This window comes from Castanea sativa, chromosome 1, assembly GCF_040712315.1.
Source record: "Castanea sativa cultivar Marrone di Chiusa Pesio chromosome 1, ASM4071231v1".
NCBI lineage: Eukaryota > Viridiplantae > Streptophyta > Magnoliopsida > Fagales > Fagaceae > Castanea > Castanea sativa.
This window is the reverse complement of record NC_134013.1, coordinates 60,018,691-60,089,388: the sequence shown is the minus strand read 5'-3', so window position 1 is coordinate 60,089,388 and position 70,698 is coordinate 60,018,691. Positions and strand designations below refer to the sequence as shown.

Here is a 70,698-nt window from a genome sequence, read left to right as displayed (position 1 = left end):
ACAGGGATGTTTTCAAGTGATAAGTTATGTTAATTCAGTGGCACTCCCGTAATTTTGAACAAGAGTTGGGTCCCACAGCAGTGTAGTGTTACATCACTGCAGACCCGAAACATCAATGCACAGCAACTAGAAGCTCCCAACAGCACTTTTCCTCTACTTTCCCAACTACCAGCTTCACTCCTTCCATGATCACTTTCCCTTTTCCTTCTCCCAAACCCACAGCACGCCAACAACTGAAGCAAAGCTCCGTTCTCTCCGTCGATCAACACCTTCAGCTCGAGATTTACACAGCTCCGTTCACCGATTGTGACCTTTTCGATGAGACCAAAATGCAACCCCACCATCTGTTGGATTCCTCCATTTTTTTTTCGTCTTTTTCTTTCTTTCTTTCTTCACTTCTCACAATCTTTTCTCTAACACACAAACACAAACCCACAAACATGTTTATATCCACACAAACCCACAAAATAAAAACAAACAAAACCCACTAAAATTAAACTTAGAAATCTAAACATATGAAGTTCAAGATCAACTCAAAATTTAACATTAAAATCCATAATCAATATAAAAACATGATTTTTATTGGGTTTAGGGATACATATATGGAAAAAAGAAGAAGAAGAAGAAGAAGAAGAAGAAGAAGAAGAAGAAGAACCCAAAAACCCACACTTCTCGTCTTTTCCCCACCGTGCCGACGGCTTCGAGCTCACCATCGGAGCAAACGGAGACCAAGCTGAAGAAGAAGCAGCCATAGAAGATGAAGATAAAGAAGAAGCAGCAGCTGAGCTAGACGATGATGATTGTGCCGGCAACTTCACTGGGTTTGTTGAGGGTTATGGGAGAATAAGTGGGCTAAAGGGGTGGGTTTGTTAAGGGTTCTAGGAGAATAGGTGGGCTGAAGAGGAAAAATAAAGTAAAATGCCCCTAAAGTCCTAATATGTAATGCAGGTAGGCTAATCGTGGCCTGACATTGTGCTCAGGCATGGGTCCTACAAAAATGTAGAAAAATTGAGTGATGAGAAGTTGAGTAAAGTTTGCCAAACGGTGGGGCTGGAAAAATTGAGGTATTTTGAGTGATGAGTGATGAGAGATAAGTAATGAAAATTGAGTGAAGAAAAAAAAAACCAAACAAGGCCTAAGGCACTTGTAGGAGAAAGTTCAATCCATCGCTTGTCCTCCTTTCCTATAAAAATAAAATAAATAAATAATCAAAATTTGGTCCAAAATTTTGATTCAAATAATTTGCACACCTAATGGGGTACAGCTGTCAAGCATAGACAGCAATTGTCAGTTTCCTTTACCTCACCCAATGTGTTCCTATCGTTTTTTTTTTTTCCTCTATTTACCTTCTATAAATACCACCTTCTTCCCCCTTTCTCACTCCTTCATACTCATCGATCTCTCTCTCTCTTGATCTGTGCCCATTTCCCTTTCGATACAGAGAGGGTTTTACTGGGGTTTTAACTTCCAACCCTAGAAGATTCTTCGCACAAAAACACCAAACCCTAGATTTTAGATTCAAACCCCTAAAATCTTGCTCTTTCTCTTTCCATTATTCAATTCGAAGCTCCTTGTATTTTTTTTTTCAATTTCCAAGCTTCGTGTTCTGAGCTCAAAACACTTCTTACTTTGGTTGACTTGCTCACTGTACTGTAGATCCAAAACCCTAGAAAATGACTGGTAAGCCCTTTGGAGCTCAATTTTCTATTATTTATGTTAATAATTCTGCTCCTCTATTTTCAAATTGCCAATCTCTAGGGTTTTCTCGCTATGCTCTTTTTTCATTCCAGTAGAAATTAAGCTTGACTTTGCGTTTGTTTTTCGTTAGAGAAAAGGTTTTCAGAGTAAAATTGTAAATTCATGTTTGTGGAGTAATGGATGATTTGGGAAAAGGTCGTACCAGTGTACAAAGTTTGTATATATGTGTGTTTGTGTGTGTGTACACAGCCAAATTTGTGGAGCAATTTGGAAAACCTAAAAAATAACACTAAATTAGACTCACTTCTGAATGATTTTCTTTCTTTTTTTGGAGAAAAATTTATGATTCAGAATTTTGATTTCTGGTGTTTTCCAGCATTTTTCCAGCTGCAGTATTAAGAAAAGAGTGATGGATGAAACTATGATTTGTGGGTGAATGTTGGTAATCCAAGTTTTGGGGAATTTTTTTTTTGAGGAATGGTGCATTTGGTTATGTGTATGTGACATCGAATGAAGTGATATGAGGTATTGAATATGAGCGATGGAGGTCGGGAGAGTGAAAGAGGGCCTGAAAAACCAGCTCCCCAGAGGAAACCTGGTGGCGAAGAATTTGCCCGAGCATTCGTGAAGGTTGCGGTGGCACAAATATGTGAGAGTGAAGGGTTTCAGAGTTTTCAGCAGTCTGCTCTTGAAACATTATCTGACGTTACAGTTCGGTATATTCGTGACATTGGGAAGACTGCGCATGTATATGCTAATCAAGCGGGTAGAACAGAGTCCAATGTTTTTGATATTATTCAAGGGTTGGAAGATTTGGGTTTGGCACAGGGGTTTTTGGGTGCTTCGGATATTGAGCATTGCCTTGCAAGTTCAGGCACAGTTAGGGAACTTGCCCAGTATGTTGGCGAAGCTGAGCAGATCCCATTTGCCTATTCTCTTCCACAGTTTCCAGTTGTTAAAGATCGGAAGCTGACTCCAAGTTTTTTGCAAATTGGGGAAGAGCCACCCGGTGAGCATATACCTGCTTGGTTGCCTGCATTTCCTGATCCTGGTACTTATGCTCAGTCGTCTACTCCGAATGACAAAACAACAGAACTTAAAATGGCTAAAATTGAACAGGAAAACCAGCGCAGAAAGCCAGAAAGGTCTTTGTTGAACTTAAATCAATGGTTGGCCAGTAATGAGTTGGAGGGACCCTCCTCTGTTGATGCTGGAGATGCTGCTAAAGCAAAACAAGCAGCTGAAAGTAACCCATTTCTTGCTGCTCCTCTACAATATGGAGAGAAGGAGGTTTCTCCTGTTGTTCTTCCAGTGAAGACTAAGCTTTCAAATGATACGACTACAGGAAATCCTATTGTGAAATACCATGGCATGGACAACCATGTCTCAGTGTTAGAGGCATTTACTCCAAATATTGAAGCAATGAAGAGCGGATTACATGATTCTGAGGAGGGACACAAAAAGGTTCTTTTGAAAACCAGGCCAACTGTGCAATTTAAGCTTGGTTCTGGAAAGAAATACTTAGGTTCAATGCTAGATTCGAGCCCACAGAACAAGAGTTTTCAGGTAACTGAATCCTGGTTTGGGAGGTTAAATGAAAAGGATGACAAGAAGAGGAGGGCCGAGCAAATTCTGAAAGAATCTGTGGGAAATTTACAGGAACTGGATCATTTGTAAATTAAGTTTGATTAGTATTTGTACACTTGTTTAGGAGACTGGCAGCAGAGGATGGTTCCAGGGTAGTCATAGTCAAGGCCATAATGTTTTCTGCATAGGGCATTGTAGATTGGATATTACAAACTGCCTGAGGAAAATGTTTCCACTTTAACAAGTTTTTGAGGTATGTGTATGTCAATTGAGATGGTAGACCCAGTGAATGATTCTTTCTAATTGAAATTCTTTTTCTTCTCTTATTATGACCTTATACTGAATGGCACATGGTTTTCTCCAGTGCTGACCTTGGTTGAACGTTGCTATGAATATTTATATTGTTCCTGATAAAATCAACTGCATACAATATGTTAATGGTAGTTGTTATTAAGAAATATCGGAATAATTGAATGACTGATATGCTTCCATTCTTTTAAATGAGATTGGTGTTGGAGAATGGATATCTTCATTTGCTCAGTTTGTATTGAATTCCGTTTCTTGATTAGCAAGAAAATATTATATGTGCTTGACATGACATCTTATGTCAGAATAAATTCAGTTCTGTTGAGGTTTATGAATTAGAGATCTTGTTGCTTGGACAATGTGCGTGAGTTATTTGTTCTCAAAACTAACAAATTTGTCCTGCTGAGAAATATTCTACAAACCTTGTACAGTACAGTAAAGCTGCATCAATTATTGGAAACTTTTTCATTTACTGCCTAGCCTTCTGATTAGTATTACATTGGTATTCTGAAAGCCTGAAATCCATAGCCTCCCTGACTTGTCACAATGCAGCATTTTAACCTTGTATATGTATGTAAGACCTGTTAGCTGTATATACAAGATTGGAAAATTTTACTCTTTCAGCAGCTCCATTAACATTCCTTGTTACCCAGATAGGGAGGCATTACATGCCTGGGGATATGTAAGAGAGAAATTATCAGTACACAATAGGTGTAAAGAGTTGTTCTCTCTTTGTTTGTTAGGCTATGTTAGCCTTTAAGCAATCTAATTGACTTATGGCTTTAATACAATGGACTAGACTCAGAACACTTTGTGCTCAAAGGCAGTAAATGCTAGAAACAGAACTAATTGTATCAGTCAATATTAGATTTGATGAATTTAGACAAACTAGTTTTGGGTATAGTGCCTGTTTGGCATTGCTATAGGAAGTAGAGCTTTTACTATAGAGCTTTAGTAATATAGAGCTTTAATTGAAAAGAGCTTTGGTTTTTTGAGTTTGTGACAAAAAACAGTGAATATTGCTTTAAACTTTTATATATATAAAGAATGAACAGTGAATTGTAAAGTTTTTTCCAAAAAGCTCCAAATTTCAACTATAGCCTTAAAGGTATTTTCAGCTTCAAGGACCCTATTAAAGTTCTTTAGAAAATTGCAATTTCAGTCTTACACACTGAAGGTCCCCAGTTTGATCCTGGGCAGCAACAACTTATCAATTTTACTACTTATCAAAAAAAAAAAAAATTGCAATTTCTTCTAGAAGAGGCTTAAGTCTCTTAAATGTATGACATGCAAAATTACAATTGCTTTGGAGAATGGACTTGTATGCATTCCACAGATACTAGAATTTATCAATACAAGGAGCCTTCTTGTGGAATTATGCTACGGATTGAGGAAGGCTTTGTATTTAACTTCATCATCTATGTTATTTGACTCAATTTAACTTTTGAGAAAGTAGCAGTACATCTCAACTTGTGTGTTTAGAAATGATTGTATTTTTTCACTATAAGAAATGGAAGAGTTCAGGTTCAGCCACTCCGAATGCAAAGCATATCTTGAAACCCAAACTGGAAAGGAAATATAATTATATATACATTTTCTATAATCTACAAGTAAGTTATAAGCCTCTAATGGAGATTTACATGCTAGCAAATAGCTATTCTTATTCAAGAATTACTGTAGTTTTAAGCAGAGTGAAATACCCACCCAACTGGAAACAAAAATGTGTGTGTGTGTGTGTGTGCGCGTGAGAGAGAGAGAGAGAGAGAGAGAGAGAGAGATAAGACTGAATCCCTTCTAGAACTATGTTATCAAATCCCATACTTGGAAAACAGCTTCCTGCAATGCCCACCAGGCCTGCCCTGCAGACTAGCTATCTCACTGTTTAAAACTTCTGTTATTAAGTCTTTAAAAATCAACCGCTCAACATCTAACACTACCCCAGAAATTTCACAATGGCAATCTATCCAATTAATTGATCGATGCCTTAAATCTTCCAATATGATGCTCCTCAAACTGTCATCCTCCTCATCTAGGCTTCTGTTCAAGTTGTTATTCTTTAGCTGATCTACCTCTGAACACAATTCTTCCAGAAGCTGCTGCCCTCTTGGTTTTCTTCCTGCTAGCTTATTTGGCAAGAACCAATGCTGGTGAGGACCTTCCAATAATAATTTGCGAACTAGAATTTCATTAACTGCATCAAATGTGAGTTTTCTTTGAATTTTCTCAGTAGGTTCTGACTTAACAAGCCTTATATCACTCTGCATATCATTTAAAAGCCCTGCACCTGCCTTTTTTTGCTCTAATGCAAGGAACACTTTATAATCAATGGGGTGGCTAGATGCTTGGAGCTGAATGGTCATCAAACCAAAGTCAAGATCTCTGAGGAGACCTGATGCTAACAATATTTCTGAGATGTACCTGTGGTCTGAATTTGTGCTCTCATGGAGGGGTGCAATGTAATTGGTGATGGGTTCCTCTTCAGCACAGTATATTTGTCGAAGATTCTGAACAAAATGCTGGATGTTTTCCAATTTTTTGTTATCAATGTCTGCACTGAAACTGGGTTTTGTGCACTTTGGTAATTGTGCTAGATCTTCTGGATTCCATTCCCCTTCATCAGGATTTAAAGCCTCGTAATCTGTAACAAAAAAATTTGAGAATTCAATTCCTTAACAAGTCTAGCATTCTGTAATAAAGCTCCCATATTTCATCTTTCATATTATATTTAGGAATGAACTATGTTGAACTCCTAAAATGGTAGTACTTTTGTTTTCTATTTGGGCTAGTAAGTAGATTATGAAAGAGAGACATTGGTACAGAGATAAAGGAACCCATGTCATTTTACCACTAACTTTTAAGTGTTAAATGCACAAGAACTGCACCTTTAAAGGCATTTGATATCTTCTTCACAGGGGATGGCGACTCATCTCTGTAAAATGTAGCATCAAGAACAGAGATAGGACTCGGTTGTTCCATGGTAGCTATTGCAGGTTCTGCCATCGACCTGTCTTCCCTGAGCCCTTCTAGACTCTGGAAAAGATAAAATAGAACATATTAAACCAGATAATTGAAATATTTGCATGGGTAAATATTAGCAAGTACACTTACACTTTGTTTCTGGCCATCCTGCTGGAAGAAGGTAGTGTTGATCTTATCAGATTGGTTGGTGCTCATAACTTCTGTCATTTCTGTGTCCATGTGAGGGTTGAAGTTAATGCTGCTCTCAGATTTCAGAGAAATAGCATCACTTTCGTGACTTAAATCTCTCATGGCACTGCCGATCTCACTCAATTGCTCATTACATTGCTGCAAATTGGGAGACCTTGGTCGGACTTTTCTACCTGGGGAATTTGGTCCTACCGGTTGTTTAGTATGTTGCCTATTGGTCTTGCTTGAATCAGATGATGGGATGGTGGGAGGTGGTGACTGCTTCTGCAATCCAAATTTCCTTTGTTGCAGTCTTGGGCTCACAGTTGCTGAGCATGTGTTGTTTTCTCCAATGATGTGCCTAGGCAGCTTTAAGGCTGATGCTGATTTTGAGGTTCTAACACTGGTAGTCTTATCTGTAGCACAAGTCAGTCGACTGAAAGGGGCTTGTATATGATTGTTTCTTGAAACTAGATCTTTAGCTGATTGCATTAAAAACTTTCTCCCATCTGCACTGCCATGAGGCTTCCGGAGCACTGACATATTTTCAGTTGGAATCATGCTGGACGCAGGATCACTTGTTCTTCTGATAAGGTTTACTGGTTTCATAATGACAGTTGGGGATTTATGACTCTTTGATGAAGGAGACCCCTTGAATGTGGCACAAATTGGGTCCTTATGTTGTAGCTTTCTTGGGCTTGCTAAATTTGAGCTTTGGTAAGAGCTGCTATTTTTGCTTGTTTGAGATGCAAAATTTGCAGCCCTTTCTCTTTTGGTATCTAAAGCTTCTTTAGTCTTCTGCATTCCTTCAAGTATCTGTTTGAGAGCTCTGAGATCCTTACCAGATTTTTTGAACTCAAGTTCAGACAACCTTTTCTCAATTTCACCATAAACGGAGGGGCAGTTTGGGGCTTTTGTGGTAGTTTCTCCATACATGAAAGCTGGAAGTTCAGAACTTTGGCTGCCTTCTGGCTGCCTCCATGGAGCTGGTTCTATTGGAAACCTTGAACCTGAGGTGGGCCTCATAGCTGAATCAGCATTTTTCAACCGGGGTGAGATGTGGTCCTGTGAATTCCTTGGGGACCTGGAAATTCGATTTTGCTTGGTTTCATCAGTTGCTTCTGAGAAGCGGTCACATTTATCAGCTTGGCAGCTACTCATAATATCTAATGAATTCTCACTGGTTGATGTTGACTGTGGGGCAGATTCTAATCCCATCAACTTTGCCACAATGCTGGATGGTCGTTTTGAAATTTCTGGTTCTTGCTGATGGATAAGCATATTGCCGGAGTTTCCATTCCTTCTCTGCAGATCCTTCAAAAGAAAATTTGATTTTGGTTCAGGGGCAGAACCCCTTATGGAGCCTTGTCTGCTGTCCAGTGATAGCCTTGGGAGTTCTTTGAGCTTTATGGTAGACTTGTATGCATCTTGTGATATCCTTCCATCATAAGAGAGCCGAGGTGCATCCTTCAGTGACGAAAGCGTAAAACCATCTCTCTGTTCCTTGTAATTCCTAGGTGCTTCCCGGAGCTTAGCAAGAATGCGAAAGGAATCATTGAGACCAGTAGCTCTGGGCTTGACAGATTTGGGTGCCTGCAAGGGCCTTGGGGAGTCTATGTATATCAAGGTATTACCCATTGCTTCCTCCTTACCACCAGTTTTTACAGACAATGCACGGGCTTCTCTGTATATGGAGTCTTTGACAACGTCTCGGAGATCAAGGGATGGCTGTCTTAACTGCAAAGAAACATTTGGCTGGTTCGGGGGCTGGGTGGGGGTTTCAGGGAAAATTGTTTGTTTCGTGGGCCGAGTGGGGGTTTCAGGGAAAATTTTTTGGTTGAATGAAGGTGTCTCAATCTGAGCTGTTTTGTTATGGTCAAGAGATGAGAAGCTAGATGAACGTGAGGAAGATGAAAATGAGGATTTGGATGATTCTGTCGAGACCCTCTGTTTCTCTTTTACAAGCTTCTTTGGGATTTTTTCCTGCAATTGTAAGTGAAACTTGAATGCTTCTGCTAGAAACAAGCAATTGTTGTAGTGATTAAGTTTTAGATTCTTACTGTAGTTCTTTGTGATGCATTGCTGAGCTCTGATGCCTTCTTGTCATTTTGACCTATAACAAATGAAATGTAAGATGCTGAAGAAATTGATACGATGGTCAATGCTATAACGTGCTGAGGCTTGCAAAACAAAACAAAGGGAAAGAGTGAAACTTACAAGGACCCAATTCATAAATTACGAATCAACCAATAAAAGGCATATTACTGAAAGCTACTAATATGTTATGATGCAGAATGCTTTCAAACAAAAAGGGCTGATCATTTCTTAGCCAACTGAGACTGGACATGGAAATGTGGGTATTGAGGACAAAGCCATGGTGATAAGCGAAATATATATAAAAATAAAAAATAAAAAAGCTATGTTGAACAATAGCCTCTGATGTTTATTTGGAACACAAACAATTTCAAACTGAATTGAAAATGTTTCCAGAGTGCTTTGGTATGTTGAATTGAAAACATTAAACCTATATGTTTACACAAAATTGAATAACTCGTGAATATTTATATGCCCCATCAAAGGGAAAGTGAATGAGAAACATCCCAACAAATAATAATCATAATTCATAAGTAATTGCGACTTCTGAAAAAGGTCTCTCTAAATTTAACACAATATTAAGTCTCTACAGGATCAAATCTTAGGAGTTAACATACTGTACCCCACTTCGCTAATAAATACTATTACTTGGGATCCACGTTAGTGAAATAATTGAGATTGACTGAAATGATAGAAATATACCATACCTGGAGGAAGTCTCTTGTGGCTGTGGCTGTTGATACGTCGGCCTGTGGGGAAATGATGGCGGTCAAAAAGCTGAAAAAATCCATTCATGCAGCCAATCTGCTTCTGCAGATCTTGATTTTCATCTCTTAAGCTATGGAAAACCCTTGCAGACATCTTCACCTCCTCTTTTCTACTCCAAAAGCAAAAAATTTACACTTGATGAGCTTCCCTTATGATTCCATCCCCAAGAATCAATAAGAAAACAACAGGATTCCAGGTGTATTGTGTTTCATAATCTCAGAGCATAGCCTCTGTGACATATAATATTGACAAAAGTTTAGCATAAATCATAATCAGAGAACTTCTAGCTTTGCTAAGGTTAATGTTTTTTGTTTTTGTTTTTTAATTAGAGAAACATAAGGATCAGAAACACAGCACTAACGTGTTCTTTAACTAAAGTTTCAGCACTCTGCAGCAAAAATTCAATGGTTTGTTGTTTTTTTTTTGTTGTTGTTGGAGTAATAGAGAATTTCTCGAACAATGGAAAAAGAAAAATAAATGGAGGAACAGGCTTAAAGAGAAGAAGAAAAACAAAGAAAGTACAGAACCCCAAAATATGTCCCTACACAAGAGCAATAAAATAAAGTAGCATTGGGGTTTTACAGAACAAGGCAGACAAAATCTTCTGCAAAACCAAAAGGAACAAAAGAAAAAAAAGAAATGGGAAGGGGGCCAGGCCCGAGACCCAAAAGCTACAACTAGTCCCCACCTTCTAAGGATTAGAACCAATACAAATCTGCAGTGCAAGCAAGTTTCTGCAAATCCAAGAAGTATTAATGTTCTTTTTGGATAAAATTCCTCACACAGAGCAGAAGAGAATAGTTTCTTGTCTTGTTGGCCTAAACTAGACTATGCATATATGCATGAGTCTCTCTGTAGTGGTGCTGCTGGTATTATATGAAGGGCTTTGGCAATTCTATAAAAAAAAATCATCAAAATTAAACTTGGATCATATTACGTAAGAAAGAGATGCGGGAAATGGAATGTGTGGGTCATGTCTTGGAGGTTGTGTGTAGCACAAGAAGTATTACTAAATTGAAGAGAGAGAGAGAGAGAGAGAGAGGTGTGTGAATTTGTAGGTGAGATCTGGGACTGGTCATTTTCTCCCACTTCCCATGTGGACAAAAATAATGTGGCTGGTCTGGAACTTGGACCTTTCTCTCTATACATTAGCATGTGGAGCCTGTCAGAGAGTTGAAGAAATATGAAAGTGGATATATGTACTGGAAAGCCTGCCCACTCTTAAAACCTCTTTTCCAACTATTCCTACCTCCCTTCATTTTTGTCTAAAGAGTTTTGTTTTGTTTACTCACATTCATAATTTTTCCTCTTTTAACTTTCTTTTTTTTCCCAACTACTTAATTATATAGTGTGTGATTGAAACAATTATCAATTTCATCTTCATTCATCGCTTACACTAATTTTTAAATTAGTACATTAATCATAATAACACATCATAATTTCCAAAATTATTAATAATAATACATCATTAAAAAAAAATTGTGGCTCCAAAATTGTTTTTGAGAACATAAGTCTTACGCACAAAATTTTACAGGTGTCGAGGTGATAAGTTATTGATAAGCTAAAAAATATATAAAAAAATTTACTAACTCAATTGTTGTGAAAATTATTGTACATGTATTATGATCTGACCATTCAAACAAGATCTTTTTTATCGTGCGAGGACTGTCTTCCCGCATATAAAAACGAATTCAAAATAGACTCCACATAGAGAGTCACTATTCATAAAATAGACTCTTGCATGTTGAGTCATTATGCATGGACCTCAATTCAGGAGCATGAATTTCAGTCATTAATGAGATTATCTTCGTATTCTTCTTCATCAACCATTTATATATTTCTGTATTACTTTCTTTCAGCCCCCTCTAGGACATTTTTATTGGTAATATTTTATGTTAAGACATATATGGAACTTGTTATGAACATATGTCATTATAAATTGGGTAATTCATTGACAAAATACACCTTATTTGTAATTGTGTGGATCTAGGATGATTTAAGTCTTCAAGTAACATTGTATTCAAGTCAAAAGTTAAAACCATGCAAGTCTATTCAAGAAACAAGTGAAGAAGTGTTGTATTTTAAAACTCAATAGATAGCTCGACAGATTGTATTTATCGAGATTTAAAAGAAGCTTTTAGCTCGAAGCTCGACAACATCTCGACAGATAGCCTATCTATAGAGAATTACGAAAATCAGATTTCCAAATCTATTTTTCACACATATCCAAGCTATTTGTATAGGGTTTATTTTCTCACAACTCTAGACATATATAAAGATTATTTTAAAGGTCGTCTAGAGCGATGCAATTAAATGCAACTTGATGCAAAGTGATTATTCACTCAAATTGTAACTAGAAACAATTTGTCCTAGTTCATATTTCTCTTGAAGAAATTGCTGCATTTGTTCGCCGTAGGGTTTTGTAACCAAAGAGTTTCTCGATCTTCATCGTGTAGATGAACTAAAGAACTTTGCAGCCAACATCTTTCTAAAGTTGGTGTGTAAGCCGCGTACTGGGATTTGCGTATCAATTGGTTAGTCACATACTAGGAGCCGTGCATTGAAAAAAAGAGATTGTGTATTGGGGTAAGGGTTCAATTGTAGGTTGGTATAAGGTACTGAGATTTCTTTACTTTTAACCATTTATTTTGATAATAATGGATTCTCGAGAATGGTGACCTTAAATTTACCCAGTGGAGTTTTGCCTTAGTGATTTTTTCCATTAGTAACCAAATCAGCCGTGTCAAATTTAATTTCCACAACATTTAGTAATTTGGTAATTTGTTTATGCTACCACGCGTATTGCATGTTAAATTGACTTAATTAATTTACTTGACTAATTAATTGGTTAAGGGGTCAATACATTCTTGGTCTATCATTTTGTTTTAGTATTTTAAATAAATATAATAATTAATTCAACAAATATAATACCACATGTTGTAATTAATGTTTGTTTAGAAACAACTTATTTAACTATTTGTTGAAATGTATTAAAGTATACTTGTACTTTAACTATTAAAGTATACTTGTATTTTAAAAATGTGAAGAAAAAAAATTGCAAGTAAAAAAATAAATTTTTTGTAAATTTGTACATAAAAACTAAAAGCAAACAATGTTTTTTATAATCCAATATCAAAAAATGATTTAGTATACACTAAAATAATGTTAGTAATGAAAACTAAAATAACATTACACTAAGCACAATATGTCATTTCAACGGTAAGAAAAGAATTATTGTTTACTTTTTTTTTCCCCCTTTTCATATAATCCTAGGCAATGATGTCCTTCACAAAAACAAAAAAAAAATTTAAAAATTAAAAAATTAAAAATTAAAAATTAAAAATTAAAAAAAAAAAAAAATTAAAAAAGCATCTTTTACTTGCTATTTGTATTTGGCAAATGTTACTTGCTATTTGAGTATTATGTCCCTAATTCTTTAAATTTATGTCTTTTTCTTGCTGGCAACTGCAGTGTACGTACTTGGTTACGTATGCTTTATGCGTGTGCATTTAAGCAGAATCATGGTCCAATACGTAGTTATTTCCTTACATAAATTAGATTGGTACAGGCACAGCTTGTACAATTTGGATTTTAGAAGCTAGGATTATACATAAAAGTCCCCAAAAAACTCAAGTCTTTGTCTTTTTGCTATTTTCTAAACTAAGTGGAATTAAAATCGGATCTATTAACATGGCACATTCTAATTGTCTAATAAGGGTACGTACACAAGGTACTTAATTAGCTCATTAATTTTATAACATGATTAACATATTTTTTTATATCTCTAAAGAATTGCATATATCATAGTATTCTATCAGATCGAGAGAGAGAGGTACTCGTAATATTTTTGTCATGTTCATTTTCTTTTTGCTTGGCTAAAATTATCTCGATATTCCAAAAAAAAATAAAGATATTCGCCAGTACTGTGCAAATCATCATATGGATCTTTCTGCTTTATATTAGTACATAGTACATTGTAGCATGTGCGGTCCATATAGTACTCTTAGTCTTTAATGTGTAAGGCACTCATGTTGCCTAAACCTAGAAGTTATTGGATCTCTAGGGTTTTCCAAAATTGTCCAGAAGCAAAATATATAATAAGTGCCCTCCATTTTGAGCCTCGCTTTCTTCTTTTTTGTGATGTGATATAGATTATTCTTAGTATTTTCTTGCTTATATCATATAATTAACTTTCATCTTGTATCATCAAGCTTAATTTTGAGGATTTTATTGGATGGAGTCCTACTTAACCCTTATAATACCACCATTAATTTACTAAGCACACAAAAACCCTCCACAGTAGAGCTGAAGATAACAACAGAAATCACATGTACATATATAAAAGTGACAGGGCCATTTAAGAAAGAGACAGGAGATTTCATGGTTTGGACCCCATGAAAGTCAGAGAATTGTAGTCTTTTTCTTGGAAGTTTTTTTTTTCTTTTCTTTTTTTCTTTTTTTTTGGGTCCTATTCGAACTAGTGGCCTTCACTTCATGAGACATGATCGATCATCAACTAATTGTAAATGTGAGTTATTATAAGAGAAACATTCTGGGATTCGAAAAAGAGTACGTTCATTAAATGAAATCCAAAGGCCATTGCAGCTTTTGTGAAATGGGATTTGTAGTACATACATATGATGATGCCTTCTTTACTTCGAATTCATGAGCAGGAATGGGATTAATGGTCATGACTATCATGGGTCATGGCCTCATAACACACCATGAAAAAAGAATCTCCTCAAAACTGTCTCATGCCAAGTACCATGATTGAAGAGTCTGATCGATTAGATGTAGAACTCGAAAATGATGATGTGGTCCTTCATAATCTACATAACCAGGACCGATCGATGTGATTATGTTCACATATATATATATGCATCATTGCATTTTCTTTTATTGTTCTTTGTTTCCATACAACTGTACATGCATGCATGCTTTCATAATAGTTTTTGTTTTGTTTTCGTTTTTGGTTGGAATTGGAATCGACAACCAAGAGTACTTTTTGCCCATATATAATCCATGTTGGAAAACCTTTTTTTTTTTACTATCATTGTTTATGTGAATTATAATTTTTACACTGACTGCTATTATTCTTGTGAATAGTCCATTAGTCTTATTCCTCATGAAAAAAAAGAACGTCTTTCAAAGAAAGACAAAAAGATAAAATTGAGAAAGAGATTGATGCAGTTGGACTTATCAACTTCTTTAAGAACAATCGCCATCCTACCAAATTTGTCGCTGCCTTTGGCTGTGACTGCAGGAAGCTCCTATATCCACGTTCCATCATAGCACAGTTAAACACTAGTTCAGGAAATTAAGGAATAATTGTTTGCATACTATACGGCTTGGCGAGGATAGGTTTGTTTTGAGTGCAGGATTTTGTAGCTTATGGGTCTCCCTGACTGAATTAGAGCCCCTTTGCCTTTTGGATTTGCGTGATGTTCATATGAATCAGTTTATTTTATTTTCCTCTAATTTTGAGAGAGAGAGAGAGAGTGTGTGTGTGTGTTATACACTGTATTTTTTACACATACTTTGTTCTAAAACTGAAACATGACTTACTAAAACAAATGGGTTTTCTCGGGCTAAAAGGCATAGCCAATAGACAACGTGTTAATATTCTTGTTCAATTTTTTTTTTTTTTAATCTATCTTGAGTTAACTTGATCAAATAGATTCATCGTTTCACACTTCTTCAAATGCCCAGGACTTATTAAAAATTTTTAATTAATTTAAAATTTCCTATTTCAATATCATTACAGTGTTTGGTTAAGGTTTTACAATAAAACATACATTTTCATAAAAATATAGAGAAATTCGAATTTGGATTAAATCAACAGTGTAGAGCCTAGTTATCCCTAAATCCAATTATAATTTTTCTATTTTAACTTTCTCTCCGGTCATGATATTCAAATGTGCATAAATAAGAGACTTTAAGGGATTGGCATGAGGGGGTAATGATGGCTATAATTCTGGGAGTGAATTCCAAGCAAATCTGAAGCGCATGGTCATATGTTATGTCATAAAATGAAAACCAATTTGAAATTTGCTTTGTTTACGAACAAGGAAGTTGAAAGGATCTCAGAGACCCACAAAAGCGCAAAAACTAGGATCTTTTAGAAGATGATTCCTATTCGAGGAACAAAATCTATGTATTAAAAATAAATGGAATATGGATGTTTAATTTTAAGCAATGAATAGTTAATAATAAAAAGACACTTTTGAAAGGTCACTTATGTTAGGATAAACATTCTAAAAACAAATTTATCTCACTCGTTTACTACAAAATATGATACATACATACGTACATATGCATATATATATATATATATATATATATATATATATATATAGACAAAATAAACAATTGGTAACTATCTTGCTCAAGCAAACTGCCCTTGCTTGAGCGTACTCTTCAACGAACAACTTTAAAGACCAAAAAAATTCATACCTCTTGCAAGCTTGAGCTATATTCTTAAACTCACTATTGTTTTTCTTTAAAAACATTCTTCATTCTTCTACCTTTGAAATAGTATTCATTAGTCAAGAATTTTGTACCTTAACTAGCACCTCTAAGAATCATTCAATAGCGACAGTTCAACATTCAAATTATCTACCCAATTATCAAATTATTTTATATATATATATATATATATATATATATATATATATATAGACCATTGATGTTGATTAGAATGAAGATAGTGCATGTGAAGCCTATCTATAATTCTATATTACACCTTACCACGTATCTTTTGAATCTAACTTTACTTCTTTTTCTTTTCTTTTTCTTTTTTTGTTTTTTTTTTTTTTTTTTTGTTTTTTTGTTTTCTTTTTTGGTGATAACCAAATCCAACTTTACAGTAAGTTGCCAGGGGGCAATGTCCCCCAACTCGTAAGGTGTGAATGTGACTTCATATGAGCTCATAATCATACTATTATATATGGTAATCTCACAGATATTATATATAACCTTAATAATTGTTGAAAAAGACTTATATTATCACTGTAACTCCTATATCTATCATAATAAAAACTGAAATAATTCCGTATATGTGTGCTTTGATCTTTTCTTCTGATCTATCTTTGCTATTGTTCACATCTCATCAGGTTAGGTTTCAAATTGCCAAACAACTCACTGCCAACCAAGTCAATATTTGCAAAGTTGGCCTCTTTGTCCAATATTTCATATAGTTGGTACATAGCTGTGGAACAACATTACATGTTATATGATTTCTCATATTGGGGATGTATTGATTGCATGAAAAATATACTTCTCTCATCTCATATTCTCTTGCTTGTGGCTGTCCTCGGTTCTGTGTCATGTCCGTATCAGTAGAAGTCATACTCATACAATATTTGCGTGTCTTGGGGAACTTTCGAAGCAAAATAGACATTTTCCTTAAGCAGTACAACAAAGTAAATTCATTAGAAGGATCCTTTATGAACTTTGATACTTTCAAACTAATTGAATGTTAATTATTCATCGATGTACTTTTCCACACCACACGCATTTATTAATTTATCTTAGAGATTGTTTGTTGTAGTTTAGTTAGTTAAATATCCTTGTTTTTTAAAGGGCCAAATACAAAGAACACCTCTTGGGATTTGAGTCAGTTGTAAAAACATCTCTTAAGATTTTAGTTGTTCATTCCTTGTGAATAATTTAATTACGTCTTATGGATTGAAAAATTATGTAAGCAGTGATACAAATTGGTTGGTGGGTCTTTTTAATATGATCATATAATAATCATGTGTTTTTCTATTCATAAAAACTAATAAAAGTTAATTCCAATAATTAATTAGGCAGATAAAAGCTAATAAAAGTTAGTTCTAGTGATTAATTATGCAGATATAGAAACTTCAGAGAATTAAAAAGAGAAATTGAAGGAGGTTTTGTAACTGGCTCAAACTTCAAGAGGATGTTTTTGCATTTTTGAGTTTTTTAAAATAGACTTTTTCCTAAATACAAGTGTACTTTTATATATAATTTTAAAAAAAATAATAATAAGATAAGTTCATATAACACACTCTTGGACATAAAATATGGTTTTAGGACGCGTAAAGAGGGAGAGGAAGAAGGGGGTGACGATGCTGATGGTTGAAATAAATAAGATAGCAAAAAAGGATGCATAAGCACATGGAAAAAGTAAAGATATCACATGAGGGGTTCCCTTAACTTCATCAGACAGGGACCAAACTAAGCCATCTCCATCATCCTAAACTAGGTTCCAAGAAGCATTATACCCCATCACCCCTACCATGATTGGGCACATGATGTCTCCCACTCATCCCTCGCTATAAAAATAAAATCACCATTTCGATATATTATTGACATTAACAATTGTTTTTTTTATTTGTTTTTTTAAGTCAACAAGATGAATGGAATAATTTAAATCAAGTAAACAATTATAGTAAGAGAGAATTCAAAAGCAAGCCAATGTGATTGTGAGGTTCCTATCCACATTCTAAGAGAGTTTCACATAAAGGACCCCATTTGTGTGACCATTAAACAAGGGATAGTCCCACGACGTTAGGGGGTTCATTCAATGTGGGGGTTCGTCAAGATTCCATCTTATCCCTTTTCCACACGAAATTGCTTGGTGTTTTTATTTTATTTTCAAATATATCTAAGCTGCTTGGGGTTAAAGACAACCCCACAATTGAATTTCACAATAATATTCCTTTCCTATTTTTGAATCCTTTCAATTCTATCTAATTTTTAACCCACTTCTAAGATATGTAGCAATTATTTGATTTCGTATACTGTGGTTTACATGAGTTTTTAATATCATTGAGTTTTTTATATGCCATATCTCTTATATTTAAATTATGATTAGAAAATTGCAAGGGGTTGACTTAGCGGTTCTTAAGGCCTCATGATATCTATAAGATCCTAGTTTCAAAACCTCTTTCTAGTATCTTGGGTTTACCCTTATGAGATTTCTGCCTGTAATAATCTAGTACATGTGTGACGAGTAGATTGTATATACTCAAGGAAATGAGATTGTATATATTCGAAGAAATAGTCAAATACTGCAAGAAGTCTGAGATCTAAACACCCTCGTTTGTCAAAAAAAAATTATGATTAGAGAAAATTTAAGGAGTTGTATTTGGAAACCATCTTTCTTGCTAATTTTATATATATATATATATATATATATATATATATATATATATATATATATATATATATATAATTTTCAACAAACACAAAAGTGAACGGAATATACTATATACTATAGCTTCTAGTTGTTTTTACAGACAACTTTATAGCGAAGGAAACCTAAATTATTTAGCATTATTTAAAAAGATATGACCTGGCCTCGACAAATAAGCAAAGCAAAACCTTTTGCTTTTAGTATCTAAACCCACCAAAAGAGAAGAGATTATTGCCATTTTTAAAATTAAAAAAATTTTAATCACCGTCACGTGTACGAAGAAAATGATATTTTTCCACTAAAATCTTGTTATTTTTTATGCAATTAGCGTGGCTATAAATATTCCTGCACTTCCCAAGATTGACAATTGCAAAAAGTCAAGGACAAATCATACAACCAAATTGCCAGGTTAGAGTCTCAACTCTCAAAGTCATCTATGTCACATGCCAGTTTATTTTACTATATATTATAATTACCATATCCTGGATCCTATCTTATTAACTAGTTTATCCAATTCTGCCATGATTGTGAATCTCTATTCTATAAGATTAAAAATAAAATAAAAACAATTAGGAAAGTTTTATTATAAGCTCCTCTTAGTTTAACCACTCTTCACATTTTCTTGATCTAGTTTGTGGTCCAAATATTGTTATACGTCCCTATAGTAATCTGACATATTTGGAAAACAAGCATTATTATTATCATCATACCAGCCCTGTTGAAATTTTGTTAAGATACATGTGATCTTGTCTATAATTTGCTGTAGTGTACGTTCTGGTTTTTATTGCAGAAAGAGTAGTAGTGTGTGTGAAATTTATGTGGAAAAGGTTTGGATGAGAATGGGCAATCAGACGCTAATGGGTTTAGGGTCAACAATCAATATCTGTTTGTTGCAGTAAAGTAGAAAATTTGTGGAGGAAAAGATCATGATTGCATGCCAAAGTCAAGAAGGGTTAGCTAGGCCAAGATGTTAATGTTATAGTCAGCAACTTCGTCATATCCTAGCTAGCTATAGGTGATCGATATGGTGAGAAAATATGCAATGGTCATCATTTATTCATTTATTGGTATCAATTGGAACCCCTTTTCCCTTTTTTTTGTTGTTGCAATTACTCTTGTGTCATATAAGCTTAATGTAATCTAATCTCAACATTTATAATCGTATCTCGTTAGTGTCATATTTGCTCAGTGTAGTCTACTCTCAACACTTACATAGAAAACGCTCTTGTCGTCAAATATGAAATATACTGTTCAAATCTAACCTATATTAAAAATTAATTGGTATCTTAGCTTGATGATAAGGAAGAATCATTATAGAGCAAATATTATAGGTTAAAATTATTATCTCTTCACACACACACACACACACACATATATATATATATATATCAAGGTCATTTATTATTTTGTAATCAACCAATAAAAAACCCACACCCAAAAACGAGGCTAGAATTTCAAATTTTAAGGGTCAAAGCACGATCAATAGAAAAAAAAAATGGAATTTAAAATTAAAAAGAAATAGAATAAAAGTTTTTAAAAAATCATATTCATTTAAAACTAAATTAATACATGAAAATCAAACTAGCATATTTAGTGTTAAGAAAATATAAACTAAAGAAAAGACACAAAAAAATTCTTAATACATTTCCTTTTAATAGCCTACCGAAATGTGTAATAAAAAAAATTAAGTCTTGAATATCGTATAGAATTGATTTTGTACTAATATTATTAACAATTTCTCTTTTAATATACAAAATCAAAGAATCTTTTAAAAAATTATGATCACTTTTGTTGTAAGCCTAATTTTATATTCATGACTGAAAATATTCGTTTCATCTATGAGATAGAAACATTGTAAGAGCAAAAAAAACTATAACCACTCTATTAATAGGCTGATAGACTATTGATCTTCTACTCTTTATTAACCATTTAGTACAATTCAAGTGGAAAAAATGAAGAATAAAAAATATGAGAGGTGCTACGTCCACAACATTTTTACAACAAATCATAGGTGGTTAGTTGTTATTAGTTCAAATTTGAACCTAACACTAAGATTACTTTTTTGCCCCAACAATAACAACCAGTAACATCCTGCCACTTAGGATTTGTTGTAAAAATGTTGTTGACATATTATTTCTCAAAAAATATATATGTTCTTTGTATTTACTACAATCTTTATTAAAATTTTGAAGCTTTTCTTTTATAGGAAAATTTTATGGTTCTGATATGTTAAAGCATATATATTAAAAAGTTTTTTTCTTTCCTTTTTGACTTAGAGAGGAGGACCACATATCATGGACCAAGATACCATTTCATTTTTCTTTTTCTTTCACCTCTTTGTGGCAATCGATTTTTTTTGTCGTGGGGGTGGGGGGGGGGGGGGGGGTGGTGTGTGTGGTTGAGAAAATATTGGGGGGTTTTAAGTATGTTATTTTGACCACATTTTAAATACTTATGTATATTACAATATATATATATATACACGCACACATATTTTGGAGGTGGTAGTCCCCGCTCTCATGATTGGGTTCAACTCCAGTATTTAAAACGTGGTCAGCTCTTTTCTACAACCAGGCTGCAAAATGCATAAGGCCCAAGCCCATTATTTGGGTCCACTATACTTTTTCTTGTACTTCCTTGTACTATTGGACAACAATTTAATATATTATTGTATTTTTAAGACTATTTTGGTTATCCAATCTCTCTCTAATCTCTATATATATATAGGCCCCATCTGTACAAGATTGTATCAAAGTCAAGATTCTGAAAATTATTACCAAACTAGTTGTTTGTGCATTACTCCTCTTAGATCTAAGCATCCATTCGAAACTCTAAGCACATTACTTACATTTAAGGCGGTGTTATTAATGTATCAACCATTCAACTAAGCCCACTCTTTGGCCTACTAATTAGTGTACTTTGTAATTACTTGTTATCTGGTCTCTCTCTATATATATGAACCCTCTGTGCTACAATATACTGAGTATTTTTAATTCCAATTTCTACATTGGCAATGTGCCGTCCACTAATTTCGTTTTCTCATTAGATTTTGTTCTATGAGTTGTATAAGAAGACCAGCCAAGAGTTAACAACATAACTGATAATCAAACTAAGAGTCATGTTGATAACATACTAAGAATAAAAAGAATGATCCACTTGGATGATGACGATCCAAAAAAAAGGTATGCCGCGTTAAAAAAGAAAAGGTCTTTAAAAAAATCCATGCAAACCACACAAAAACAAATAAATACCACACGTCTCACATCTAACTAAAAATCAAATGGAATCGAAAGATTTAAATGAGAAGAAATCTTGTCCCAAGATAGACCAGTTTTTGCCAGTTGGCTGAGTTCAGGGTTTGGCTCTAATTTTTTGCAGCAATTGTTGAGTGACTGAATCCGCCTAAAGCCCCCAAGGATGGTTCCATTCCATGGTCATAACACATAAAATAAAAAATGGTCCCTAGAGGAACTGGGATTGGGAGTAGTAGCAAGTCAAGAAAATGCTTACATCAAACCCTTCATTGCAAATGAATAACAAACAAACTATGTTTCGAAAAGGAACTGTTAAGGACAAATTGGGCTGAAAGAGAAAGCTTTAACTGAAATTATGCCTATGTTCCTTACCGTTGTATTGCTGATTTATATTTTGTGGGCCAAAAGATAAACGAATGCTTTAAAGACTAAAAACAGTGCATGCTCATCAGTCTAATATATATGTTCTTTACACATACTCGGCAAATCGATTACATTCCAATGGGATAGCTAATGCCGACTAAATAGCTTCTTTGGTTCTTAGAAATTTGCTATCATAACCCATAAGCAAAGCCAATGGCAGTTGTAAAAACAACATTAAACTAACCTTCCAGTACAGCTGCTCATAGAATATTAGCCATCTAAATATGAAAAATGAATCTCCCCTTTTATTCTACAAACAAGAGATCAATGATGATTTTAGAGTTCCACAAAGTGGGCGTTACTCCTGATGCCAATCCAATTATGGTGCTACTAACCAGCTTGTCAAAAAGTACATCATTCCATGCAATCAATAAGATGGAATAAAATGGAAAGCATGCTGCCAAAAATAATGAAAGCATGCTTCAAGGGAAGCTAAGGTTAGCAATTAGGGGGGAGAACAATTTATTTTAATATATATAGTTCGATAGTTACAACTTACAAAGACAAAAATGATATTTAAACTCTAACATCTTGATTAAAAACATTAGATGGTGTCAATTGAGCTATAAGACTCTTGACAAAGCCGCAAATAAACACTCATTCTTTCTCTATCTAGTGCATATACTCAAAGCAAAGCAGATAGTCACATTTATCTTGTGGTTAGTTAGCATTTTAATGAATTAATAATCCTCTCGTAAAATTCCCAAGATGCATTTCTTTCAGTGATAGCTCTTTGACCAAAAGGGTTTTCCCTTACATAGTTCTGTACATTTTCGGCTTCAGCCAATCCCTCCAGATAAACCCGAAGCTCGCCACCAGCACCTACCATGAATAGCATTTATGTCATTAATCATTTTACCTGGTATTTACAAAAAATAATTTCACATGCAGTCCAAATATATATATTGATAAGTCACATGCAGTCCATATTTTGAAAATTGCTAGTGGCTCAAATTGATAGTACTGAATTTTCTGTACAAACTACATGTAAGAATGATCAATTATTCAAATAAAGCAGAACATCCAAATAATTTTCAGTTCCCTTTTTCTTTTTCCTTTTCTTTGATTGAAAAAATCCCATCTAATTAATGTGGCATCACTGCCCAATGTGGCTTGCAGCGATATGTTATAGATGAACCAAAACAAATCACAGTAGAATATATAACCCAGGCTCAATCATCCAACCACTTGATCTCACCCATAAGATGTACCTACTAAGCATTAATTAATTTTCCATTATTTGCCACAATTATGCTCCATTTGGATCTTATAAACTAAAAAAAGGGGGAAAGAATCTAGCTTCTTTTATTAAAGATTTCAACAATATTCCTTAACGTTTCCTTGTTTTTCTAAGATCCAAACAAAAGGTAGGGCAATCAGCAGAAAAGGGAACTAGGATAATCCAAGGGTCTTATGCTTACCATGCCTCCAGCATCACCTTTTGCCACTGTTAGGCATGAAGATAGTAGTTACAGGGTAGAGTAACATACAATACATTTGATATTCGAGCTGATAAGGTTAGAAGCCATCTTACCTAATGAATTATCACCCGTATTTTGAAAATTGAATGAATCAGGGAAGATTGCTGTGTGCGGCTATAAGATCAAAGTTATACATAACCAACAATAGAATTAGAGAATAAGTTCAAAAGATCACATAATCAATAAATATTGCCTCCCCCAGGAAAAGGTGAACAACAAAAGCTGATCAACTTACAGGATTAAGCAATGCTTTGTATGGAGAATCATCCAACAACAACGTATTTGATTGATTATAGTCTCCCTTCTTCCATGGAAGACTAGGGTCATGTTTTTCCCAAATCTTCCTCAACTCCTTTAAGACCACAGGCTTATGCTTGTCTTCAAGAGTCTTGAACTTTGTAGGAGTGCAATGAGATCGATCCTGGGAAAACACAATGCCAATGTAGCCAATGAGCTCTAGCTTAAACAGTGGCACCTCCTCCACCATAAGAAAGGGGGGGATATCAATAGAATTATGTAGATGTATTTAAACTGTTACAGTAACACAAACTTATTGGCAGAAAGACGCTTGAAATTGACAAATGAGAAGGCAGAGGTTATAAAAATGTCAAAGAAAACAAATGAAAAGTACATACCCAACAAAGTAGCAGCTTACGCTTGGCGCCTCCCATCAAATAATCAATCACCCTTGTCACATTTTTCCTTCAAAAAATTAATAAATAATTGCAATTAATGCTTGTACACTAAACTGATTGGCAATAGCAGTCACATGCTTTTAAAATAAGGGTCCAGTTAATGCGTGCCCTATAAGCACACATTAAGCCATCCGTTTTTAGAAACATTTTATGGGAAATTGAAAACGTTGTAAAACATTTTCAATTCCCGATAAAACTTTTCTAAAAATAGTATACTATTGTGTGGCCTTAGGGCACACGTTAGTAAAATCCTTAAAAGAAAAACAAAATGAGGGAGAGAGAGGACAGAAGCTGTTTCTTTTAAAACTGAAAATAAAAAGAAACTGATATATAAAGAGATGAAGTGAATGACATCCAATTAGCATTGTCAGAAAAGTACTTGGCTCTTGAGGACCACACGCCCACTTCAAATCTCTCAAAGCAGAACTTCAGGAAATCCTGATAGAATGGCCTCTTGAATACTGAAATAAGAAGACATTAATCAGATTAAACAGATAAAAATTATATAGAATCTAATAAGTGGAAAAATATAAATACAACATCATTTCTCACGTGCCCGTCCTGCAAATTTAAAGTCTGGTTTGCAATTCTTTGGAGCAGGCTGAACTATATCAGCAAGCACCCCATTTATATCAAGAATGAGAAGCTTCTTCCTCAAATGACCAACAGGTGCTCTCAAAAGAGAAATATGAGAAATCTCTGAGTTTTTATCCCCTTCATCAGCAACAGCAACACAAACTTGTTCAATTTTATCACCAGCTGGTGCAAAAAACTTTTCTTCACCATTTTTCTCATCCGATAGACTTAGATTTGACACAATATGCATATCATTGGTGCTAGTTGGGTAACTGTTTTCACCCAGCTTTTGAGCTTGTCCACCATTATGCAATGTATTAGGCTCCTTCTTTTTATTTCTTTTTCTTTTTTTCTTTTTTTTAATCACCATATTCACTTCCACAGGATTTTTGGTTGTTTCCAAACCCACCTGTTCAATTTTAGCCAAGGAAGGGCACATTATTGGCAAAGAATAAGTATTGCTGAAGACCTTAGAATTTTCACGTGATAGACTTGCTGAAGAATTGATCACTGAGAAAGAGTTAGTTTCACCTGTACCCAATGGAATAACTATTTCTTCAGTATTTCTTTCATCTAATGAACTCACAGTTGATATAATATTCTTATGATTGGCAATAGTCAGGCAACCTTCCTCTGGCAGCTTTTGAGTTTGTCCACCATTCTGCAAAGCATCAGGGTGCTTTTTCCGATTTTTCCTTCTTTTTTTCTTTTTACACACTGTATTTACTTCCACGGGATTTTGGGTTGTTTCCCTGCACTGGTCAATCCCATCAAAGGGAGGGCACAGTGTTGAATCTACTCCTGGGGTAGTATCTTGCACTTCACTCTTGGTTGTCAAAAAAGAATAAGCATTGTTGAAGTGCTTAAAATTTTCATGTGACAGACCTTGTGAGGAACTAGTCACTAAAAGAGTATTAGTTTCATCAGTGCCCAGTGAAATAATTTTTTCTTCACTGTTTCTTTTATCTGATAGACCTACTGTTGACATAATATTCATGTGATTCGTGCTTGTCAGACAACGTTCCTCTGGCAGCTGTTGAGGTTGTCCACCATTTTGTAATGCATTACGCTTCTTCTTCCGACTTTTCCTCCTTTTCTTTGGACTCCCCAGATTCACTTCCACAGGATATTGGGTTGCCTCCCTGCCCCTCTCCTCAATCCTGGAAAAGGAAGGGCACAGTGCTGAATATACCCCTGGAACAGTATCTTGTGCTTCACTCCTGCTCATTGAAAAGGAATTAACATTGGTGGAGACCTTATGATTTTCATGTGATAAACTTTGTGAATAATTAGCCACTGGAAAAGTATTAGTTTCTTCTGTTCCCAACAAGCTAATGTTTCCTCCATTGTTTTTTTCAGCTGATAAACTTGATGTTGACATAATATTCATACGATTGGTGCTAGTTAGACAACCTTCCTCAAGCAGCTTTTGACTTTGTCCACTATTTTGCAGTGCCTTAGGAGGCTTCTTCCGATTTTTCTTCTTTTTTCTCTTTTGACTTTCCAGATTCACTTCTACAAGATCTCGAGTTGTTTCCACACCCATTTGTTCAATCCTATCAAAGGGAGAGCACAGTGTAAATTCTACTCCCGAGATAGTACCCTGCTCTTCACTCTTGGCCATTGAAGAAGAACTAGTATTGCTGAAGACCTTATAACTGCCATGTGACAAACTCTGTGAAGAACTGATCACTGAAAGAGGACTATTTTCATCAGTACCTAATGAAACAGCCTTTTCTACACCATTTCTTTCACCTGATAGGCTTCGGGTTGACATATTATTCATGTGATTGGTGCTTGTAAGAAAACCTTGCTCTGGAAGCTTTTGAGCTTGTCCATTGTTTTGCTGTGCATTAGTCTTGGCCATATGACTTCCCATTCTCCTTTTCTTTCTACTCACCAGATTCACTTCCGCAGGATTTTGGGTTGCTTCCATGCTTGTCTGTTCTACTCCTGAGATAGTATCTTCCACTTCACTCCTTGGCATTGAAAAAGAATGTGCGCTGGTTAAGACCTTACATTTGTCATCTGCTAGAATTTGTGAAGGATTAGTCACTGAAAAGGAATTAAATTCATCAGTGCCCAATAAAATAACTTTTTCTTCAGTTTTTTTCACCTGATATACTTAGTTCTGATATACTACTCATATGATTGATGCTAGTAGGGCAACCTTCCTCTGGCAACTTTTGAACTTGTCCACTATTTTGAAGTGCATTTGTCTTCTTTTTCCGATTTTTCCTTCTCCTTTTCTTTCTATCCAACAGATTCACTTCCACAGGATCTAGGGTTGATTCCATGCCCATTTGTTTAATACCAGCAAAGGGAGGGCACATTGTCGGATCTATTTCTAAGATTGTATCTTGCACGTCATTTTTGGCCATAGAGGAAGAACTAGCATTCCTAAAGACCTTATAACTTTCATGTATGGAGCGTTTTCTATTATTTTCCTTAACTGGATCGGGTTCCACATGTTTTATGGGATCCTTTATCATTCCCTTCGCTTAATACGCCCTGCACAATTATTTACAGTGGAAATTGATTCAAATGAGATGACAAAACCTCCATGTGTGTGTGAGAGAGAGAGAGAGAGAGAGAGGAAAGCATAAACAAAAACAACAAAAGATATATGGGTATATTAAGCAACAATTCAGGATCATTAATCATACAAATAATTATACATATAGCTCTGAAAATCATGATAAAAAGCCAGGAACTGTAACCTGCCCATGTAATTTGAAGATAAAGTGATAAACAAGTATTTGAAATCAAAGATTCCAGTTACCAACAAATCTCCTTTATTGGCTCCATAAGGTGCCGTAGGAGGTTGCTAAGACAAGTGCTCACTTACCAAAATTCACTTGCACCATTAAATAAGCAGGTGACAGGTCTCACTATTTAATTTCAATGAACATTTAATTACAAGGGATCAGGTGGATGCTTCAATGAAATAATAAGTTACAAAATCTGAACACGGTCACCATCCAAACAAAATTATCACATCTGATTGTTTATTCAAACTCCAGCCACACTAACCATTTGAATGGAAAACTCTGCAAGAAATTTATGCATATTTTCACCTACAGGATCCAAAAACCAAAGTTAACCCACTGTTTACGACCTTAGGGCGAACGTGAATTAAAGAAAATGTAATAAAAAATTTATGTAATCACAATACTCCTTAAGATAACTAAGCTACAGTCAATTTGATTAATCTAAATATTTTATATATATATATATATATAGTTGAAAATAATTTAATTCAACACAAACAAGAAAACATGCACACCCAAACCTTCCCACAAAGGTGAATCACAAAGTCAAACATCTTAGCAAGGACTGCTTGATTGATAACATGAATTGGGCATTGCGCCCAAAAATTATATTATTACACTCTTGCCAACTTGTCCACAAAATGCATAATGGGACACCATTCCAAGCTTTATAGTTATGATGAGATTGAAACCTCCTTTGTTAACAGACTGATCTAAGTATTGAAAAGGGGAAAAATTTGTATTGATAGCCAAAAATTCTCTTTACCATGTGATTGTAAAGCCACGGGTTCAAGTTCGGAAATCAGCCTTTCCAAAAAAGAAAAAAATATGGGGATAAGGTTACTTAACAATCACCTTTCCCACCCTGCAGAAGTGGGAGTTTTGTGCATTAAGTACTATTAAAAAGTAAATAGCAAGAGCTAAATTATGCAACTAAAAATCAAAATAAAAGCACTTCTAATCATGTTTCTTTGAGAAGCTACTGCTGAGATTGGAAATTCCACTAGGTGAACTCATATTAGCCAATGTGAAAAGAGAAGTAAATGATACATAAGAGTAATTGGACATCATGCTCATAGTCATTGAACCAAACCATTTCAACACCCATTTATAGACAATACCCATAACATATCATATCATATCAAATCATATTAAAGCAAGAATATAGATTACAGACACAAAACTAAGACACCCACAAATCACCAAATGAAGGCAAACAAGTTAACTAACAAAAACTAATACACTCTGGTTGATTGGTTTCTGAGAAAACCAACCAAAAAAACAAAACAAAACACAAGCGCAAATAGCATATCACCATTCATTGTATTCAAATGAGTATAGCTTGTCCAAACCATGAAAAGTCAGAGAGAGAGAGAGAGAGCTGTGACCTTTTTGTTTGGTGGTGGAGGCGCCCGTTTGAGTTTTAGAAAAATAGAGAAGAAGCAGTCTACGAGATGTTTATATATGGGATTTAGATGAAAAGACTAAACTTGGATCCTCAAACATATCCAACGACGTTTACTGTAAACCCAAAGTCGTATGAAAGCCAAGCCCAGCCCAGAAAAGTATGAACTCTCACAGTCAGCCCAGCTTGTTTACAAGCTTCTTAACTCTGGGTGGGTTGGGTCTGCGACTTCACTGGCTCTTTTTCTTTTCTTTTCTTTTTGCTTATTTTTGGTAGGTATAAATGAGCATTGCACGTACAATGAGATTTTTTTATTTATTTAATTTTTATAATTCGATAAGTTCAAAAAAAGAATAAGGTATTTGTCTTGTATTTACAATAATGCTCTCGTATCTCACTTTCCAAATTATAGAAACTCCTAATATTTGTTTTCAATTGTCATCACTCTCACTCATGTTTTTTTGAGTTTTGAGTTATGGAAACTCAACTCAAAAACTAAACCAAACAACATATTTTTAAGTGGGTTTCACAATTTTTGAGCTTTGGATGATAAAAACTAAGTTATATAACTCAAAACTCATCAAACCAAATATCCTCTTAACGTCTCCATTAAAAGTATCACTAGGTATGTAAGTCTATTGACACGTGCAATCTTTTTTTTTTATGGAGACTTAATTTGAGTTAGTACAATAATTGAGAAATGCTCTATCCTCTTATATGATTTATTATACCATAAACTTACCCCAAAAAAAAAATTTAAGTAAAGTCTACCATCAACGCAGCATTGTCATGAACTAATGTTACTCTCATAAATTTGTCAAGAGTCTTGTAACTCAACCAATTAACACTTACTCATGTTTTGAGAACATTCAATGTTAAATCCTCATTTGTCATTATAACTATCATTTAAAAAGCAAAACAAAGCAGAAAAAATAAAAAAAGTTACTCTTGAACATTTTTTTGTATACATGAGCATTTCATAAACTCCATCCTCACACTTATTTTCCAAACAAACAAACAAACAAGAAAAGAGAATATATGTGACTTGTAAAACATATTAAGTGATGTATATGCTAAAGGTATTGGATGATAAGCACAATTGTATTTGTATCAATAAGTCTAATAACATTTTAAAAAAATTCACAATGTTCTTCACTACGAGTCTTATCACATGCATGAGTGCATGTAATGAGGCTCTTTTTCTATTTTGGGTTTAATGTCTTAATTCTTCATTAATGAAAAAATTAATAAACAACAAAATACAATTTATAAACATACCTATTTTTAAAACACTTGTAGGAGAATAGATTAATAGAAAAAGTCAAGAACTGTAAAGTTTTAGACCCCTCCACCAACAGAAAAATGGTGTCACAACCTACAAAAATATCAATATTCTTCCAGTGGAATTTGGGCTTGAAATGATCTTATTTTTTTGGTGCAATGAAGTGGGAAAAGTGAGAAAAAACTAAAATGTGGTAACTAGCAACTGATCATGGATTCATGATTTTTTTTCTAGATGGAATCATTGATTCATGATTAAGTGGGATGGTAGTTTTTTTTTTTTTTTTGAATGTTGGAACAAATGCTACTAATTCGAATAGTCATCTCTTAGAAGTTGTGATTGGGATAATTGGGAATTGACTTGTCCTCCAAAAAAAAAAAAAAAAGATATGTGATACTGCCTAAAAAATGTTATGGACATATCATTTCTTGAATATATATATATATGAGAAGTTATAGTGATGGTTTTATAATAGGGGTGATTTTTTTTTTCTTCAAATTCAAAATAAAGAAAAGGAAATTTGAGAAGGGAAAAAAATTGTGAGAGTAGGGATTAAGGAAATAGAAAATTCAAAAAAAAAATAAACGTGAGATTAGGAATTAAGGAAACTAAAAATTCAAAAAAAATAAAAATAAGAGAGAGAGAAAAGAAACCAATAAGTCCTGTTGATAAAGTAAAAAAAAAGTGTAACGTGGTGACCTTTATCTATTTATCATTTTTTTAAGTAGAGTTGTTTTAAAGATATCGGTTAATGGGAGAGTGATTCTATTTTATAAACAAAATTTTAGGTGAAGTTAGTGGTATATTTTACATGTTGTCCTCAAGTTTTGTCACACTTAAATTAGTGTGTGTATTTTCGAAGCACATAAAAGTCTAGTTCAAGAGAGAGAATTTTATGGGAATTTTTTTGATTTTATTGGCCCTATTCTTAAAACTTTTGTAGGAGAGATCATTGGTTACTAGATTGAGTATTTTTTACCTTCAAAAAAGTCTAGATCAAAGAGAGGAATTTTTTTATAGATATTATAGATTATTTTTATTTTTAAGTAAAGTTCTTTTAAAGCCATGAGTTAATAGGAGAGTGGTCTAATTTTGTAAGCAAAGTTTTAGGTGAAGTTAAAATGTATCTTTATCATGTTGTTCTCAAGTTTTTTCATACCTAAACTTAAGGTATAGGGGTATTTTTGAAACCCATAAAAGTTGAGTTCAAGAAAGAGAATGTCATGGAGTATTTTTTGACATTATTGATTTTATTCCTAAAACATTTGTAAGAGAAGTCATTGGTTAGTAGATGATGTATTTTTTACCTTCAAAAAAGTACAGATTAGAGAGATGAGTCCTATTATAGATAATATAGATCAATATAACAGGCTGTGATTAGTGTACAATAAAATTGGTTTCACGAATAGTCATATGAAAATGATGTCACAATAATCAGAATCTATTACTTTAACAAATTGTAAAAAGAATTGTGAATTTATTGTATTTGCGGTCTTTTTTCTTCTTTTCTTTTTAAGGAAATTGTATCTTTAGTCTTATTAGGATTGTATAGCAAACTTGGACGTCAAAGTCCTGATAGCACTAATATAATTTTTTTAGGTCAAGAGAGCATTAATTTAACTAGGTAGTAGGGCTTTTTTTTTTGTGGATAATTTGCTTGTTTAACATCTTATTATTCTCTTTTGGATATGCACCACTATAAGTTTCTTTAAAACCTTCTCCTCTCTCCCCTCTCCCCTCTCCTCTCTCCCCGTGTGTGTGTTAAAAATATTTAGTATTCTCAAAAGAAAAAATAGTAGATTAATCCCAATTGAAAAATGAGTGTGAGTTAAAAGGGTTTAAAACTTGTGCTATATATTCAAGAGTTAGGCCCTTTTGGATATGCACCACTATAAACTTCTTTAAAACCTTCTCCTCTTTCCCCGTATGTGTGTGTTAAAAATATATAGTATTCTCCAAAAGAAAAAAACATCTTATTATTTAAATAATAGAAAACAAAGAGCACACTCACTTTGAGGGGGAAGGGAGGGTGAATAGAGAGGAGAAAAGTAGAATTAGCTGAAAATTCGCCTAATTTTCTACCAATTCTAACTTCTTACACTCTCTCATTTTCCCCACAATCCAAATAGGCCTCCAAACGTTTTGTTGCTTTGGCGTGTAGGCTGTTAACACTTAATCTAACCAAAAAGAAATATTTATAAACACTCTGTTGGACTTTAAACGAATGATGGTTCCTTGCAAGTCCAATGTCCCCAACGTTTAAAAAGAGAACATCCTATTGCAACCCACTTCTTAAGAACCATGTCAGACTATGATGACCACCGTATGCATCTCAAATGTGTAGTGGTCCTGCTTAATTTTCATTGTACTTACGGATCCATAGAAGAAGAGTTGGACTTGGACCACCAATCAAATACACAACACAAGCAGGCACATGTATTTTTAGGACAATTAAGAATATACAACAAAAAAGACATTGGTATACACAAATCATCTGCTTAAAAATAAGTGATTAGAGATTGTTTAACAGCAATTGACTATAATTCTAGGCTTCTTTGCCTCATTAAAAACAGTAGCATCAACCAGATGATCACATTGTTGTCAGCTTTTCAAGTGCACAAACCCTTTAAAGTCAAGCATGCCAAAGTTCTATGCCACATGTAACTTTGAAAGAGGATCACTGGGATCAAGTGCATATCATGTATCCCATGATTAATCATCCACATGCTTTGTATATATAAATCTTCATCCATAACGCTTTGTTGATGATGGAAGTACAAAACCATATTCTTTGTTATGATGTCTTTGTGGCATTCACTTCGGTTGCAAAGCCTGATGGAATTAGAAGAAGTGGTCCTAAATCCATCTCTGATTTGAACAAAACCTGCCCATTATTAACTCCAATTTTGAGTATTAAAAATTCTCTCAAATTCCTATTTTAATTTTGTCATTTATTTAAATTTTTATTATGGGGAAGAGAGAGTTTCTTTCTTATTAAAAATACAAGAACAAAAAAAGAGTATATGTTATTAGGCGTCAAAATAAATAATTATGTACCCTTTGTCCACCAAAGAGCGTGTAAGGACCCAAATATGTGCTACAGGTGTGTAAGTATAATTTTTGTACTAATATACTAACCCTTGTAATCTAGAAGTTGGTTGCAACTTACAAGTTGTTATTGGGCTTTCTTAGCTAATAAGCTTTGCAAGCAACCTGTATAAATATTTGTAAGCTATAGCATTTTGACAATGAAAAAATAAGATGAAACATTCTCTATTTACTCTTTAGAAATTTTCTTCTAAATTTCTCTTAAATTTTTATCCAAAGGTGATTAAATTCTCTTATGAACCAACAAATTCCTAACAAATGGTATTAGAGCCATTTGATCCAAAAGTGAGATTTTTTCAAGAACTCTTCAATTCCTCCATTGGTCAAAGCCTTTGCAATCACAATATCAACAAGGAATGGAAATTCTAAACATAACACATTCTTGCACACAAACCGTACACATACATGATGAAATTTGTATTGGAATCGTGACTTAGACCAATCGTTGTAAAATACCACCTATGCCAAGTCACGATTTCATTACAAATTTTGCTTGTGTATGGTTACATACCCACCCATGCTTAATGCCACAAGACCCAAAACTTGTTTCTCTTTTTTTTTTTTTTTTTTATTCTCATATTTCCTTTAAAAAGTGTCTTTCCCTCTAAAACAAAAAAATAATATATAATCATATTCTACCGATCTCAATGGATCTTTTTTTTTTTTTAAATCTCAAATTCTCTCACTAAGATCCTAAGTTCCTAACAGATCTTTTCTTATTCAAAGCTTTACCTCAACACGATTTCTCCATTTCTAATCTTATTCGGATCCCAACAAATCACGTCTTTGCTTTTCTCCTTCTCTCTTGCTCTTAATCTACAGTATTTTTTAAAATATTTTATTTATCATAACAGATCCATATTCTGGTTAGAGTAGTCAATGTCAACATGGTTTTTTTTTTTTTTTAAATGTTAAATAATGTCAAACCATAGTTGTTGATGTGCCTTTGAAGCACCCAATTTCCTCCTCTTTGTTCCCTTCACCAAAAAAAAAAAAAAAAAAAAACCCAAACATGTCAAACAGATGTTAAGGTTTATGCAACCAACAAAAATATTTAAAAAAAAGAAAAAACCAACCAACTACAAGTCATCGTGGGATGAATGTTATGGGTTTTAGTTAGCTCATCAAAAACCAACCAACTAGTTGAATAAGAAATTTGGAATTCAATCCCCGCCTACATCAAAAATCAATTGTGTGGCGTTTAGTACGGGGGAATTCACATTACTCTTGGCATCTAAATTCCTAAGAATCACATTCCTAAGAATGTAGCTATTTCTATGTTTGGTTTCATTGGGAATATCTTAAGATTTCTAGGAATGTGAGATGATAATGTTTGGTTTATTCCCAGGAATCATAAATGAATTATTTATTTTTCCTATTCTATCCTTAGATTTGAATGTGAACTTCCAAATCCTTAAAAAAAATCTTCCTCTAAATAAATAATGAAAAACCAAATATAAACTATTAATTATGAAAAACCAAATATAAACTATTTAAAAGAGTTTAATCCATAATAATTTGATTTATATTTTATCTTGATTGCTAAAATGATAATGAAAAATAGTTAAAATTGTCAATTTATAAAAAATACAATTTCTTTTAAGCTTGAAAATCTAGATTCTCATCTGTTTTAAAGGGAATCCACATTCCTACTGAGAGGGGTTTAAGGGGGAATCTAGATTCTCCTGGCATCTAATTCCTTAGCGTGATTTGCAACCAAATATAGGAATCTTTAAATATTCCTAAAAATCTTAAAACATTATCTCGTACCAAACGCCACCTTGGTGTATTAGTCTGATTATAAAAAGCAAGAAATTTGATATGAAAAGTTTCACATAATATGATTTTTTTTCTAAATATGAAATTTGATTTTATATATACTAGTGTGTAGCCTCGTGCATATACATGAGTACTGTGGGGGTGATAGGTCCAGGAGCATATATTGGGACAGAGGCCTAATCCAAGGATATTAAATAGTCCAAAAACGGAAAAATATCTTCTTAAGAATCTGTGTTGGTAAGTAAAGAGGTAAAAGTCTGATAATAATAGTCTAAGAAGGTGGTCCGAGAAGGAATACTTCCTCAGCTGAGCAAAGCCGAGGTCGGAAGGTATGGCCTACCACCTAAAAGCAATGTTCTAGGGATCTTGTAGGTAAGGATATATATCGTAAGAGCACAGAATAGGGAAAGACTATGAAATATCTAGAAGAAAGCTGCTACCACCGCATTGAATGCTTTACAGCTAACTCTCTAACAGCATTAATGAGGAGGTGATGCCTGTGCAGCAATGTGCAACCTTACAGCTACTCCCGAAAGTTTCAGTGAGGTGCTAATGGGACAAGTATCCATACTAACAATCTGATCCATACGTGGAGGGTAGAGAGAAGAGGAAGGATGGTATAAAAGGCAGAGGAAACCCCTAGAAGGAGAGATGAAGGGGAGGAAGTAGAAAAAAAAAATTGTAAACTAAAGAACAATATTTGTTAATTATCATTAAGTATATAGAAGAATTAGCCTCCTTCGAATTGAGTCTGAGGACGATTTTCATTATATAAATCTGCTTCATCTTTGTTCAATAGGGATCTTGACCCATTAAAATTGATATACAAACTCATTAGAACCTAGATTTCAAACCCACTCTCTACAAATTCATTGTCTTGGGCTCGTTGGGCCTATTCCCTCCCTATTTTGGGCTTAGATACAAATTGTGTCCTTACAATTGGCGCCATCTGTGGAAAAAGCCTTGTGTTTTAGTGAGTTTAACGTCTAGTTATGGTAGGTTCAGGTCTACACCTGCAAAGTCTATGGGGTTCCAAAGTCAAGATCACTTTCTCAATTTTAAACAAAGCAGGGATCAGGAGGGAAGTGTGCACACCACCCATACTAGCAAGAGTCAGTCACGAGATGGGAGCAAAGTCTCTCATGAGGAAAATGCTAGAGTCATGCAGTTGGAGATTGATCATTTGATGAGAAAGTTGCGTCACGAACGACGGAAGCGAACTCCTTCCATTTCTGACTCTTCTTCTAATGATGGTAGGGATAGCAGTTACAGGCCCAGGTCGAGGACTCCCCTTAGTGAGTCTTTCTCGTATGAAGCAGAAAATCCTCATGGCCGCAGAAACAAAAATTCATTTGCAAGGGCTTGGGAAATGATGCTATGAGCAGAGTGCTAAACCAGATTTCTAAATCACCCTTCATGCGTAGAATTGAAGGAGAAAAGCTTCCTTGGCATTTCACTCAGCCAACATTCAGCATGTACAATGACCAAACAGACCCTATAGAGCATGTAAGCCACTTCAACCAGAGGATGGTTGTGCACTCCAAGAATGAGGCTTTGATGTGTAAGGTATTCCCATCCAGTTTAAGGCCTATGGCAATGAGATGGTTTAGAGCAGGTTCTATTGATTCCTTTAAGGAACTCACCCAGGCATTTGGATCTCGCTTTATTACGTGTAGTAGGGTTCCTCGGCTCTTAAATTCCCTGTTTTCTATGACCATGCGAGAAGGGAAGACCTTAAAGACATACTTAGACAGGTATTGAGAGATGTTTAATGAAATTGATGGGGACTTTGATGATGTGGCCATAAGAACTTTTAAGGTTGATCTGCCTGCCGAGCACGGTCTGAGGAAATCGTTAACAGGGAAACTAGTTAATAATGTACATCAGCTCATGGACCGCATCAATAAGTATAAGCAGGTCGAGGATGACCAACAATTAGGTAAAGGAAAGGTGAAGGTGGTCTCTCAAGATAGGAGGGACTTCAGGTTGAATAAGTACAACAATAATTATCCTCGGCGGGATTTTACTCCGCAAACTAGGGCTACTGCTGCGCCACAAGCGGTCAACACGGTATTTCTGAGAGCCAGTGCATTAGGTCTTAGAGAAGATCAAGAATGAGTCATACTTCAAATGGCCAAACAAGATGGGTGGAGACCCCATGAAATGCAATCAGAGTCTTCATTGTCAGTATCACCAGGAACGAGGACACACCACCGAGGATTGCAGGACTCTGTGGAATCATTTACAGCAACTGGTCAAAGATGGGAGGTTAAAACAGTTTTTGTATTGGCCCAATAGGCAAGGAGACAGTGCAGGTTCAGGGACTCAGGGGAACGCTTCTTCAAGGCCTCATTTGGATACAATTAATGTGATCTTTGTTGCTCCCAGGAGGACTGGTTCTCGTCCCTCCAAAGTAATGTCTGTAGCTCAGCCACTAGCCAAGGACTCTAATTCTAAGCCGAAAAAGGCTAAAGTTGAGATTTGACCGGCATTGAGTTTTTCGGAAAAGGACAAGGTTGGAACTATACAACCACATGATGATGCTTTGGTGGTCACATTCAACATAGGGGGATATGATGTGAAGCGTGTATTGGTTGATCAAGGTAGTGGGGCGAAGATTATGTACCCTAACTTATATAAAGGGTTGAGACTAAAACCTGGGGATTTGACTAGTTATGATTCACCCCTAGTAGGTTTTGATGGAAATGTAGTTATACCAATGGGGCAGATCAAACTACCAGTGCAAGCGGGGTTTGAGGTGGTGGAGTTTACTTCATTGTGGTGGATGCGTATTCTCCCTACACGGCCATAGTAGCAAGACCCTGGCCTCATACCATGGGGGTTGTTTCCTCCACCTTATACTTAAAGGTGAAATATCCATCTGGTGACCAGGTTGAAGAGCTGATAGGGAGTCAGTCTATAGCTAGGCAGTGCTTGATGGCCGCAATTAGACATTAAGCTGAAGGGGAGTCCTTAGTATCAAATAAACAAAGTTTGTAGCAATCAAAGGATCCGGTGTTATCTGAATATTCAATGGAACTAGTAGAGTGTGAAGGGTTAGAAAAGGTAATTATAAGTAATGATAAGGAGAAATATTTTCAAATTGGAGCTCAACTGCCTCCTCGGGAGAAAGACGAGTTGATGATGTTTCTCAGGGAAAACATTGATGTGTTTGCTTGGAATGCTTATGAGGCCCCCAGGGTGGATCCGAGCTTCATTTGTCATCATTTGAATGTCAGCCCAACCGTCGTACCAAGGAAGCAACCACCTCGGCGATCATCTAAGGAGCATTCCGAGGCTGTCAAGGAGGAGGTGACCAAGCTCAAGCAAACAGGGGCTATCAATGAGGTATTTTACCCTGAGTGGTTGGCTAATACAGTGGTGGTGAAAAAGAAAAACGGGAAATGGCTAGTATGTGTAGATTTCACAAATTTAAACAAAGCTTGTCTCAAGGACCCCTTCCCAATGCCTCGTATAGATCAATTGGTAGATGCCACTGTTGGGTATTTTTGGATGAGTTTTCTGGATGCCTTCCAAGGATATCATCAAATACCTTTAAGGATCATCTAAGGAGCATTCTGAGACTGTCAAGGAGGAGGTGATCAAGCTTAAGCAAGCAGGGGCTATCAATGAGGTATTTTACCCTGAATGGTTGGCTAATACAGTGGTAATAAAAAAGAAGAATAGGAAATGGTGAGTATGTGTAGATTTCATAGATTTGAACAAATCTTGTCCCAAGGAATCCTTCCCAATGCCTCTATAGATCAATTGGTAGATGCCACTGTTGGGAATTCTCGAATGAGTTTCTTAGATGCCTTCCAAGGATATCATCAAATACCTTTAGCCTTGGACGATCAGGAGAAAACAGCCTTTGTCACTCCTTTAGGAAATTGTCACTACAAGGTAATGCCATTTGGTTTAAAGAATGCAGGGGCTACATATTAAAGGATGATGACCAGGATGTTCGAGCCACAGCTAGGTAAAAACATTGAGGTCTATGTAGATAACATGATAGTGAAGAATAAGATGATGTCTGAGCACGTGGGAGACCTAGGAAATATCTTTAAGATACTAAGGAAACACAAGTTGCACCTCAATGCTTCCAAATGTTCCTTTGGCGTGGGATCAAGTAAATTCCTAGGTTATATGGTCACTTATCGCGGAATTGAGGTCAATCCTGATTAGGTTAAGGCAATTAATAATTTACAGCCACCTCGGAATCCTAAAGAAGTTAAAAAATTTATAGGAATGATTGTTGTTTTGAACCGATTCATTTCTCGGTCCGCAGATAAATGCAGGTCTTTCTTGCAATTGCTGAATAAGTGGAAGGGATTTGAATGGGCAAAGGAATGTGCTTTGGCTTTCCAACAGCTTAAGAAATATATTTCTCGGCCACCTATTTTGTCCAGACCCGAGGAGGATGAGGTTTTATGTGCTTATATTGTTGTGGTTTCCCATGCTGTTAGTTTGGTACCGGTACGAGTTGACAATGGTGTGCAGTGGCTGGTTTACTACATGAGAAAGTCATTACACGAGGCAGAGATCCGTTACCTGCCATTGAAAAATGCCATTTTGGCAGTGGTGCACGCTACGCGTAAGTTCCCCCACTACTTTCAATCTTATACAGTTGTTGTTTTGACCCAACTTCTCCTCAAATCAATACTTTGGAGTGCTGATTACACTAGAAGAATTGCTAAATAGGGTACAATCTTAGAGGCCTTTGATATTAAGTACATGCCCCGTACCTCTGTTAAGGGTCAAGTTCTTGCAGACCTAGTGGGCAAGTTTGCTGAACCTTCTGTAGAAGAAGAAGAAGACAAACAGAATATGGATGGAAAATCAGTTAGCATAGTCTCCCTACAAGAGCCTCCACCTTGGAAGGTGTATGTTGATGGTGCGACAAATCAAAGAGGATCAAGAATCGGGCTAGTTATAGGTTCTTCCGAGATAATCGTTATTGAAAAATCCTTAAGATTAAGTTTCTCGGCCACAAATAATGAAGCTGAGTATGAGGCCCTATTGGTGGGGATGACTGTGGTCTAGAAGGTGGGAGGAAAAATAATGCAGATGTTCTCAAACTCAAGATTGGTTATTGGCCAGGTGGAAGGAGAGTTGGAGGCTAAAGATCCGAGAATGCAAGAATACTTGAATCAGGTGAGACATTTACAGTCAAGGTTTGATTCTTTCACCTTAATGCAAGTTCCCAGAATCAGGAATACCCATGTTGATTCCCTGGCCACTCTCACAACATCTTCAATGCAGAGCTTACCTCGAGTTATCCTTGTTGAAGACTTGTGCAAGCCTTCTAAGATGAAAGGTGACATGGTCCAAGTTCATCAGATCAGGGCGGGACCTAGTTGGATGGACTCTATATTGCTATTCCTTAAGGAAGATATCTTGCCTGATGAGAAGTCTGAAGTGGACAAGCTACATAGAAAGGCTCCTTAGTTTTGGCTATCCGAGGACCAAAACTGTACAAACGCTCTTTTTCTAGACTATGCCTGCTATGCATACACCCTAAAGCAACAGAATTACTTCTAGAAGAATTATATGAAGGGATTTGTGGAAGCCACACAGGAGGTAGATCCTTATCCCATAGGGCACTTACCCAATGGTACTAGTGGTCAAATATGCAGAGGGAAGCACAAGAGTATGTGAAGAAATGCGACCAATGTCAGAGGTTTACTCCAAACATTCATCAACTGGGGGGCGTCCTCAATCCTCTATCCAGCCCTTGGCCTTTTGCTCAATGGGGCTTGGATATTGTATGACCCTTCCCTAAGGCAGCAGGGAATAGGAGATGGCTATTGGTCGACACAAATTATTTCACTAAGTGAGTTGAAACTCAACCACTATCAAATATCAGGGACTTGGATACAAAAAGATTTGTTTAGAAAAACATTGTCACCAGGTTTGGAATTCCTCATACCCTCATCTCGGACAATGGTCATCAATTTGATAGTAAGGCCTTCAAAAGATATTGCTGCGATCTGGGGATTATGAATAGATATTCCACCCCGGCTTATCCATAGGGGAATGGACAGGCCAAAGCTGTCAATAAGGTGATAATGAATGGGCTCAAGAAGAGGTTGGATGTTGCGAAGGGAAAATGGGTGGAAGAACTTCCACACGTCCTTTGAACATATCGGACTACCCCTCATAGATTCACAAGGGAGACACCCTTTTCAATGACTTATAGGGTCAAGGCTATAATTCCTCTCGAAACCGGTTTCGCAACACTAAGGACAAGCTCTTTCACTCTGAACAACAATGATGAGCTGTTGGAAAGGGGCTTGGATTTGGTTGAAGAAATGAGAGAAAACGTCATGGTTCAGTTGGAATATTATCAACATAAGCTCAAACAAGGTTATGACTCAAACGTGAAGTTGAGGCCACTGGCGCCAGAGGATTTGGTATTAAGAAAAGTTTTGGGTACTGCAAAGAACACAACATGGGGAAAATTAGGGCCCAACTGGGAAGGGTCATATTGTATCACCTCGGTAGCTGGGATAGGGGCTTATTATCTTGAAAATTTAGATGAAAATGTTGTATCACATCCTTGGAACATAAATAATTTGCGAAGGTATTATTATTAATGAAGGTATTTTCTGTTATATACCGCTCGATACTTCATGTGCTACATTTCTTATTATAGTTGAATATCAAACAGAACATTGGTCATACATGGTTCCTCGGATCACATACCTTGGGTAAATTGATATTTTACAATATTTTTCTAAGTTTTAAACAGAACCTTAGTTATGTCTGGTTCCTCGGACCATCTACTTTAGGTAAATTAACACTTCAAGTTATTTTTCTAAGTATCAAACAGATGCTTGTTTATGCTTGGATCCTTGGATCACATACCTTGGAGATCCCGATAACAGTGACTTAAGCAAATGGAAATTCATGAACATCACTTAAAGCATTTGTAAGTATATCAAACATATCTGTTATCTGGTCAATATTTGACTATTTCCTCCAAGTCAGTAGGTCTATTAGGAATAATGTGAATGAACGTTCTGATATGATGTATGAATTTCGAAGTTAAATGTGTGTTTTAATAATGTTGTGGACTTAGTAGTTTTTAATCTATTTTGCAATTAGTCTGAAAGTGTGGTAATTCTATCACCGCTTGTGCCAATAACCAAATAGGGTCATATCTCATGGTTATGTTAGTTGAACATTAGATAAAATGGAAACTATGCAAGAAAAAATACAGATATCATGATCATGAAACAAGAACTTGTGCTTTTCATTGATCTAAGCCTTAGGAAAATGCAATTTACTTATAAAAGATTAGATTACATTACAGTTAAAAAAAAAAGGAGAAAAGAAGGAAAAAACGCGGATAAATCAAGGCTTCTTTATTACAAGCTTGTCCTTGGAGGTCTTTGGAAGCCGTGGTGGTAGAAGCAGGTCTTTTACCCTTCACTTCCTCCTTAGTGGGAATAGGAAGGGTAGCAAAGACAATATCCATGCCATGGGAAGACTTTTTTCTCCTTAGCAAACTCCTTGGGGGCAGTTGAAGGCTGAGTAGCATTATGGGCCACCTTCTTAATTGCGTCAGTTGCTTTCCCAGTGGCCTCAAGCTTCTCAGCTTCCTCGAATGGATGGCCAGAAGAAGGAAGGCTTTAACTGGGTTGTCCTTTCCAGCATCTGCTCTCTAGGAGGCAGCATCAGCCTTGGGGACAGATGAGCTAGAAGCCCGGATGACTGGAGGATAGTAAACACATTCAACTCTCCAAAGGGCATAAGAGGTATAAATCCCAGCTCGGTTGAATGCCTCATTCCACACCTGGAGGTAGTAGTGTCTACATACCTTCGAGACCTCCAACCTAAGGGTTTCCTCAATCTCAGCTACCCCTACTTCATACCCATCCTGCTCGGCTTGGTCCTTGGCCTTCTCGGCCTCCTCCTTAGCTTTTTTAGCTTCTTCTCTGGCTTTATTAGCTTCCTCCTTAGCCTTTTCAGACTCCCTCAGACTTTTGGTGAGGGTCTCAATTTGTTTCTTCGCTGCCGCATAGTCATCCTCGGTCTGGCAAAGCTGCAAACGCTGGGCCTCCGCCTGCCTCTCGACCACTGCTAGAATGGCCTTGATGCTTTTCTTATCACTCTCAGCCAAATTCAGTTTGGCGGTGACTTCATGCAACTTGTTCTCTGCCACCTCGAATGTCTTCAAGGCAGTAACACACTTGGCCTCCTCGTCCTTCATCGTTCTATGTGTGCTAATGATTATTTCTTCAACTCTATGAGCAACTTGGACATCCTTTTCTCAGGAAAAAAATGAAACATTGAAACACGTTCAGGTTAGAGAAATTAGGTATGGAAAATACATGTACAAATAATTCCTAAAATGTGGCAAGTATATATAAAAATAAAAAATAAACAAACAATACTGAACGAAGAAAAAATGAAGAAGAGTTAGCTAGTAGTTTTGCTAGGGCAGGCTCCCTCTTCAGTGTGAGGAAGATGCTTCCTCATCTGCCTCAACTCGGTCATGTCTTCGGGTAGTAGTAGAGCTTGCTCCAACGCGCCGGCCACATAAGTAGCTGTTCCCGGCTGTGAATTTCTAATGGAGGCGTCGGCAGTTATAACAGCTCCGTCAAAGATTATGGCCAGAGACCAAATCAGAGCAGATACTAGAGCTAGAACATCAACCCTTCTCTCTAGGGCCGTTTAGGTTGTCCGAGCCTGTTTAGCTCCCTTCTAGGGCTTAGTTTCTTTGGGAGGATGGCTCTTCCCCCCCTCTACTACCTCCTTGCCCTTAGGTTGATCCCTTTTTCTCTTGTGACCAGTTAGGTCTAGGCATTCGGTTTGGGTGGGTGGGAGGGTAGGAAGTTTGGGCTAGGTGGTCTTCTCTAGCTCCTGACTGCCCACCTAGGACTTCATTAGATCTCGAAGGCTTTGTCTAGTTCTGCGTTGGATTGGCATGGCTTCCGAGATGGCAGGTTCTCCTTGTGGGTGGCTTGCTTATTCTGGGGATGTGAGGCCGAGGTCATCAGCTGGACTTCCTGAGGAGGATGGTAGGTTGAAGACCTCAAATTCATCTTCGGACTTGGAGTTCGAAACATCAACTATTTCCTCCTCTTCTTTGATGATGGGTTGGGAGGAGGTAGCTTCACCAGTCGTGTGTTGTAATGGAAAGGCTACTTTAGGAACACCTTCTGGGATAAGTTGGTGGTGAGAGTGCTTGCTGGGATAGGAACACCTTCAAGAAGGAGAAAACCCGGAACAGCGACGCTTCTCCGGTTCAGACGGGGGGTCTTTGGCTTTTATGATGCACATCGGTGCCTAGAAACCCTTGGATATGGGGGTGTAGCCGAGAATTAAGTGCGCTGCTCGGAGCTGACTGTCGCTAGGAACGAACACTTCAGCCTTCAGTATCTCGTCCAAACTCAGCTGGTTGACAAGACCAAAGTTTGGAATAACGGCGCGTTTATCTGCAAAATCATCAACAAAAATCAGTGTAAATCTAAGGAACATTTATATACAGACACGAATAAAAGAAAAAGAAAATGAGGTGATTTTGAAATAATCGACCTAAACCTAGAGCCCCATCTGGTTCCCCCTCTCTCGTTGAGCATGGGAGGCCATCGTGCCACTCTCTTAACACGATCAAGAAGTCCTTGTTCAGGCCTTTATTGGAATCGGGGAGGTATTGGATGAGCCTAACCTCAGGGAACCTAGACTTTAGGTCGTACCCCTACCCTTTTAGGTGATGGAGGTTATAGATTCAATTGACATCATGGTGGGTAAGTCCTAAATTCATTCTTTCATTAAGTGTTTCTATACAACCTAAAATTCTAAACATATTTGGGGCACATTGGGTGGGAGAATTTGTGAGCTCTAAGGTAATCCCTAATGACCGTGCCTATAGGGATTCTCATCCCTCCCTCTATAAAGATGATCATCGGGATTATTACTTCTCCCTCCCGCCTTTTCTCATGTCATTCCCCCTCCTTACAGTATCTAATCGAGACTCCTGGTGGGATCCTATATGTGGTTTTAAAACTCTCTATTTTCTCCTTGGAGTCTACCAAACCGGCGAATCTACCCATTCCTAATAGATATTTGAATGTACTAAGAAGATAGAGAGAAGGAAGAAGAGCCGAGGAGAAAAAGACACAAAGAAAAGAGAAGTAGATGAAAAAAACAATTAAAAAAAGGGTTTATAAAGACTTATGTGAAAGAGAAGATTCTCCTTGGACTAGATCTCGGTAATTGTGAGGGCACAAGTAAATTAGGTGAGTTTGCAGGTTCAGTATATGAGTGCTAAAGTGAGATAAGTGATTAATTTGTGCAGTATTTATATCAAAAGAGAGTCACAAACGGGAAAATTCCCACCTTGGTTCCAAAAAAATACTCAGTCGTTGGATCCGCATCATGCCGTCAAACGTTGGGAACAAGGAGCCGTAAAAAATTAATAAAGGCGAGTCTCGTGTGCCGAAGCATCAAGAGCGTGCCTTTGGTAGTTGAAAAGGCACCTGCAAGTCAGGGATGATGTATAACAAGCACGGAGTAATTATGGTGACATTGAAATCCTTCTTTCTTCCTGAGGATCTAGAAAGAAGAATCCCAATGGTCTATTGTGGGGGTGATAGGTCCAGGAGTATATATTGGGCCAAAGGCCCAATTCGAGGATATTAAATAGTCCGAGGACGGGAAAATATCTTCTAAAGAATCCGTGTTGGTAAGTAAAGAGGTAAAAGTTTGATCATAATCGTCCGAGAAGGTGGTCTGAGGAGGAATACTTCCTCAGCTAAGCAAAGCCAAGGTCGGAAGGTACTGCCTGCCACCCAGAAGCAATGTTCTAGAAGATCCTGTAGGTAAGGATATACATCGTAAGAGCACAAAACAGAGAAAGACTATGAAATATCTAGGAGAAAGCGACTACCACCGCATTGAATGCTCTGCAGCTAACTCTCTAGCCGCATTAATGAGGAGGTAATGCCTGTGCAGCAATGTGCTGCCTTACAACTATTCCCAAAAGCTTTAGGGAGGTGTTGATGGGACAAGTATATATACTAACAATCTGATCCATACGTGAAGGGTAGAGAGAGGAGGAAGGATGGTATAAAAGGCAAAGGAAACCCCCAGAAGGAGAGATGGGGGGGAGGAAGTAGAAAAAAACACTGTAGACTAAAAAACAATATTTGTAAACTGTCATTAAGTGAGAGATATAGAAGAATTAGCCTCATCGAGTTGAGTCCGAAGACGATTTTCATTATATAAATCTACTTCATCTTTGTTCTATAGGAATCTTGACGCATTACAATTGATATACAAATTCATTAAAACTTAGATTTCAAACTCAATCTCTACAAATTCATTGTCTTAGGCTTGTTGGGCTTATTCCCTCCCTATTTTGGGCTAAAGTACGAATTGTGTTCTTACAGGTACAATTAAAAACAATCATAACTATATGGTTCAAATTATACATAATTTTTTAGAAGAGATTCAAATTATACATGGTATTAGCTTATACTTTTTAAAAACCATACAATTCTAATATATGTAATGGTTTCTCTGTCTCTGTCTCTATCTCTGTCTGTCTGTCTGTCTGTCTGTCTGTCTCTCTCTCTCTCTCTCTATCTTTGTCTGTCTGTCTGTCTGTCTCTGTCTCTCTCTCTCTCTCTCTCTCCCTCTCTCTCTCGATATATATATATATATATATATGATTTATAATTTAATTAATTTAAGACTATTGATTTTTGCACCCAGTAATTCACTTGCCACAAAAATTAAAAACTAAGATGGACACATGGAGGAAAATTGCACTCCAATTTAAAATCTAATTGGATTTGGACTCTTTGATTTTTACAATCAATAATTCACTTTGTACAAAATTAAAAATTAAATGGGACACGTGGCGCAAAATTGAGAATTTAATTAAAATCTATTTGGATTTTCTTTGAATTTTGGCTATTCATATATATATATATATATATATATATATTAATAGCCAAACATATTCATGTTTTTAATTTAATAAAAACATGATTACGTTTTTATTAAATTAAAGTAATACGAAATTAAGGGCATAAATATATATTTTTTTAATCTCAAGAGGATAAAGAAATAGAGTATGCCATAGGAATTAGTTGAAGTAATGAATTCATCATGAAAAGTGAAAATTTAAATTTGTGCACACACGTCCATTACAATTTTTCACTTAATATAAAAAGCAATTAAATGATTAAAGAATAATGTAGGAATATAGTAGTTTAAATAATTATAAAAGCATTTTAATCCATTACATATTATTGATGTTTATTATATAGTGTAATTGTGCCACATAGCAGAACTTTATGGTCTCCCACATGAAATTTTTGCTTTCATTTAAAAAGAAAAAACCAAAAAAATATTTATATACATATATAGTGCATAGTCAATGAATTAATATCTTGACATAGATGTAATCTTTATTGAGGTGGAAGCGTAAATGAAGAATATGTCACTTGGCAGAATCTCATGCAATCCATATGAGGTCTCTACTTTTATATATAAACTAATATTATTCACGTACGATGCACGGTTTGATGAACATTCATATGTAAGCTAATTTTTTTAAAACAAAATTATTAAATAAAAAGTAATAATAAATTCTAAAAAAGTAAGTAATTTTAATAAAAATTACTTTAAGTTTTGATTGTTTAGATTTTAGACATTATCAGTGTTTATCTATTCTTATATTTTAAAATTCTCTTTGTGCTTTGTGTTAATTTCTTAATATGAGATATGTAATGAGTTTGATTTTTCCTATTTGAGTTATGCCATAGCCAACACAACTAATAATAAACAAAATAGTTCCTCAATACATTTTTTTTTCCTAGTGATAGTCTAATTAAACAAATAAACATAGTCACAACTTAAATATAATAATCAAAACCCAAAATTAAAACATACACAAAAGAGTTCAAAAATTGAGAATAAAAAAAAACAAAATTAAAAACTTACATAAGAGAATCAAGAACTTAAATGGTGCCCATGGTTTTGTTTATTTATAGTAAACTTCCTTTGGCATAATCAGGGGTGTGCATGGGTTGGGTTGGGTCAGGTTGAGGGAATTTTTTGATCCAACCCACCATGGTGGGTCAAAAAAAAATTTGACCCAACCCAACCCATCACATATGTCCAACCCAACCCAACCCACATGGGTCGGGTTGACCCCATGGGTTGGACATTTTTTTTATTATTATTAAATTGAACCCATATATTTTTTTATTATTAATTATATAATATATTTAAATATATATTAAAGAAAGTAATAGGATTTTATATTATATATGTTTATAGGAATTGATGAAATGCTCTACACTTGGGTTTTAACTTAAAAAAAATATTTATTAAATATATAATATATTTTAAATATATATTAAAATATGGGTGGGTCGAGTTGGGTTTGGCGGGTTTGTAATTTTATGACCCAAACTCAACCCGACCCGCTACAAAAAAATTATAACCCAACCCAACCCATCAAGCCCTAAAAACCGACCCAACCCAACGGGTTGGGTTGGGTCGGGTCGGGTTTGGCAGGTTGGTGGGTTTTCTGCACACCTCTAGGCATAATATTCTTCACACAAATTCAGAAGTAAAGAACAACAAGTAAGATGAATTTATTAAACTAAAACAATAAGCGTGATGAAGAATAAGCGTAAGTTGCATCTTGCAAAAAAAAAAAGTGAAAAAAAAACAAAAACATAGGGTGTATTATGTAAGATTTAACTATATGGATGACTTTATTGGTTAAGAGTGATTATATCGAAAAGTCATGACTTGATATATATATATATATATATATATATATATATATATATATATATATATATATATATGTGTGTGTGTGTGTGTGTGTGTGTGTGTGTGTGTGTGTGTGTGTGTGTGTTCTGAAAATTTTAATAATAGACTATTAGTTGCAGTAGAATTTAAATTTCTAAAATTTAGATGATAAAGTTTTATCTAAATTAAATTATTGGTAAATCTTATCCCTTAGTCAAGAGCCTTTTAGCTTAATATTCTAATAAAACATTAATTTAATAAGATGCAACTTGAGGAAACAAAACAAAAATAAAATTGTGACTTGTGTGGTATTTAAGTTTAGAAATTTTTGATGATAAACTTTTAGTTTTATTTAAATTAAACAGTTATTAAATGTTATCCCTTAATTTGAAGAAATATATCATAACGAATAATATAAATTAATTTACTAATTAATTATTCTTAGGATGTTGATAATAGACTTTTAGTTAGAGTAGACGTCAAAATGATTTTTTTTTTTTTGGGAAAGAAAATATAGGCTGTTGTTTGGGATTTAGATTAAAAAATTTTGATAATAGACTTTTATTTTGATTAGAATTTAAATTTGTTGAAGTTTAATGATAAGTTTTATCTAAATTAAACTATTGCTAAATATGATCCATTAATTTGATGAATTATATCATAACAAATAATATAAAATTTATTTATTAATTAGTTGTTCTTAAAATATTGATAATAGAGTTTTAGCTAGAGTAGAAGCCAAAACATGGGGGTTTTTTTTAAGAAAGAAAAAGTGGGTAGTTGTTTGAGATGAAAGTTTATAATTTTTTATAATTGACTTTTAGTTTAAATAGAATTTAAATTTGTTGAAATTTAAATGATAAAATATTACCTAAATTAAATACTAGTTTTTAAATATTATCCTTTAATTTGAGGAAATATATCCTAATATATAATATAAAATTAAATTATTAATTAGTAAGAGTAGTCATTTGGCACAATCACTGTTTCTAAGCTCAACTTTTATTATTAATATATATAGTATATGATATGATATGATATAATTCATGAGTTATGTGGTATTTAAGTTTAGAAAATTTTGATGATAGACTTTTAGTTTTATTTAAATTAAATATTTGTTAAATATTATCCCTTAATTTAAGAAAATATGTCATAACAAATAATATAAAATTTTTTTTATGAGAAATACTGTAACTTTTATTACGAAGAGGATAAGTACATAGCATCATGAAACACAAAAGATTCAATAAATTGTGGACATTCCTCTATCCAATTTACAAAGCCATGAATACCCCTGGCATGCTGTGCTAAAGCATGTGCCAGTTTGTTGCCTTGCCTACGCACGTGTTGAACTTGAGAGTACCTAAAGTCGTGCAACTTCAGTTGAATGCTTTCCATGACATCAACAATTGTAGCTGGTGGTGTGGTGGAGCCCGATAGAATAGTGAAAACCATGTTGGAGTCAGTCTCAAAAATCACATCACGTATGCCTATATCCCATGCAAACAAGACAGCCAAGTCCAAGGCTTTTGCTTCTGCCTCCAAGGGACCCAAAGGTAGTTGCAGGTGCTGACTCAAGGCGACAATGACTTCTCCCTCGTGGTCACGGATGATAGCACTGATGTCCACTGTTCCGAGATCGTTGAAGAGTGCTGCGTCGGTGTTGATCTTGAACCACGGGTATGAGGGAGGGACCCAGCGAGCATCTGATGGGCTCGTGAGTTGAGGGAGCTTGAAGTGGGTTGCCTGGAAATCCTCAAGAGTGGTGTGAGCTTTGTGTAAGATCTCGTTGGTGGACTGCCTTGGAGAGCCATGCCGTGCTTTGTTACAGTTGTACCAAATACACCATGCAACAGGGACGACAAGCTCAATCACGTCCTGGCCAACGTGTTGCATGAAAATGAGATACCATAGTATGTCAATAAAGTCCCTGTAGTATACACCTTTGTTGTCAAAAGGGATACCCGTGGCATCCCACACATCCCGTGCACATGTGCACTCCCAAAAAAGATGTCCGCTAGTTTCAGCTGCCACTCCACATGCATCACAGGTGGGATCGTCTAGCACCTGGCAAGAGTAAAGGTTCGACTTGGTAGGGAGGATATTACGGCTCGCTCTCCAAGCAAAGGTTTTCAACTTGTTCAGGATATTGAGCACAAATAATATAAATTAATTTACTAATTAGTTGTTCTTAAGACATTGATAATAGACTTTTAGTTAGAGTAGAAGTCAAAAGGGCGTTTATATATTTAGAAAGAAAACTTGGGTTTTTTTCTACAATTTAAGTTTAGAATTTTTGATAATAGACTTTTAGTTTGAATATAATTTGAAATTGTTGAAGTTTAATTGATATGTTTGACCTAAATTAAACAATTGCTAAATATTATCCTTTAATTTGAGGAAATATATCCAAAAAAAAATAATATAAAATTAATTTAATAATTAGTGAGAGTTGCCATTTGGCGCAATCATGACTTATAAACTTAACTTTTATTATATAGTATGTGATATATATATATATATATATATATATATATATATATTTATTGATTATAGATTAAAGGGTTCTCAAAAAAAAAAGAAAAAAAAGAAGAGATTATAGATTATAGATTAAGGACTATGCATCAACAACAAATTAGTGTGTGATATTTAATTTGATTCCATAAATTATGATATTGTCTTTATTCATGTTATTTCAAAATCATTGTAAAGCTCCCTCCCACCCAAATCATCTACCTATCAAAGAAAAGAAAAAAAAAACATTATAAAGCTCTAAATATAGAGCTGTGTACACAATCAAAATTGTTACAATTAGTTAATGAAAAAACATGTAACTTTTAACTTTGGGCAAAACTATACTGTTAGTCCCTGAAGTTTACCTTATGAGCGCAATTGGTCCCTCAAGTTTTAAACGTGTGCTATTGGTCTCTTAAGTTTTAAAGATAAAGAGTATTAGTCCTTCTGTTAGCTAACAAAATAGTGACCTGAATTTGTTTTTAACTAAAAAAATTACAAAAATTATTTTACTCGCAACTGACCTGGTTCCAAAATCAATTTTTTATCCTACCTTGTTCTAAATCAAACCCAGCTTGGCTATCCCCATCTGATTCTGAAACGCAGGAGAGAGAAGATCTCTCTTCAGCAAAGCCCTCATTGCCTCAATCAATCAAAGAAGAAGAAGACATAATGGGCTCTGTTGTTGGCTGGCAATGCACTTGTTTCTCCTTGCTCCTCTAACTAACGCTACACCAAAAAAAAAAAAAAAAACGGTGGTCCAAAAAGGACTTCTCTCTTTCTTTCTCTAAGAGATAAACGACATTGTACCTTGTTATTATCTCGTTTGGGAGGAGAGAATGGAATGGAAAGGAATTAAAAGAATAATTTTAGAATATTCTTCCCTTCCCTTATTCGGGAGTTTAAGTGGGTGGGAATGGAATGGGTAGGATGGAACACGCATTCCTCTCTATTCTCTTAAAACCTCAAATTTTCATTCCTCCCAAAATTGGGAGGAATGAAAGGGAATGAAATTAGTTTTAATGATTTTTTTACTAAAACTCCCAAAATACCCCTATATATTCAACTCTTTATTTTAAAATAGGGGTATAATAGTAATATTGTCATAAAATGGTTTCATTCCATTCCCTCCATGTTACTCCCAAACAAGATTACTTACATTCCATTAATTTTCATTAATTTCCATTCCTTTATTTTAAAATATCCAATCAAGGTTACTTAATTCCATTCCATTCCATTCATTTCCCTTACTTAAATACATTCAATTTCCTTATGATCATTCTATTCCATTCCTTTATGAACTCCCAAACGAAGCCTAACTAACGCTACACCAAAAAAAAAAAAAAAAAAGGTGGTCCAAGAAGGACTTCTCTCTTTCTTTCTCCAAGAGATCAACGGCATTGTACCTTGTTATTATCTCGTATAGCATGTGCTTTGATTATTGATTATTTAATTCTGCTACTTATTCATTTGAAGATTGTTGGAATCTGGATCTATATTCAAACTCTATCTATTGTTTTTTCTTTTCTTGATCATTGTATAGTTGAATTGCAAGCCAAACTTTTTCTTTATTGTTTGGGATCATTTAGAATTATTGCATTGTGAAGACTAAAGACAGAGAAATTCATAATGCCTATCCCCAATCTCAAATTGAGTCAGTCGGCATTGAGGATTGCACTATGTGATCCAATTTTTGGCTGTCTGAATTGGATGTGAGTAAGGTCTGTTTAATCACTTTCTCTCACATTTCAAAATCTGATGGCCAAGTGGGGTTTTGATTTGGAACCAAATAGAATTAAGATTAGATTTTGAAACCGGGTCAATTTGATTCTTAGTATAATAATTTTTGAAAATTTTTTCATTGAAAAAATTTTCAAATTATTGTTCTGTTAGCCATATAAGCAATACATTAACGGTAGTTAACAAAATGACTAGATCCGTTTGAAATCCGTTTATTTTGCCGAAACTGAAAACTTTTTGCTGAAAGTACTATAAATAAAGCTAAAAGTTAGCTAAGATAGTACAGTGAGATCTATGAATGGTACCAAAAAGTGCAATGAGACCATAAATAGTAGCAAAAATAAGTTGAATAGTAAAATAAGTTGGCAAAAAAATAATCTTTGCCAAATGGATACTTAGTCATTCTGTTAACTATTCATGGGTCTCACTGTACTATTTTAGCTAACTTTTATATTTATTTACAGTACTTTCAACAAAAAGTTTTCAGTTTTAGCAAACTAAGCGGATCCCAAACGGACCATAATATTACTAATTTTAAAAACTTGAGGGACACACTTAGAACTTGAGGAACTAATTGCCCTTACATGGTAAACTTCAAGACTAATAATATAGTTTCGCCTTAACTTTTATATGTGGATGTAAGCCGTACGTAACCATTTGAAATTTGCATATATTGTCTATTCTCTCTTCTCCTTTTCCATAACCCCATCTTAGATTTCTACAAAAGTCCGCTAGTTCAGTTTTGAGCAATTTGACCTTTTTAAAAAAAATTAAACAAAAATCTGAATCACTAAAAATAGGGGTGATAAAATCTAACACAACCCGCAAACCTGACACGACTAACCCGTTTATAAACAGGTCATGGGTAGAGGCTAAACGGGTTCAGGTCATATTCGGTTGACACGGCTAACCCGTTTAATAAACGAGTCGTGTTCGTGTTTAACATGTGAACCAGTCTGACCTGTTTGACCCATTTAGCTTATAAAATTATTAGTTATTTTGATATTATTGCCCAATTAATGATTGTTTTTATATGTTTATTACTATATTTATAGTTGCAATTGTATTTTAATTTTAGATATATGGGAATTGAGAAAAATTATATAGGTTTGGTATGACCTATTCATCAAATAGATTATTAAATGGGTCATTTATATTGATATTTACATGACTTGTTAATTAAACGAATTAAACGTGTCGAGTCGGGTTGACCTGTTTAATAAACAGATCGTGTTCGGGTTGAAGATTCCAAACACGTTTACTAAACAGGTCAGGTTCAGGTCAACCCATATAGCCGAATACTCATGGCTCGACACGATATGAACCTGACCTGCAAACACGAATTGCCACCCCTAATCAGAAACCACCAAATGGCTTAGCTATCTTTATGCCAATACTATCATTTTATAACGCTTTTTATATTACAAAAGCACTTAGTTTTTTATTAAACCAATTCAAAGTGAAGGTTAAGCTTAAGCAATCGACAGGACAGAGAGAAAGAGGGCTAAATTAATTTTGTGTAGATTTGCACAGTTGGGAAGTTATCTCAAATTTCAGCTATGTGGGTGGGCATTGATTAAAGTATACAAATTGCAACCACTCTTTTCCACCACCCATACCTTGCTTACAGAAAGCAAAAAGAGTCACAAGCAATTAAAGAAATATATTGACATTCAGGAATCAGGGCCGAACCAGTTTTTGTAGAATCTTCACAGAACTAAAGATCATACAAAGCTTAAAAAGAAACTGGAAACTTTTTCTTTTTCTTTTTTTAATATTTTGCTATGTTATCAAATGGTAAAGGAGATTTGAACAAGTTTGAAAGAAGAAGAAAGAGGAGAACCAAAAAAAAAAAAAGTTTATTCAAGTGCGACATTAAAATGCTTAATGGGGTATGGTAAGCTTCTTTATGCCATAAAAAGCATGTGAAGCATCTAAACAATTACTGGTCTCTCTGCTCTCTCTTGGACCATGTATTCAAATGAAATAAGCTTTTAGGTGGTTCTGGCAAATGTGCATAACTCATTTATTGCTTGCAACTACTGGATACTCTGGCAATAATCTGATTAATTATAAACAGAACTATCCTTTGAAAAGGTTTGGGGGCTATCTTTAAGATCTTGAACCACAATCATTTGAGAACATTTATTTGTGTATGGTCCCCGTAGGTCGTAGGTACAAACTGTACATTGGACACAAAATGTTTTTCAATCATCAATTGCAAATAGTTCTTGATAATAAGCTCAGCATTAGGAGGTAAATAATAATAATAATAATAATAATAATAATAATAATAATAATAATAATAATAATAAAGAAAAAGCCAATTCATGAGTTGTGGAATTCTTATGTCAGTATAGCTTCAATTTTACGCAGAGAATCGTTTCTTAGCTGAAAGTTGGGCTTTACAGGTAATGTTTTTCGACAGTTTGAAATTCATGACTTCATCTAACAAATTTGTCTAGCATGAATAAAATAATGTCAACTACCAATATGGTTACTGGAAAAAAAAACTAAATAATACATGTACCTGCAGGATCTGTGATATGCTAAATACAATTTGTTTATCCAAAAAATGAAAAAGAAGAATTTTTTTTTTTGTTGAGAAAAATAAGAAAAATTGGTACAATTGAATAAGGCCATAATTTATTATCCACCTCCTTTGCATGATTTATTTGTTTACGTCCATTATGATTCTGCTCACTGAGATCCAATAAACTTCTGAACCTCCACCAACTACATTAATTTCTTGATCCCCTTCACAAAGACAAGGTCATCTTTTATAACCATCCAAAACAAGCTGTGCCTTTCTTTGATTTTACATTCACACTGCTAATCTTGCAAGTTCTATACAATTTCAATCTCGAAAGTGCTACTATTGAATGTAAAAGCAAATGATACCTTTAAGGGGGTTTAGAAAAAAAGCCAATCCATCTTAATTAATTTGGTAAACAATAGAATTAAAATGGGTCTAGAAATTTTTATTTGATATTCCTTCCACCTTTCCTTCTAGTTGTTAAGAAACTTGTGGCAACAAGAAAGCCTTCTCTATGACTTTTTGACAAGTCTAAAAAGTTCTTACTTCTTAGCACAATAAATTCTTTCCATACTTGTCAACCAAAGAAAAAAAAAATTGTCTTTTGAGCGTTCAAAGTAGCTTAGTTTCAAAGTCTCACTTCTGTATAATTTCGTTCAATGCAATTCCCAATGGAGGTCCATATATGGTGTGAATTCTTATGTGACACGCCTAAAGTGGCAAATGATAATGAATATAGTCCATGAACAATAACATTACTAAATATGTTCAATTTATAATACAAAAATATAGCAGCAAGTAGAACTTGACGTCTAATCAATTAAAGGGTTAAAGCCCAAAAAAAGAAAGAAAAATTAGTTTACTAAAGAAAATTTTCCACCCTGAATCACAATCACAAAGCAATCAGTTAAAGAATTATGTAAAGGCTATAAAGTTCTTTGGCTCCCTTCTCACGGCTAATTAAAGAAAGGGTTTTTTTTTTTCTTAAAAATTGCATTGGGATAAGTTCTTACAAAGATGATATCATGTGCATAATTGCCAATATAATAGTTCAATAAAAAAATCTTTGTACTTATAACGAAGATGCCTTCTCCATAGCCCTTTTCTAAGTCCATTTCTATTATTAATTTTTTTTATTTAAATTGATAGTTAAAATTTTGAATTTCTTCGTTAAAAACAAAATTTTGCCAATAGGGCGTTCCCTCTTTTCTACGTTGGAAAATGACAATTGCGTGGTGGTCCTTTTCTTCCTTTAACTCCTTTTTATGGTGAAGAACCAATTAATGGGCAATTCTCTTTTTCTTAATTCCCAGCCAAAATGAAATGTTAATTCTAGGGCAAAAGAAGTGGACCACAAATTTGTAGTACTAATAAATAGCAATCTAGCACCGACTAAAACACAAGTTGATCGATAGTGGATTTAAATGATCGCCGAAAATTCTAGGATTTGGTAGCATTCGTAAAACTTCATGTCGATCTTTAACACCGCCAACCAAAATTAAGATGGTATACGACAAGCCTCTTTTGAATCCAATATAAGATATATTTTTTTTTTTAATTAATGGAGAATATAATAATTTTTTTTTTAGTATAATTTTTACTTTACTCTAATTTAAGTGTATATGTATGTGAAACTCCCTCCTGGAGACTTGAACCCAATTCTTTACTCCTCACACCCTACAAGCATTTATACTTGTGGAGTGACTACTACACTAGGGGTGTGCGGTGATAAGAATATAAGAAGTTAGTAGAGTGGGGTAGTGAGTTTATTGTCTAAAATTCCTATAACTATTAATATGGGAAAAGGGATTAAAACCTACCATATTTTAAAAAATAAAATTTTAATTCTATAACAATTTCTTAAAATAACTTTTACTATACCTCCAATAAAATTGTCACATCAAATTTTTCTTTTTACCCATCTGTATTAATAAAAAACTTTACGTGAAAATAATTTTTTGTATTTTTATATGTTTGTTAATATAAAAAAAATCAAATTAAAATTATCTTTTAACTTCCTGTGCTTTAACCAAGCAAGAAATAAAATTGTTTTCCACTTAAATTTTCTAAAAAAAAATTTTATACACATGAAATTAAATAAGAAAAATAACTTTATTTCACGTAAAATTAAATAAAGAAAATTAAGAATAACTTATCAACTTATTTTAAAGTCATTGGCCAAACATTAAAAAAAAAAAAAGATAACTTTATAGATTTTTTGTTTGAAAAATAATTTATTTTCAAAAAAATGTTATTATTAAAACAAATAGAAAAATTCTAATATAAATGTCTATAAAAATACATTCATTATTTTTTTTCTCAAAAAACATTTTTGTAAAAAATCTCTCTTCACGTGTTTTTAATGTTAGCACACATGGACAGACACAGTCGGGGAAAAAGGGGCTTAATTAATGAAATATAAATACAAACCTACAGCTATATTTGGAAGCTAGCTGCAGCAGTTGACTAGTGACATTTCACATTTCCATGGTTGTGCGACTTGTGTCATATGCTTCAGTTTCTAAAAATCCGTGACATTAGTAAATAGTAATACAACTCATCTATCCATTAAAATCATAAGCATAGTTGATTGGTTTCTTTATCATCAGATCAAAACATCAATTAGTTTTTTATGAACTAAGACACCAATCAGTTTTAGTGTAGGCGGAGATTGAACCCTAAATCTCTTATTCAACTATCAGAAACTTTACCAGTTGAGCTAACTGAAACCCACTTGTAGTTTAACTTGTTCGGATTTTTTAATATATCAAATTGAGACATTCAAACTTCAAATAATCCAAACTCCTGATCGATTGTAAACTACCCTCTTAATACAATTTTTTTGACCCTTGTGTTCCATTTTATGTTACATCAATCACAACTTGTTATATATTTATTTGATTTTTCTTATAAAATAATCAAAGTTTAAAATGAAAAAAATAAAATAAAACACATAGCATACTATGATTGATTATAAAATAGAATACAAAAAGTGGGACAAAAAATCTATACTTAGCTTGTTTTAACTATCAAATTATTTATAAAAAAAAATTGTATATATTGTATGATTCACGAAAAAGATAAGAGTATATATTACATAGATATCATACAAAATATTCTATATGCTTGTAGTTGCTTGTTTCCTCATAGTCACAAGAGTATGCTCAAAATCAGATTGGCCAATTATAAACTATGAATGAAAAAACAAAAGGAAAAGAATAAACATTAACGTTATTAAATAGTAAAAAAAATCATATAAAAATCAATCCCTATATGTATCTTTATAGGAAATCCTTAAAAAAATGCAAAGTTATTATTAAAAACGTGTATAGGTAGTAGGTAACATATATCTTTATAGGAAATATCATTAAAAGGAATCCCAAAGAAAATGATACTAAAATAATCAATCATGAAGCTAACCCAAGAAGTCTAAAATCCATGATACCACTAGTAAATTTAAAAGAATAGGAAATTGCACGAGAACTAGTATAATGTAAATTTTTCCCTCAAATATATTTCAATAAAGAAAAATGAAAAAGTAAAAATTCATGTACTTAAGTACACACTTGCAATAGATTATGGAAAGTAGATTAAGGTCAAAATTTTGACCAATCAACCCTAAAAGTTGCCTACATTAGCTTATATAAAATTGTGCAAAACTGATCCAAATCTACAATAATCATGAAAATTTACACTGGCACAAGTTATTTGCATTTTAGTTTTTTATTATATTTTTACATATCTCGAAAGTGAGGGAAGAGCATGAGTGATGGTTGTGGGGTGTGAAGAGAGAGAAACAACAAAAAAATTTGATATTTTAATAAAATATATTTTAAAATAGATAATTCGATATAGGTGTTTTTCAAAAGTTGTTAGATAAAATAGAAAAAGTAAGTTCTTATACTAAAATAGCCTCTATGCATGCTAATTGCTTGTGCTCAGGGATTTTTCTAGATTTTTTTATAAAATTTTTAAAGTAATATCTGCAATTTCTTTCTTAAACATGTGTTTGAAAGTGGTGTAGTGATATTTAGAAAAGATTGGGTAGGAAAAATACGATGAACGTGAGGGGAAAGAAGAGTAAATTTTAAAAGTTCTCTTAGTTTTTTGTTTTAAAAAAAATGGAGGTGTTTTTATTTGGATGAAAATGAATAAAAAATGGCTAAATTTTAGAGAATAAAAAGATGAACATGAAGGGGAAAAAAAAACCTAAATTTTTGGAGTTTTATTTTTGAATTCAAAAAGATAATAGTTGTAGGTGTTGTAGAAAGTATAGATAGATGAAAATTTTTGCACGAGTTGATGTAAATGCTAGCAAGTTAATTGTCAACTTAAGTGCAACCATAAATTTATTTGTAAATAATTTTATTGTTAACAATAACGGACACTTATTGCTATTTTTAATGGAAATATTCAAAATTTAAATCTCCCTCCTCTAATTATAATAAAAAAAAAAATTTATTTTTGGGTTTGGTTAATGAGTGTCTTTAGAATATTTATTAATGGATCATTTTTAAAAAATTGTTGATATAACTTTTATGAAAAATATAAAAAAAGTTATCAAAAAATTAGTTATTTTTTTCTTTTCCGTTAAAAAGTTTCTAAATATATTTCCTGTACTAATCCTTAGGACATTTGTTAACTTTTTCCTTCATATTTATCCCAGAAAAAAACATTAGTATCTTTGAAGTAATATAAACCCAAATAAAAATAGATTTATCCAAATACACTGTCCATATACATTTCTATTTAATAATAATAATAATAATAATAAAAATACACACGCACACACAAACACTTTGTGAATAGTACATTTCCAAAGTAAATTTGGGTAAGTTGACACAGTACACAGTACACAGCAAAAGCAAGAGACCACCTTTGTGATCAGGAGACACTACGCACTATATATAAAGCTTTAACTCTCAAATCAAAAGTCCCCAAAGCCGTCCTTCTCTCCAAGACTGCAACCCCACTCTCTCTCTCTCTCTCTCTCTCTGTTCAGTTCCTTCCTGCGACCTTCCTTCCTCAATGAGTTTCTAAACTTTGCCAACCCATAAATACAAAACCTCTTTCCCTTCCTCTTCTTCTTTGTCTCTGTGTTTTGTTTTGTTCTGTTCTACTTTTACATGCAGCAGCTTCAATGGGCAACCTGTGTGGCTGTCTGGCTCCCAAGCCAGTGAACAAAAGGAAAGCCACAAAGAGACTTGCCAATGCAAGCAACACAGCAGCAACAGTGTCTTCCAATTCAAGCAACAGGTGGACTCGAATTCGATCATCGCGTAAAGAGAAATTCGTTGATGATGCTTTGATTCAAGAACAAGCTCTTGCTGCTGCCGCCACCATCATTTTACAACAACAACACAACGGCTCTCTGCCTTTCGATCGCTCTGCTTCGCTTAGGTACCCCAACTCTAAGAAGAATCAGCTGCCACGGAGTTCTAGCTCCAGAGCTCGCTCCCTCACCGACCCTCTTCTCCAGCCTCAGCAGCTTGTTAATCAGGTTTGCCTTGGCCTCTGCCTTTCTGGGTTTTTTTTCTTTTTCTTTTTCTTTTTTGTTTTGGTTGAAAGTTGTTGAATTGGATGGTTTTGTTAAGAGTTTGGATTGTTCATCAAGTGTAATATGTGTTTTTTTTTTTTTGGGAATGGTAATTATATAATGAATACTTGAAAGCCTTACCAGCTTGGTGATTAGGTTTGTCTATCTGGGTGTTTTTTTTTAGTTGAAAGTTGTTGAATTGGATGGTTTTGTTAGAGTTTGGATGGTTCTGTTTTTGGATTTCTCTTTCTTTCTTTTTATTTTTATTTTTAAATTTTAATGGTTTTTTGGGTTTTCTTGCAGTGGAGGTGTTGGATATGGAAATTATGGAATTGTATGGTTGTGATGCTGAAATGATGATATGATGTTTAAGACTTCAGGTTTTTTTTTTTTGGGGGGGGGAGGGAAATAAATAATAAATGTTTGATGGCCTTCAATTAGCTTCGAATTGTTTGCTTTGTTTTGTGTGTGTGTTTGTGTGTGTGAGAGAGAGAGAGAGAGAGAGAGCATTGGTATGTGCTGTGTTGCTTTTGCTATCTTAATGGTTGATTGATTAGTGATTACAATGTGAATTGGGAGAAGGGGTCCTTAGTTGATGTATTTTCCTATGTATATAGATATTAAGACTTTTGGAATATGAATTGACTATTCTGAGTATATTCTTGATGGTGCCTGTATGAGCTCTTGTTTAAGCCCGCATTTGAATATATTAGTGGGGGCATGCAATTCTCTATAGTTTTCATCTATTGGATTCTCGTTTAACAAATTAAAGTTCATTGAAGAGGAATCTCAACAAAAAAATTGCAGGTCATGACACTTTGGTGCAGAATCTATGTCTCTAATTCTCTTTGCTATTTAATGTGCACCACTTGGGACAGCCCTTGTCTCTTTCTTCAATACTCTTAAAAGAACCATTGCGTATGTCCACTCCTTTCTATAGTGGCTAAGGATGCATCTGCATCCTAAAAATGGTTACATGACCTGAACTGCTGTCGCTCTTATACTAAATTTGTGATGCAAGGGTAAATGCAGGAACCAATAAAATTATAGGCAATGAATGGCTAAACATTGGAGTGGTTTCTCTTTGTTCTATGCAAAACGTAAATCATGACAGTTAATCTAAAATAGTTACGGCTTTAGACATGACAAGCCTTTATACATAAGGGTGGTGTGAACGAACTGTTTGGGATAAAGTATGGTGTTAAGTTTCAAATTCCTGTTATGCTTTTCACCTCTTATCATTTTGACTTGCTTATGATTCCCAAATATTTCTGTTTGACAGGATATAAAGCTCGATGATCTAGAAACCAGCCATTTTGTCCTTATCCATGGAGGTGGCTTTGGTGCATGGTGTTGGTATAAAACTATAGCACTTCTAGAAGAAGGTGGTTTCAAAGTATCTGCCATAGACTTAACCGGTTCTGGGATTCATGCATTTGACACAAACAGCATTACAAGTCTTTCTCAATATGTGAAGCCACTTAATGATTTTCTTGGAAAACTTGCTGAGGATGAGAAGGTTCTTTTCTTTTGATATTAGCTAAATTATTTATTTAATATTTTATGTGTTCACTGTCACTACTTTTTTCTTAGGGGGAGAGAGGTATTGATGTTACCATGAACAGTTTACTACCAACTTCAAATAGAATTAATGAAAACAAGATTATTAACTGCTAATCACCATGGTGTGTTTCTTCTTACACATTAGAGTTGCTCAAAATTATAAAAGCTAGGGTATTGACTTCTCACCTTTTTGATGTTCTCTTTGTAAAGAATAACATGAGGTGCTTTCCCGCTCCTGCTAGCAAGATCCCTGCCATTTTAAAAAAAATTTGAAGGCTTTGCCTTTCTGGGGATTCATGAGATGAACAAAACTGCCTAATGCAGAAAAAAAATGAGATAGAAAGAGAGGGTGATGAACAGAACTAATCCAGCTTGCTCTTCTTATAAGAATTCGAACTTGCTGTTGGGTTGTTGAGTTCAAAATTCTTATATTAGTCATTTATTAGATTAATGGAAATTGGGATCATGTTCACACTTTTAGCATATAAAATGATATTAACTACATTTGAAAAGGAGGTTATGTGTCACACTGCTAATTTCGAAAGCAGTAATTAAAAAGCTTTTAATGGTTGTACTCAATCTATATTAGTCAACTAGAATAGTGAATTCTGCTGTTGAATTGCTGTTGCTAGTTGTTTGCTATTTCTGCTTAGGGTAAAACTTATGTACAATTCCTTAGGTGTTGTACCTTAGATTCCCCAATTGAATTGAACCACATGTTTGTATTGACAAATGCAGTAAAAACAATGTTATCTTTTCCAAAGACTATTAAATTCAACTATGTGTTTCACTGGTCAATGCAACCATATGGTTGAATTTAATTGGAGAGCCTAAGCTATAGCACCTATAAAATTGTACCGAAGTTTTACCCTTCTACTTATTGCTTTTGGTTTACATTTGTGTTGTTTGATGTTTGAATCTGAATTGGTACTTAAGTTGTCAGAAGATTTCCTCTTCTTGAATAGATCTCTTACATTTTCTCTTTTCGCTTTTTGTTTTTGAAATTTTATATAGGTGATCTTGGTGGGACATGATTTTGGTGGTACATGTATATCACATGCAATGGAAAGTTTTCCTTCCAAAATTTCAAAGGCTATTTTTGTTGCTGCGGCTATGTTGACTAATGGACAAAGCACTCTTGATATGTTCACTAAACAGGTTTTCCCTTCATTCTAGTATAACTGAATTTCATTAATTGTTTACTTTCTTTAAATGATGAATTTCGCAATTTGAAACTTTCTTTAAATGATTTTTGCTTTCTTTTAGTGAAACATCCCCCCCCCCCCCCCCAAAAAAAAGAAAAGAAAAGAAATAAGCATTTTCCTTTTTTAATGAATTTTATTACATTATACAGTTATAGTAATTAGGAAAACTTATGGGTTGAACTGATTCTCAAGATTTCCTTGCATAATCTAGACCTCTCTGTTTGGAACTAGCATTGTGCCTCCACAAATGAGTTACCTATCATGGCCTTTAATGATGCTTAGTGCTTTCTGTAATGTGTAGTTTAGCTATCATTTTCATATTTATTTTTATAAAGTATTGAGAGCCCCCCCCCCCCCCAAAAGAGAGAGAGAGAGAAGGAAGAATTAAAAAAAAAGAGAACTCGCTTTTGCTCTGATATATTACTCAAAATCTTCATGGAATGAAATTACACCCTAGCTAAAATATTAGGTTGAGAAGTAGTTCTAGGCTCTGAGCATGGTGCAAGCCTTATAAGCCTGACACCATGACAGTGAGCCTTGGTGATTCATAAGATGCATATTCTAAGAAATTTCAACCAATGTCTAACCGTTGCATTCCTCTTATGATAAGTTCATCTATAAAAAAAAAAGGGATATATTTTTGTTATTTTTGAAGAAAAAAGTTTAGATATACACATTCTCTGTGTTGACATTGATTAATAAATTAAGTCTATTGCAGGCAGGTTCAAATGATCTAATGAGACAGGCTCAGAAATTTTTATACGCAAATGGGAAAGATCATCCTCCAACAGCTATTGATCTAGATAAGTCATCATTGAGGGATTTGTTATTCAACCAAAGTCCTGCCAAGGTAGAATTTACTTTTAATATAAAATTATATTGAATGTATATTCTTTGATGAGGTGATTTGATTCCTTTGTAAATTGAAGTAGTTATACATAATTGCAAAGTTGGAAGACTGTGTTACTGCATAGCTTGTTAGGAAATAGATAGGCAGACATAATCCCATATGTACTTGTGGAGAAGGATGAAGGTGAACCTGCATGCTGACAGTGTTGGTTCTTGGGTATAGTCTTGACTGGTTCTTCGCAGTTAAGATTTAAGACTATCTATCTGTGAACATTTGAACATTGTAGGTTGTAGCTCTAAACAGGTTATCTCCATGACATTGGTGATGCTGATAAAGGACTTGCTAACTTATTTTGCCTACTGCCAGTGAGTTAAAGCTCAAATTGCACCATTTTGTGTTGGGGAGATTACACTTTAGGGAGATTTCAAATCGAAAGCCCTAATGGGCTCTGATAACAATTTTGGCATAGGATCTTTAGGAATTCAGAATTAAATTAGGGTTCTTGATGAGATCTTTAGGGATGTTGAATAGGGTTTGATGTTTAAGGGTTTTGGAAGGTTAAGTAGTAGAAATATTGGATCTTGAATTAATTTGAGGGATTTTTGGTATTAAAATAATGAATAGAATGAGAAACAAAGAAAGATAAACGATAGACAATCATACTTGGGAAGGAGAATAAAAGATCACACCTAGGAAGGAGAAGGCAATCAAACCCTCAAAGCTTAAAATAAGTTGTTGGAGTTTTCTTAAATTTAAATTTCTCAATTTTTATCTTTATAAAACAAATAAAACCTTTTTTTATAGGCTATTGCCAAAACTATTCCAAGAAGAATTAGGAACCTTATCCTAGAAAGGCTAAGACTCTTAATAGTAACGAAAAAGTAATTAAGAATTTCTAAACCAAATAGAAAGGGATCTTGATGAGCTGGCTACCTTGTTGCACATCATTGTCAGCTCTGGTACCACTTGTTAGAAAGATAAGGCCTTTGGGAGACTTCAATTGAGACCTTAATATAACATATAAAGGCACCACCTTATAACATACAAATGATCTTGGAAAGATAAGACCTTAAGACTTCAATTGAGACCTTAAACCTATGGGTTCTGGTCCTTTTTCCAAGATCATTTGTATAGGGCTTAATAGGCTTGCATTTGCCCCATGGGCTTTCTTCCTTCACCATGTTTCACCCATGGGATCTCATATGCCATCCAAAGGACCAAAGAACCATGTGTTAGTACTTAGTCCCACACACTCATCCATAGGATCCCCATACATTCACATCACCTTGCCACCGTTAGTCTTGTGTTGCATCATTCTTATTTTTGTGGGTCTTTTTCCAAGATCATTTGTATAGGATTTTGTGGGATTGCATTGTGCAATGCTCACTTGTCCAGCCTCTAAGTGCACACTCAACCCTTGCTTCAACTGCAAATGGGACCACTTTGCTACTCTGCCACCGTCAACTCTCATACCACTTACTATGACAACGGAAGTTGTGATAGCACTAGTTGTGGAAATTACACCATGGGGAGACTTCAATTGAGGCCTTAATATAACATATTGAGATATCACTTGCCTCAAGTTCCATACACTCCACGTGGGACTTCCATTCACACTTGTATACCCGACACTCCCTTTCTAAGAGCAAGGTAAAGGGTGAGTTCATGGATTCAAGATTCGCCAGGTGCATTACTTATTCAGAGAAAAATTTCCCGTTTCTTACTAAATTGTATAATTGACAATTATAAAGAGACATGAAGCTCCAAGTTAATATGTCTTGACTCTTGACTGTGTCTTTGCAATGAGTGATATTTGTATGTGGTGGTGTGCACATTGAAGCAATTGAAAAAAAATCATAAAACATGATGAAGATTTCTTTTTTCAAGGATTAGTGGAACATTGTGCAATTGGCTAAATGTTTTAGAGTTTCAGTAATTTTGAAATGGATGTTTTATAAGGTTCTGTGTTGGGAAGAAATTTCTGGGAAGTATGACTTTTAAGTGGTTGCCAATGCTTGCCATGCTAATTTGATTTGCAATCAACAGTGAAGCAGCATTCATTCCACAAAAGTCTGCCTTACTATTTTTCTGGTCACCTGTGTAGATTTGAATTTTTTGGGATGTGCACTTGTTCATATTAGGGAAGTTTCCAAGGCCCATCTCTTTATGTGGAGAAATTATGCAGCCCTCTAGTAGATCACATTACTTGTCCACCATTCCACTAAAAATCTCTTACTTGTTTAAAATTATTGAGTCAGTAATTAGTTTTTGTTTTTTTAAAAAAAATTATCTCAACAATTTTAAACAGGTGGGAATCTTTTAGTGGAATGATGGACCACGTCACTTGTCCACCAGGAGGACCTTATAATTTCTCCTTTATGTGGAAGTAAAATAATTGTCAGCATGAAGCAGTTTGTTTTTTCCAAGGGAACAAAATACAGTTTTATTTTGGAGTGCACTGCTTGCATTGTCCTTTATTTTTTATTTGGGTTTACAAATAGAGGACACAATTGAGTAGCACATAGAAGCCATTCTAATAGAAGTTGCAAACACTCATTGGTTCTTAAATTCTGGTGTCACGTCTCTCTTTTGTGTGTGTGTGTGTGTGTGTAAGAGAGAGACTATAGTGTCATTTCCCTTCTTTTAAAACTTTTTCCTTTCTGTTTCTACTATTCTTGATGATCGCATTCTGCTTCTACCATTCTAGGATGTTGCTCTGGCGTCTGTTTCAATGAGGCCAATACCCTTTGCACCAGTTTTGGAGAAGCTCTCTCTTACTGACATGAAATATGGATCTGTGAGGCGGTTTTATATTGAGACTCCAGAAGACAATGCAATATCCAGCACTCTCCAAGAGAGCATGATAAACTCAAGCCCCCCAGAACGGGTCTTTCGGGTAAAAGGCGCTGATCACTCGCCATTCTTCTCAAAGCCTCAAGCACTACACAAGTTATTGGTAGAGATCTCAAAGATCCCCTCAACTTAAAAATCAGTCTTGTAGGTAGATGGTGTCCACAGGTTTCTTCATGCTAAAGCTCCACTGACATGATATAGTCAAACTACTGGATTCAGTAATGTATGCACTTGCATTATAACATGGTTACGAGTAATGTAAATGCTCGTAGCATTGAAATAATTTTATCTAGCGCTTCACATTTTTTTTCCCCTGAGTTAGTTCCGAAGCAAGATATGTTCATATGTATGGTACTGAATATTCAACATGTTTTGAGGTAGTTTTTCTACCATTTTGGTGAATTCATTTTTAGGTAAATTTTGGGGGCGGGGATTCAAACCTGGAGATTGAACACCACCGCTGCCATTTTGGTGCATTCTTGTTGTATATGTTGGTCAAAATCAAATAAATCTCATGGTCTTTTTGAATGGTTGATCGGATGTAGTGTATCTGAAAGTCAACATAAAGACATCTATTAGGGTTTTTTATTTAAAAAAACAAAGAAGGTGAGGAGTGGGGAACCGAACAATGGCATCGAAACCGACCAATTTGTAAGATTTATGCAAATATTTAGCTAGGGCATGACAGCACAATTAACATCTCTTCTAACCCAACTAAAAACACGCTAGATAAAACGTATGCTAAGCTCAAACATATTAAAGAGAAGTGAAAATAGACCATTTTGTAAAGGGTGGTGTTAATGGGCACTAAAAAGTGCCCTTTAATAACAATTTTTTTTTTATAAACTTTATGACAGTTTTTTGCAGTCTTTGACAGTTTTTTATTTTTTTCATTAATTTTTTTGATGACTTTTTTTCACTCTTTTTAAGTAAGATCCAAAAAAGGAAACATTAACAAGCACCGTCTAGTACTCGTTAACATATCCCTTTTGTAAAAGGTAAACCTGAATTTAAAGCATCCAAAAAAGGAAAATTCTGTAATGACCCATAAACCATAATTATGTTCTAGTTCCCATGAGACAGCCTTTCATAAATAAACTTTTCTTCTTTTTATCATGATTTTGCCCATATTCTCCACCAAACAGTGGCTTCAGTCACCAGATCTACCCTCCTGCAGTGGAGCAAAGCTTTATATGCAAGATATTAGTAGGTGTAGTGGTCCAACAGACAGACACACTTCATTGCAACTGTGAATTTGTCCACATTCTTGATGCTTTAACACAAATTTTGGGCTTTAGCTCTTTTTCAGATAAAGTTTTTAGCTACCTCGATCCACTTATTGTTTTTGGCATTCCTTTGCCTCAGCAACAAGAAAGCATAAAAGTAGAAGCAAAGTGCACTACAACTACAAGGGTTCCTCCTCGCTGAACTTTCTTCATCATAAATATTGAACCCTTTTCTTTTCTTCTTCTTCTTTTTTTTTTCCCTTCCATTTTCAACAAAATCATGTTTCAACAAAATTATGAGTATAGTACTCTAAGTACTAAAAAAATTTATTTATCCAAAAAAAAAAAAAGTACTAACAAAATTTTTCTAAGGCTCCCACATGTTTTTTGACGTACAAATTGTCTCAATCATGCATCTGTCGGAGTAATTGGATGGTCACAAACCTTTCTTTTTTTTTTTTTTTAATATATGAATGGTCACAATCTTTATGCTGTTGTCATTGGCTTAACTAAAATAATAAATAAGTAAAATATATTGTTGCCTTCAGTGCATGTCTGCTTGTTGGTACAGTTTTTAGGGTCAGTTTGGTACGTGTGTTTAAATAATAATTTTTATTTTAAAAAAAAATATGTGTGGGTAAAAAAATATATGAAACTACGTGTAATATTATTTAAAAACTGAAAATATGTGTTTAAACATATGTACCAAACATGCCTTTAATTTTTGGAATTTAAGTTCTTTAAAAAAATTATATTAAAAAAAGTTTTAAGATCAAATTGTTTTTACGTTTGTTAAATAAAAAAGTGGGTTTTAAACTGTCCACCCACATAAACACAATAAATTTATTAATTAATACTTTAGGGGCTTTTTTTTTTCAATACTTTAAGGTTTATTTCACCTGAAATTGAGTTTAGTGTACACTCTACTTATCAAAATTAAAGAATTATGAAAGCATATAAATTTCAGAGATCTAATTTTATTTGTTAAAGTGTCAGGTTGGTAGAAATCTTTTCACTTTTTTAATTTTTGAAAATAAAAATTAACGAAAATAGATTTATAAAAACAATTTAATTTTCATTTTTTGTCACATTTTTAACCTAAAAATTGTAATTTTGACTCATATTTAAGGTCCGTTTGAATATCGTTTATTTTGCTGAAAATTAAAAATAATAATAAAATTTTTATTCATCAAATTTTTATTGTTCACATACTTAAATGCACTGTTTATGGACAATAAACAATACAAAAGGCACTCAGCTGAAAAATAAATAAAACAAAACATGGCCTCAAACGCACTATCCAAACAAATGCTTAGCAAATAAATTATCAAAAATTACGAGTAAATCTTATAAGTT

The 70,698-nt window shown here is 34.5% G+C and overlaps 7 protein-coding genes across 17 annotated transcripts; 4 read left to right on the top strand and 3 right to left on the bottom strand.

Moving 5' to 3' along the window:
- The first annotated feature begins 1,377 nt into the window (after positions 1-1,377).
- Positions 1,378-6,637, top strand: LOC142610961 (transcription initiation factor TFIID subunit 8-like). Of its 3 annotated transcripts, XR_012839925.1 has the most exons (3): positions 1,378-1,680; positions 2,075-3,538; positions 6,504-6,637. XR_012839925.1 is itself a non-coding variant. In XM_075782964.1 (2 exons), the coding sequence occupies exon 2, from the start codon at positions 2,233-2,235 to the stop codon at positions 3,373-3,375; it is 1,143 nt and encodes a 380-aa protein (XP_075639079.1). In that variant the 5' UTR covers positions 1,378-1,680; positions 2,086-2,232; the 3' UTR covers positions 3,376-3,611. The 3 variants fall into 3 exon arrangements, 2 of the variants coding, with proteins under 2 accessions (XP_075639079.1, XP_075639067.1); XM_075782964.1 differs by lacking the exon at positions 6,504-6,637 and having other exon boundaries at positions 2,086-3,611; XM_075782952.1 differs by lacking the exon at positions 6,504-6,637 and having other exon boundaries at positions 2,075-3,611.
- Positions 5,145-10,629, bottom strand: LOC142610941 (protein LONGIFOLIA 2-like). 3 transcript variants are annotated; one of them, XM_075782947.1, is made up of 6 exons: positions 10,289-10,629; positions 9,540-9,709; positions 8,799-8,851; positions 6,700-8,721; positions 6,474-6,621; positions 5,145-6,229 (listed from the first exon to the last, which is right to left on the bottom strand). In XM_075782947.1, exons 2-6 carry the CDS (start codon positions 9,691-9,693, stop codon positions 5,400-5,402), a joined length of 3,207 nt encoding a protein of 1,068 aa, XP_075639062.1. In that variant the 5' UTR covers positions 9,694-9,709; positions 10,289-10,629; the 3' UTR covers positions 5,145-5,399. The 3 variants fall into 3 exon arrangements, with proteins under 3 accessions (XP_075639062.1, XP_075639048.1, XP_075639054.1); XM_075782933.1 differs by having other exon boundaries at positions 9,540-9,830; positions 9,962-10,628; XM_075782939.1 differs by having other exon boundaries at positions 9,540-9,830; positions 10,289-10,628.
- Positions 10,630-22,878: 12,249 nt separating this feature from the next.
- On the bottom strand, positions 22,879-29,439 carry LOC142617279 (uncharacterized). Of its 7 annotated transcripts, none has more exons than XR_012840958.1 (9): positions 29,352-29,392; positions 28,041-28,269; positions 27,309-27,703; positions 25,173-27,223; positions 24,996-25,077; positions 24,557-24,623; positions 24,157-24,342; positions 23,975-24,035; positions 22,879-23,262 (listed from the first exon to the last, which is right to left on the bottom strand). XR_012840958.1 is itself a non-coding variant. In XM_075790067.1 (9 exons), exons 3-9 carry the CDS (start codon positions 27,682-27,684, stop codon positions 23,105-23,107), a joined length of 2,985 nt encoding a protein of 994 aa, XP_075646182.1. In that variant the 5' UTR covers positions 27,685-27,703; positions 28,041-28,269; positions 29,352-29,392; the 3' UTR covers positions 22,879-23,104. The 7 variants fall into 7 exon arrangements, 5 of the variants coding, with proteins under 5 accessions (XP_075646182.1, XP_075646202.1, XP_075646195.1 ...); XM_075790067.1 differs by having other exon boundaries at positions 25,169-27,223; XM_075790087.1 differs by having other exon boundaries at positions 25,169-27,220.
- Positions 29,440-37,680: 8,241 nt separating this feature from the next.
- LOC142631261 (uncharacterized) lies at positions 37,681-38,349 on the top strand. The gene is made up of 2 exons (XM_075805393.1): positions 37,681-37,950; positions 38,047-38,349. The coding sequence occupies exons 1-2, from the start codon at positions 37,681-37,683 to the stop codon at positions 38,347-38,349; spliced, it is 573 nt and encodes a 190-aa protein (XP_075661508.1).
- A 221-nt stretch (positions 38,350-38,570) lies between these two features.
- LOC142631252 (uncharacterized) lies at positions 38,571-40,985 on the top strand. Its single transcript, XM_075805383.1, has 4 exons — positions 38,571-39,040; positions 39,836-40,118; positions 40,239-40,559; positions 40,638-40,985. The coding sequence occupies exons 1-4, from the start codon at positions 38,571-38,573 to the stop codon at positions 40,983-40,985; spliced, it is 1,422 nt and encodes a 473-aa protein (XP_075661498.1).
- Positions 40,986-44,831: 3,846 nt separating this feature from the next.
- Positions 44,832-51,215, bottom strand: LOC142631245 (uncharacterized). Its single transcript, XM_075805369.1, has 2 exons — positions 50,612-51,215; positions 44,832-44,980 (listed from the first exon to the last, which is right to left on the bottom strand). The coding sequence occupies exons 1-2, from the start codon at positions 51,213-51,215 to the stop codon at positions 44,832-44,834; spliced, it is 753 nt and encodes a 250-aa protein (XP_075661484.1).
- Positions 51,216-61,044: 9,829 nt separating this feature from the next.
- On the top strand, positions 61,045-68,508 carry LOC142622025 (putative methylesterase 11, chloroplastic). The gene is made up of 5 exons (XM_075795433.1): positions 61,045-61,609; positions 62,928-63,164; positions 64,223-64,366; positions 65,132-65,263; positions 67,971-68,508. The coding sequence occupies exons 1-5, from the start codon at positions 61,250-61,252 to the stop codon at positions 68,247-68,249; spliced, it is 1,152 nt and encodes a 383-aa protein (XP_075651548.1). The 5' UTR covers positions 61,045-61,249; the 3' UTR covers positions 68,250-68,508.
- Positions 68,509-70,698: the final 2,190 nt, after the last annotated feature.

Coding starts and splice junctions, on each gene's coding strand:
- LOC142610961 (XM_075782964.1), top strand. CDS start 2,233: ATGAGCGATGGAGGTCGGGAGAGTGAAAGAGGGCCTGAAAAACCAGCT.
- LOC142631261 (XM_075805393.1), top strand. CDS start 37,681: ATGGGTGGAGACCCCATGAAATGCAATCAGAGTCTTCATTGTCAGTAT. Junction 37,951..38,046: donor CTGGTTCTCGTCCCTCCAAA/GTAATGTCTGTA, acceptor TTTTCGGAAAAG/GACAAGGTTGGAACTATACA.
- LOC142622025 (XM_075795433.1), top strand. CDS start 61,250: ATGGGCAACCTGTGTGGCTGTCTGGCTCCCAAGCCAGTGAACAAAAGG. Junction 61,610..62,927: donor CTCAGCAGCTTGTTAATCAG/GTTTGCCTTGGC, acceptor TCTGTTTGACAG/GATATAAAGCTCGATGATCT. Junction 63,165..64,222: donor AACTTGCTGAGGATGAGAAG/GTTCTTTTCTTT, acceptor AATTTTATATAG/GTGATCTTGGTGGGACATGA.
- LOC142617279 (XM_075790073.1), bottom strand. CDS start 27,684: ATGATAAAGGATCCCATAAAACATGTGGAACCCGATCCAGTTAAGGAA. Junction 24,624..24,995: donor GTGTGGTCCTCAAGAGCCAA/GTACTTTTCTGA, acceptor AATTTTTTGAAG/GAAAAATGTGACAAGGGTGA. Junction 24,036..24,156: donor ACAAAGCATTGCTTAATCCT/GTAAGTTGATCA, acceptor TTGATCTTATAG/CCGCACACAGCAATCTTCCC.
- LOC142610941 (XM_075782947.1), bottom strand. CDS start 9,693: ATGTCTGCAAGGGTTTTCCATAGCTTAAGAGATGAAAATCAAGATCTG. Junction 8,722..8,798: donor ATGCATCACAAAGAACTACA/GTAAGAATCTAA, acceptor TTACAATTGCAG/GAAAAAATCCCAAAGAAGCT. Junction 6,622..6,699: donor AGGATGGCCAGAAACAAAGT/GTAAGTGTACTT, acceptor TATCTTTTCCAG/AGTCTAGAAGGGCTCAGGGA.
- LOC142631245 (XM_075805369.1), bottom strand. CDS start 51,215: ATGCAACACGTTGGCCAGGACGTGATTGAGCTTGTCGTCCCTGTTGCA. Junction 44,981..50,611: donor TTTAGCACAGCATGCCAGGG/GTATTCATGGCT, acceptor ATGATTTTGCAG/ATAAACGCGCCGTTATTCCA.
- LOC142631252 (XM_075805383.1), top strand. CDS start 38,571: ATGGAACTAGTAGAGTGTGAAGGGTTAGAAAAGGTAATTATAAGTAAT. Junction 40,119..40,238: donor AAAATGCCATTTTGGCAGTG/GTGCACGCTACG, acceptor ATTGCTAAATAG/GGTACAATCTTAGAGGCCTT. Junction 40,560..40,637: donor CTGAGTATGAGGCCCTATTG/GTGGGGATGACT, acceptor GTTATTGGCCAG/GTGGAAGGAGAGTTGGAGGC.